This window comes from Vigna angularis, chromosome 6 (genome assembly GCF_016808095.1).
Source record: "Vigna angularis cultivar LongXiaoDou No.4 chromosome 6, ASM1680809v1, whole genome shotgun sequence".
Taxonomy (NCBI): domain Eukaryota; kingdom Viridiplantae; phylum Streptophyta; class Magnoliopsida; order Fabales; family Fabaceae; genus Vigna; species Vigna angularis.
Genome location: NC_068975.1, coordinates 21,904,344 through 21,976,432, shown reverse-complemented (window position 1 = coordinate 21,976,432; position 72,089 = coordinate 21,904,344). Strand labels below are relative to the sequence as shown.

Below are 72,089 nucleotides of genomic sequence, written 5' to 3'. Positions count from 1 at the left end.
ATCTCTTTAGATTTAACAACCAAAAGCCATTATTCTCTACCTTCTTAACTTCCTTTGTTTTCTGTGCAATCTGAAAGCTTTTCATCTCTCACATCTAATCAAGCTTAACAACTCATCTTTAAATCTATTTGTCAACATGTTTCTCAAGGTTGGAAACCTACTTTACCTATAAGATGAGACCAAAGAAAGACAATTTTTTTTGCACTTAAAGACACCAAACATCGACATCGTTGTGATATCCTCATGACTCCAGTACCGAAATATCGAACCTAAGTCCAGTGTACTATATGTTATTGTAAACTGAAAGCAACTGTCTTAACTGACGAGCTTAAGTCATTGTGTGCTTGTTGCACTTATATAGTCTTTTACTATTTTCTACTTTCACTTAGTTTTGAATAATATAATTTACTTTTCATTTTAATATATGCTCTCTGCTCTCTCTCTCTCTCATCCTCTGCACCATTTTCATCTCGCATACCCTACTTCTGTCAAGGTCAACAGTGGTATCAAGAGCAAGGTTCGAAAACTTGGTGGATTAGTAACCGATCAAGAAGAAATGGCTGGCGTGATACACAGTAATCTTCTGGTGTTCGACGGAAAAGGATTCGACGACTGGTGTGTAAAGATGGATGTCATTTTTAGATTTCAAGAAGTTGATTAAATGGTCAGGAAGGGTTTTAAAGAGTCATTGAAGGGGGATTCTGAAGAAACAAAGCGACAGTGTAAAGAGAACAAGAAATTAGATTGTGAAGCCCGAATGCTGCTACACCAATGTGTGTTGGCCACCATCTTCCAAAAGGTATCAAAGGCAGGCACGGCGAAAGAAATCTGGGACATTCTTCAAGAAGGCTACGGCAATACAGGCAAGGTCAAGAAGATCAAACTATAGTCGCTCCAACGACAATACAAACTCTTAGGCATGGGAGAACAAGAATTGATTGTTGAGTATATAGGCAGGATACAAATGGTGGTGAATGTCATGAGAGCGTGCGACAAGGTGGTAAAGGACAAGAAAATCGTGGAGAAGATTCTTGGAACGCTAACTCCGCAATACGATCATATCGTTGTAGCAATTGAAGAAAGCAAAAACGTGAAAGACATGAAAGTGGAAGAGTTGCAGAACTCGTTGGAAGCCCATGAACAACGCCTGCTTGAAAGAAAGAAAATAAAAAATGAAACGAATTCGAATCAAGCTTTACAAGCAAGAAGAAGCTTTAAACCTAAAGGACAAAGCGTTGGAAGAAGCAGAGGTCGAGCACGGGGAGGTCGAACCGGAGGTAGAAATCCGAATGTCTCTGATCAGAATGCTGAAGAGGAACACAGTGAACACAAAGATGGAAGCAAAAGAGGCGGAAAGCAAATGAGAGGAAGAGGAAGAAAGAATGTTGATAAGAGAAATATCCAATGTTATTCCTGCAGTAAGTTCGGTCATTACTCATCTGAATGCTGGCACAATTAGGCCGTAAAGAAGAACAAGAGTGATGAGGCAAATCTTGCCCAAGATACAGGTGACTCTGATTCAAATCATATATTGTTGAGGTCCATTACTGAATGGGTGTAAACATATGATGAGATAGAATGGTTGTCTTGCCAAAAACCGAGCGGGTGTTGAAGAGACCGGAAGGCTATTTTCGTTTCACCGAACGGGAGATGATGCATAAATCAACCACGAAACTGAACGAACGTTAATCAACAAAGAAGCTGGACGAGCATCAATGAATATTGATGGAGAAACCGAACGGTCATCAACAACGAAACTGAACGAACGTTAATCAACAAAGAAGTTGGACAAGCGTCAATGGATATTGATGGAGAAAACGAACGGTCGTATAACAGAATGGTCATCAACAACGAAACTGAACGAACGTCACACAAGTGTGAACGAGCGTTGCATAAGGGTCAAGAATTTAACACATCAACACGAAGCACGCAAAAAATGACAACTACTAGTACTTAGATACGGGCTGCTCTAATCACATGACAGGCAAGAAGGAGTGGCTAATAGATCTGGATTCTAGTGTTAAAAGCAGAGTAAGGTTTGCTGATAACAGTGTAATAATGGCCGAAGGTGTCGGAAGGATTATGATCAGAAGAAAGAACGGACAACCCGCGTACATGAACAACGTGTTATACGTACCAAACATGAAGAGCAATCTGCTAAGTCTTAGGCAGTTACTTGAAAAAGGATATACTATGAACATGCATCAAAAGCATATAGAAATATTTGATGATAGAAAACGTCTTGTGCTCAAAGCTCCATTAGCTAAGAACAGAACTTTCAAGGTGAAGCTTAGTGCTACAACTATTCAGTGTTTATCATATATCAGTACCGAGGAAGAAGAGTGGTTGTGGCATTACCGTTATGGACATCTAAATTTCAGAAGCTTGAGACAGTTGAAGGATAAAGACATGGTGATAGGAGTTCCTGAGATTCATCCACCAGAGAAGGTGTGTGAAGGTTGTGTAATTGAAAAGCAGACCAGGAAACAGTTTAAGAGAACATCACAGAAGAAGGCAAAGCAATCTCTTGAAGTTGTTTACTCAGACGTGTGTGGACCCTTCGAGCAAGAATCAATTGAAGGTAATAAGTATTTCCTTATTTTTGTTGATGAATGGACCAGAAAAATCTGGACTTATCTGATCAAGGAAAAGAAAAATGTTTACTCAGACGGGTCGGGCCGGGTTCGAATTTTTCTGGCTCGCTAACAAATGAGCCGGGTTGGGTTGGCTCACTATGTCACCAACCCGTGATGGGCCGGACCGGGTCGAATCGGATGATCTGTTTTGACAGATCTAGTAAAATATAATTTTATGTGTTTATAAAAATTAATTAAAATCTTATGGTAGAGCTAATCACGACTTAACTCTGACCCTAACTCACTTAAGAGCGAAGTTTGGAGTTGAGACTATTTTTTCCACACTTAAAGGAACATTCTTAAAGGAAGTTTTTTCAAAAATGAACTAGGATTAGTCAATCTGACACCTCTACTTGTCCCCTCACTAAAACCCATATTGGAAACACCATGAGACATACATGTAAAAGTTGGCCTTAAGTATTAAATTTTTTTCTTAACGAGATCTAACAATCCGGACTTCATGTTTACTCATGCTTTGTCAAATTTTGTGTCATGGTGGAGAAACAATCCGGACTTCATGTTAAACTGCTCGGAACTGACAGTGGAGGAGAGTTCAATTCTCATGAAATGAACAAGTACTGCAGTGACAAAGGTATAATGCATGAAGTAGTAACTCCCTACACTCCACAACACAACGGGCTAGCTGAACGGAGAAATAGAGTGCTGCTCGACAAGACTCGGTGCATGTTAAAATGCAAAAAATTACCAAACTGCTTATGGGGAGAAGTTGTCTCCACATCAACGTATCTTTTGAACAGAAGCCCAACAAAAGCTTTGGAGAATTACACACCAGAGGAGGCCTGGTCAGGTATTAAACCAACTGTTAAACATCTTAAAATTTTTGGCTCAATATATTACAAGCACATCCCATACGCGAAGAGGAAGAAATTAGATGATAGAAGCGAGACTTTTATCTTTATAGGATATCATTCTACGGGTGCATACAAGTTATACAGTCTGGAGAATAGACAAATTGTGATAAGTAGAGATGTTATCGTGGATGAGAGAGCCACATTTGATTGGAAGAAAGCTGAAGTAAATCAGAAATGTGAGATTGGAATGCATGAGAAGTCTGTTGCTACTTCAAGTTGGCTGGAAGATAGAACCTCTGCTGATAAACAAGCTGAGATATGTGATGATATTGATAACAGAAGATCTCAGAGGACGAGATTTCCTTCATCCAGATTAGCTGATTATGAAGTGTTTGCTGACAACGATGCAGTTAACCCTGGAGACCAAGCACACCTTGCGTTTCTTGCTGATGCAGAAATAATCTCCTAGAAGCAAGCACTTGATGTAAAAGAATGGAGAGAAGCCATGATTGATGAACAAAAGGCAATTGACATCAAGTGGGTTTTCAAGACCAAGTATAAGCCAAATGGTGAAATTGTTAAACACAAAGCGAGACTCGTTGCAAAGGGATTTCTACAGAAGCTGGGAATAGATTTCACTGAAGTGTTTGCTCTAGTCGCAAGGTTGGAAACGGTGAGATTGATAGTAGCTCTTGCAAACCTTAAAAGCTGGGAAATACATCAACTAGATGTTAAATCAACATTTTTGAACAGTCCTCTGAAGGAAGAAGTTTATGTCAGACAACCACCTAGTTTCGAAAGGACAGGTAAAGAACATAAGGTCTACAGGTTGAACAAAGCATTGTATGGATTAAGGCAAGCACCACGAGCCTGGAATGATCACATTAACATGTTGCTTCTAAAAATTGGTTGTGTGAAGTGTTTGGTGGAGTCTGGAGTTTAGATAAAATCTACAGCACAACAAAATGCTCTGGTGGTGTGTCTATACGTCGATGATATGCTTGTAACTGGAAACTCTAAGACAGTTATTGAAGAATTCAAAAGAAGGATGAGAGCAGAATATGATATGACTGATCTTGGAAAAATTAACTACTTTCTGGGTCTGGAGTTTACTGAAACTACAAGTGGAGTCTTCCTGCACTAGAAGAAGTTCATCAGTGAAGTCCTGAAGCGTTTCAACACGACCGAGTGTAACAACACTACTATCCCAATTAATGCTAACCTAAAGTTGACAAAACAACTTGATGAGAAAAGCTTGGATGCTTCGCTATACAAACAGATCATTGGATCTTTGAGATATATTTGCAACAACAGACCGGATATAAACTATGGGGTTGGATTACTGAGCAGGTTCATGAATGAACGTAGACAATCTCATATGTCAACAGCGAAACATGTTCTAAGGTACCTAAATGGAACGATCGACTATGGTATTCTATTTCCAAAAGCAACGAGCAACTTGGAGAGTACTCTGGAAGTCTAGAGTGATTCTGATTCGGATACATCTTCAAATATGCGGGAGCACTCATCTCATGGTGTTCGAAAAAGCAAAACGTGGTAGCACTGTCTTCATGTGAAGCAGAGTACATAGCCGCGGCAGAAACAACATGCTAGTGCGTATGGTTGGAAGAACTTCTCATGGACTTAAAGCTTGATTACAGGCAACCGGTTCAGTTGACGATGGACAACAAGTTCGCAATCAGTCTGTCGAAGAACCTAGTGTTCCACAGAAGGAGCAAACATATCAGCACAAAGTTCCACTTTGTGAGAGATTTAGTGAACCAAGGAAAAATTGAACTGGTGCACTACTCGACTGAAGCACAAACTGTTGATATCTTTACAAAGGCCTTTAGGCAAACTAGATTCGAGAAACTTAGAGAAATGTTAAATGTTAAGTCGCTCAATAGTTTAGTTTAGGTAGGCATGTTATTGTAAACTAAAAGCAATCGCCTTAACTGACGAGCGTAAGTCATTTTGCGCTCGTTGCACCGCTTATATACTCTTTTACTATTTTCTACTTTCACTTAGTTTTGAATAATACAATTTACTTTTCATTCTAATATTGACTCTCTATTCTCTCTCTCTCATCCTCTGCACCATTTTCATCTCGCATACCCTGCGTGTGCCAACGTCAACATTGTATACATTCGAGGACATCTTCATCATCCATTCCTATATATACTAAACTCTCATAAAAAAAATATTTTGTAAAAGTGGATATTTTTTCCTTTTAGAATTTTAATTTTTTAATATTTTAATAAGATTTGATATTTTTTATAATTTACTTTATTAATAATATAAGAAAGTATTATACTTAATATATTTAGACGGTTGTAAACAAATTTGGTAAAATTTAATATTTATGGTAAGGGCATGGAATTAGTTGCAAATGATAAAAATAAAACCAATTGTTGAAAATCAAACATGACATTATTATATAGGATTAGTTTTTCTTTCTCCACTCTCCTTATTTCTTCTTCTATCTCAACTTAATACATTTCATTAAAATACCTCTATTATTATTGAATAGGAAGCACATCTCCATTGAAAACTTTTGAAATTATATGTTTTCTATAATTGTTTCAATATAGTCTAATAGACAATATTATCAATTTGTTGTTTCTGAAAATGTAATTGGATCAAACATGACAACATCAAAAAAAGAAAAAAAGTTACAGAAGAATTAATGTATGAAAACGTAATACAAGGAGAATCAAAACTCAAAACTCTTTATTCATTGCTAACGATTGCTGTTCAAATAGAATGACGATTCTCGTATGTATGACCAAATTCCCATCTCTTCCCATAAATGTAACATAACTCCTTCTCACAAATGTATAGGGATAGTAACAGAATTTCTCTTTTATATATATATATATATATATATATATATATATATATTTTAGAGTGAACTTTAAATCTAATAATATGCTTAACAAACTCTAACGTAGTTATGATGTTACGTTAGAAGTAAACTTTTAAGCCTAACTTAATTTTATAAATTTGGTTTATAGAATGAAGTTTCCACTTACTTATAAATTTGGTTTTATATCTAGTTGATGTAAGACTTCCAATAACATAAAAAAACGCTAAGTCAAAAACCAGGAAAAGATGTTGAATGATAACACAATAACCTGCATAAAATGCGTTCAGATCACCCCGTCTTTTCGACAAAGATGGTGCAATGGGGACATTTCTTCCACTTTTTCTCCCCACAACTGTAACAGAACTCCTTCCTTAACAAAACTCGCACCAACACCTGAAAAGATGACCGTGGGGGACAATAACATAATTCCTTCCCTGATATATATACAAAGAAGGCAAGTCAAAGCCCAGGAAATGATAATGAATGATAACACAATAACCTGCATAAAATGCGTTCACATCCACCCATCTTTTCGACAAAGATGGTGCACTAGGGATATTTCTGCCACTTTTTCTATGTAGCCAACTTCGAAAACTTCACATCCATCTCTCTTATATATGCATTAGTTGTTGAGGACTGGACAATCTTCTTTATTCTGTTATCAGTGCTAATTTATGGAGGACTGAAAGTTCAACATGCAATGAACATATATATACATAATTAGTTGCAAGTCTGTTCACATTCTATTCATAACGCTCCTATGCGTTTAGGTTAAGAGCAATCCCTGCACCTCCATATTACCAAAAATATTCTTGTCGATATTTGAAAGCAAGAAATTTACTTAACCGACAATGAACGACGGTTAAGAAATTTACTTAACCGACATTGCCCATACAATGCTTTCTTCAGGAGACATACTTTGCTTTTTTTCATTTTTTACTTTAAAGCCCAGGAGGCTCCGGTGACCTTTTTTGAGACAACGACAGCCTGTGGGTCACACCCAAAAAAATGGACCAGAACTTAAAACTCAGATCTACTCAAATATAGGCCAAACGGGTCGTCACCGACTCTAGGAACAGACTCAGGAGGCTTTGACGACTCTGTCTGTGGCAGTGGCGGCAAGTGAGTTTCACCGGAGGTAGGTGCGTGGGCTATATGCGCCGACGACGGTGGCGGCGAGTGACGGCTTCTCTCCTGGAGCAACGTCCGACGTTGTGGTCGTCGTGTTTGATAACACTCTATATTTACATATTTTTCTTTTGTTAAAAATCACTTCTTAGATTTCTTTAGTTTTTAATTTCTTGGAATTAGGCTATGTTTCTCTTGTAATTATTTAGTTTTGTATAAATTTAGTTAAAATTAGGTTTTTAGATATAATTTTTAGTTTATGTTAATAATTAGAAAATTAATATTTTTTTTTAGAAAATCTTTTGATAAAAATTCTTTTCTTTTATTTGTTAATTTTTCTTTTCTTTCTTTAATTTCTGATTAATTTTTCTTTGTTGCTTGGTGAATCTGATTTCAGGAATTGGGTTGCTATTGCAGAGTGTTGAATTATGCTGTTAGGCCATTGTTGTTGCTGCTGCACTGACTGAACATTGCATTGGAAGATTGGGCCGCTGCACCGAGAAATTGGGCTGCATTTGGATAATTGGAACAAAAACGTTGCTGCTCTTTAGGCATCTCTTCCCTTCATCTTCATTTGAAAAGGGGTAAAAGAAATTCACCCTTGAGCGAGGGCAGAGAGCGAAGTGAAAAGAGGAGCGCGGCACTCTGACCATAGCTGACCGGAGAAGGAGAAGCTGACCGGCGAGCAAATAGAGCTGACCGGAGATGCCACGTGAAGGGCGAAGATTGAAGCGTCCAAGTGAAGCGAGGTTCCCCTCTCCCAATTTTTCCCCTTTCTCTTTTCGTTCTCCAACCCTATAAAAAGGGGTTTTTCTGCATGTAAATAGAGATATAGAGAACACTTCTTCATATACTTTTGAGATACATTTTCAGACGCTCTGTAGATTAGGGTTTTTACGCTTTTCTTAGAGTAGAGATATTGTTCTTGCTTCTGGATTTCGCTGAGACAATTGCGAGAGTGACAGTCGCGAGAATATTGGTGACTTCCGGTATAGTTGTAATCTTCTTTTCATATTAATAAAGTTCTATTTCGTATTCTCGTTTGTGTTGAGATTGTTCTGTGTTCTTGATTTCTGCCATTGTTATGTTTTGAGAAAATGATTTGGATTCTGATTCTCTGCAATTTTATGATTTCTTTCGGAATTAAATGTCTCCATAGTGAGCATTTTTCATTGAGATGTCTTCTCGTCGAGAAAAGTCCAATGCATAAAAATTGATTCAAATTTGTGTTTCTTGAATTTGTTTGTGAATTTTAGATTGATGAGCTTGATTGGAAAAATGAGTGGAAAGAGTTAAATTAAAGTTCTGAAATATGAACTAGAATACCTTGGATTGGGATTCACATTATCATGATGTCTTCTTGAGAACTCTAAGCACTCTTTTATTCATATCAATGTACATTCACCTATGAAATCAATTCTGTCTTTGCTTTTGACAGTGATAGTTGAAGTTCAGTTTGAGTTTTGATGTTCCAGTTGTTTACTTTGAGTATTTTAGAATTTATGATCTGCTTTACTTCTGTTTCAGCCTTTACATTCTTGTTGATATGATGCTTTTCAATCTTGAGTTTTAAGTTCTTTTCAGTTTGGTTTTATTTCTGATTTTGTTCCAGTTTTAGTATATAGGTTTTGTTTTGGATATAAATAGGTTTAATCTCTTCATTACTTTAGCTTAGGTTTTATTTCTTTATTTTCTTCCTTCTTTTATTTTAAAACAGATTATAGTTTCGCTTTTCTTAATTTTTAATTTCTGTGTTTTTATTTTAAATGTCCCCACCTGTTTAGTAGTAGTTAGTAAGTAAATAATTAGTAAATAAATACAAGACTTAACTCTACATTTTAAAACTTAATTTTGTTGAGTCCTAGGATTGATATTCTGGTTGCCTTATGCTACATTAGTGGGGACCAGATTTTGTTCTGATTTTAAGCGACAAAAATCAGTTTAACAGTGTTGGGCGCATCTTTCTGCCCTATCAATGACCCCAACCGGCAACGGTGACAATGGTGGTAGTCGGACAGCGGCAGCGGCGCGACTTGTGCAGCGGGATGGAGCTCCAAGATCAGAGCTCTGACACCAAGTAGAAAATAGGACTGATTTTATTATTCTTAATCATGAAAAATACATTTTCATATCCTCTATTTATAACAATCAAATTCTCCTAAAAAGAGAAATAGGAAAACTAAGGAAACAAAATAAAATAGAAGATTATACATCTATTTTCCCTAATTAGGAAGATTCTAAAGATGTCTTCTGTAATTACAATAGTAACTAAGAAAAAAATTCAAACGAGAACCTTGCTCTAATACCCAATGATACGATCTTGTTTAGGAAAAAGTATGGAGAATAAAGAATGCGGAATAAGAGAGATGGAGATGCCACAATCTAATCTAGCATATTGATAAGTTAAGTGAAGATTTGCCACAAATATCTTAGTCTTTGATAAGAATTAAAGTTCTAATACAAGAACGAATAGAATCTTTTCTCAAAAAATACAAATGCATATAATATGACTCAAGTGTTTACATCAATTTTTAGTATCTCTATATATAGGTATATAAGTTTAAAAATACCTCGAAATCCTAAAATAACGCCCACAACACAAAAATAACAGAAAATGAAAATTACAGATGCAAACTTTCACTTTCACTTAGCGAGGCCCACTCGCCTAGCAAACACTGATTGGGTCGCCCAACAAATTTATTTTGTAAAATTAAAATAAAATTAAAATTTATTTAATTTCTTAAATTATTCTATAATTGTGTTCATGATCTTCATGTTCTTTATTTTCCTCCTTTATGGAATATTATAAGTTTGATGGAGATGTGTTATCTTTGACCTTGTCATAGATCCTTTGAATGACAAATATTCTTCCTCAAGTTCTTCTCATATATGTTTAGGAGATAATACTTTATCATACCCTCTTTCTTGAAGAGAATTTATTCTCAAATTTGTACCACTTGAAGATTCCTTATCACGTGAAGTGTGGCCTAGGACCAAACAACAAACGAAACCGTAGAACTAACAGCTCAAACCTATTACTAAGAATATCAATCTTTGACTGGGTTTGTCTGTGTACTGGGCTGGGCTGACAGCCCAACAGAATGCTACTGCAGTTTTATTTTATCATAATTGTAAAAGTGCAACATGTTGCTTTAGAGAAGGGAAGTTCTATTTATGTTTTCAACTAATTCTTTATTTTGTTAGGGATGCTTCACTGAGAGATCTGAGAGCTAGTTCTGGTGATATTGTGAGGATTGGGAACAGTAATGAAATGATAAACTCTGTGGTTAACCGAGACAAAGAGACTGACACTAACCATCAGAATAAAAAAGATAATTTTAGTAGTGATGCACCACATTTTCAGAGTGGAGTTCTTCGTACCAACTGCATTGACTGCTTGGACCGTACAAATGTTGCCCAGTATGCATATGGTCTTCAAGCTTTAGGACGCCAGCTCCATGCAATGGGTTTGACTGATGTGCCCAAAGTGGATCCTGATAGTAGTATCGCTGCAGCTCTAATGGATATGTATCAAAGCATGGGGATGCTCTTGCTCAGCAGTATGGTGGTTCAGCAGCTCACAATACTGTATGACATATTTTATGAGATTCTCCTTCACAAATATCTAGTCTCCGTCTTCTTCTGCTGTTTGCTGTAATACATGTGTGTATATTTTGGTGAATGACAGGTGTTTCCGGAGAGGCAGGGAAAGTGGAAAGCAACAACACAATCAAGAGAGTTTTTGAAGTCCATAAAAGGATATTATAGCAATTGTTACACAGATGGTGAAAAGCAAGATGCAATAAACTTGTATTATTCCTCTGTCCCTTGGTTAATCTAGTGTTGAATAAATAATTAATATTTTAAATATTTAATATATTGTTCTTTTTCCAGATTTTTAGGTTACTTCCAACCACATGAAGGGAAACCTGCTCTGTGGGAGCTGGATTCAGATTATTATCTCCATGTATCTGGGGTTGGGGATGATCTAATTCCTGAGAAGTGGTGAGTCATCCTAGTTAAATTGGCTGATATTAAAATCCATTAGTGACATGCACATGCTTCTATGATATTTAGAATTGATTTTCTCATTTCTTTTGTATGTAAATACAGTTTCTATTGTTTATTTTCCCTATCAGTTCATATTTTTTTCCTGAATTTTTCAGTTCTGAACCGAATCCTAAGCCTTCTGAAAGTGGTGGAATAGTATTCACCCCAATACCCCGCTTGCAGAGAAGACTTTTTACGGATAAAGTTGACATCGTTTGACAAGTTAATTTTGAAGACCTGTAGTACAATTAAAAATGTAAGACTATGCTCTGAACCTGATCAAAGACCAGGTGGGAGTTCCGGAAACAGTGGAGTGGCACCTGATGCAGCGTAATTTCTCTTATTCTGAGTTGCTGTTTAATGATTTTATTTCTCGTTTATTGTACTTTTTATAGACTGCTTCCCTTTTCTCGTGATTTTCTGACATGCATATGTAAATATTAGAAATTTTATTGCCATTCCACTTAAAGACCAGTTCCTGTAGCTTTGGTTCTTATTATAAGACAAAAGTAGCTGATTTTGTCTCTCCCTGCTTCTTAGTACTTACTTGACCGGTTTTATCATTTCAAAAATAATTTGTTAGGACTGGAAATGTGGGCTTACATTTTGAAACTAGGCCCGGGATTTGGAGAGTGCAGGAGAGGAGAAACAAGGGTGTGAATAAAAATGCTGATGTGGCAAAGGGTGTAACAAAATTAGTTAAGGTGTGAGAAGTAGTGGGAATATAAATGGGAGGAGAATGAGAAGAGAGGATACGAAAATATATTGTGGAATTCTGTTATGGCTTGAAGGTGCTAACTTGTCTAGAGGATGCGGCAGTAGAAATCACCATCCTACTGTATTTTCTGTTGCATTTTTGAAATAATCCATATATTCTCTCATTTTCCCTGTTTCTTCTTCTACTTTTTGGGTCTCTGACATAATTGGTCCGCATGCCATATTGTCCTGTGCTTTTTAGCTTCTGTCCCTTCAACTAATTTTCTATCAATGCTCAGGAATCTAATTGACATAGTTTTGTTTGATTGGTTTATGAAGGCCTATTAAATTTTGTGATTATGATTGAATAATTCACCGCATGTTCAGTTCAGATTCTAACTAACACAAGCAGCAAAAAGTTGGATTCCTTTCAATCAACTTCCTCTGATGTCAAACAACATCAAATAGAAGCAATCCATTAATCCGGTTGATAATTTTGGTAGATTATTTAGAAGACAATCTCTCTTGAAAGTAAGATTAGAATCACCATTTCTAGATGAATGTAATTTCTGTTTAAACTTAGTTGCCATTTAAGCCATTCCTTCCACCCTAACCATATACATCATTTTGTATGGAAATAGTGGGTAGAATTTCTGACTAGTGTGAGATGCAAAAGCTATTCAGTGATCTAAGTAACTTGAGGTAACACATGTCGAGACAATGATTGTTTGTTAATCCCCAGTGAGATACAGCTAAAAAGCCCGAATTGGCTTTTTGGCCAGAGAAAGTACGAAGAGGGTTCCTCTGCTGCAAAAGTAGCTTCTCATGAAACTGACGTTGAAGGATCTCATGCTAATGGATTTTGTGACTTGAATTGGCTTTCTTCTGGCAGTGATATGAATGAAGAGGATGTTTTCCAAAGGTATGTATCTTAAAAGTTCATTATCCTTGTGTGACTTCATTGCACCTTCCATTTTTCCTTTGATTATCAGTATCCCATTTGATTATTTTTCTGTTGGCTAACGTTTGCACTGTAGGTCGCTATAAAACTCATTTGTATGTTTACATTGTGCGTTGTGATTTTTTTAGCTCTAGACAGAGCTGCCATGCTGATAATGGGGAACAGGCTTGGTGCATTTGAATTTGATCCGTTAAGTTGAGCTGGTGCTCTTAATATTTTAAGTGACCACGAATAATTGTAAACTTGTTTATTTTCTACAATTAAGAAGTAAGTTCTTGCTACAGTTGGTTTAAATTATAATGAATGAAGGATTTCTTTTAAAAATTTATGAAGTGCTTGTCTAGGATCTACGGTATTTATAACTACCTGAAATCCCATTCTTCATTGGTTGGGAATCCAGTGTTGTCTCTTCCGGCATATTAACACTGTAGACAGTCCCACAATCTTTGTTCTCACTTGATGCCTTTAGCTTGTTCAGTTTACAGATGATGCTCTTTTTATACTTTTAATCTGGTAGGTACCTTGCAATGACCTCAGCAAATGAGGCGAATGGGTTGTATGGAGGTAGTCTCCTCGGCGATCAAGATGAAAGCAGTGAGATATATAAACATTATGCCGAGCTATGTCAGGTATGTGCTTTAACCGTGAGAAATATAAACATGCCCACATAACTAGTACTTTGTATCTGGACTTATGTATGAAACACTTACCATTGCTTGCTTCAAAGAAAGCGCTGTCAGAGGTACAAATCTCTCCTTTAGTTTAAGTACATGCTGGGTTGATTGGCATGTTATATTTTTAATAAGAAATGACAAAGAAATAAATATGAAATGAAGCAGATAAAATAGCATCTTTATTAGGATGTGATATGCATGTTTGCTGCCAAAATGTAGTTTTTACCGCCTTTATCCTTGGCATGCATGCAGGGACCTGCCATGGAACTTTTCCAAAATGACTTTGAGAGGGAGCAACACTACGCAGATGCTTTAAGCACGAGTTCATATGAAATTGTTAATGATACTAGCGTTGCGACAGAAATGGAAGCAGCTCTAAAGGAGTATGACCAAGTTGGTGCGGACCTTGGGATCATTCCCAGATCTTGTAAATTCTTTGCCGATGATCCGAGTTGGCTTACAAGATGGTTAACTGGGGAAGAAAAACTACAAAGGATATGATGGGTTATTATTTTGACATGTATAATTTGAACATTTGTTTCTGTACTATTTTAACTCGTAGTTCCTTATACAAAAGACGTTGTCAGTTTTCTTATCATTTGGTCAGGCCTTATATATATATATATATAATTAATTTTTCTTTTTTAAATTTGAGCACATTTTTTCTCCATAGGATTGCCTTGGTTATTCCATACTCAAACTGAAGTTTAGTTCCGGTACTTTTACTATACTTAGGTTTTAGTTCTTATAATTTTATTCTAATTGTTTTAATCCTTATAATATATAGAGATGGGTTCTAATGAATTTGCTTTGAAGTGCTATTGTTTTGCTTTTTCAGACATTTTGGATATTTAGGGATGAATGAAACTATTAAGGGTGAAATGTTCTATGTTGTTTTCCCTTATTTTAAAGTGGGATACAATGATGCATGCACACACTGAATTTTTCTTGTAACTGGATAGATAGGAAATAATCTAACTAAATAGGACAAAACAGCATAACAGAAAGGAAAAAACAAAATAAATAGGAAGCATGACAAATAGTTCTTGAACCATCTAGAATTGACAAAATTAGTATGACAAACTTGATGTGCTTCTTCTACCTGAAGTGGGATAACTAATGGTATTTTGATATCCCACATAAATCGGAGGCGAGAATATTGATTCCAGAGAGGTTTGGAGAGAAACTTTTATAGAAAAGCGTAACAATTTCATATGACTTTGTTGAAGTTCCTCTTGGATCGAGAGAAAATATCTCTAAATGTTTGGTCCTCTGGTAAACCATCGGAATAACAGTACCATGAGTCGCATTCTAACTATTATAATATGTGACCGAAAGACGAGAGCCCTTGTTATGCAAATCATGTAAGAGAGACTGAATTATTGTAGCTCACAAAGGGTGGATGCAAGGACATAAGAAAATAAAATGGTTAAAGCTTCTTACACCTTATCAAAAGCTTTCGAAAAATGTTTCCATAAAAAGAGAGTTTTCCTATGCAACTCCGCTTTTTTCGATTTCCGGTTGCAACAACCAAGACGTATCTTCTTCGCCGCGTCCGAGAACAGGGCCGTGTCTAGCCCTAAAAACGGTGTCCGACACCATGTCGTGCACGTCCCCGAAACGTGTCCGTGTCAGCAAAGTGTCGGAAGCGGGGAAGCGCGGCCTCCCAGCCGTCTCGGAGCTTCATAGGGAAGCATGAAATGTCGTCTGTCATTTGGCCTTAATTAAAAACGAGAATAGAAGGTTCCATACACAAAATTGGATTTTACTTATAACGGAAGAACAAAAGAGAAAGAATGTGCAAATAGTTGGAAGGGGGAAAAAAGGGAATCAAATCGAATTGATTGATGCGCGTGAGTGTTACAGTGAGAGGTGTGGTGAGAGGGAGAGGCTACCATGGGCGTTGGAGTGTTGAGAGTGAGTGCCAGGGGAAGGCGAAGGGGAATGCCAGTGCCTGGAATTCCCTTCTTCGCATGCACTCCACCCATGGATTGCCCCAAAGTGTCCTTCGATGTTTTGCTTCTTTTCTCAACTCTGGCCATTCCCCTTATCAGTTTACTTTCGCCATCACTCTGTCCGCCTGTGCAAAGCTACACAATGTTGAGTTGGGGAGGTGATGACCCAAACTTAACTTGTTAGCCGTTGCTAGGACTCGGGTTCAATCCCCAAATCCTTGGCAACGGCACTAAAACTTGTTAGCTCAAAAAATACGCGTTGGGCTCGATTTCGGCAAGTGCACCGAATCGTTCAAGTAATAAACCGGTAAGACCGGGTATCGTTTTCCCAAGAGACTCGTAATACTAGAGAATTGTGCGATTAACAACTCACATAGACTCAATAACATAACATCAATATACAGAACAAGTGCAGGAATGTAAATTCATACATAATTACAAGGTTGGACTTTGGTATTGAAGACACTTGGAAATGGAAAAGACTAGAAATGGAATGAAGTGACATTGCTAAGGTTAGTTTTCACCAATGCACTCTTGTGTATGACCAATTTTATCTCCTCTCTATCAATTTACTAAAGTCAATCCACTAAAACACTCTAGCCCTAATTCCTTAGGTGAAAGAGCCTAGGTTTTCCTTATCAAACCCCAATTCCTTGGCAATCTAACAAGAAAAACCCGCATTAAAGAATTGGGATCTAAGACAACATGTGAATCATCTTCCATTCCTAGAATCAATGACCCACAAGGACTCCTATTTCAGTTCCGGGTTTCATCTTACGTTCCCATAATCCATAAAACCCCAAAATCAAGCCATGAACGTTCCCATTACATGCAAGCTTTAAGATTGGAAACAAGAATACTAGTAATTGATAGAAAAGGCATATATATAATCAAATCATTCAACAATTACACAAGAATTCAAAGGCTACAACTAATCCCAACAAGATGGGTTTGGTTCTCCATTTCCATGGAGAACCCTAAAGCTTACAACATGGAAGATGGAAGAAGAAGGAGAACCCAAGAGGAAGAAGGGAGTGTTCCCACGAACCCTAGCAGTCCTCCAAGCTCTCCTCTGAGTGAAATCGCGCCTCCAAATGACCAAAGACCCTTAACCCTTCGCGTTTCTGGGTTAAATAAGCTGTCTGCCACATCAGTAAAAGTCGCGCCCGGGCGCCCTCTGTCAGTCGCGCCCGGGCGTGAAACTCTCTGGAAGCTGAAAGTGGACGAACGTCCACTTCTCGCTGCCGAGCGTCCACTGACGAGCGTCCTGGGTGGACGAGCGTCCTCTGCGTGTCTCGCTGGAAGAGCGTCCTCTTATCTTGGACGAGCGCCCGCTTCTGGGACGAGCGTCCTCTTCTGCATGGACGAGCGTCCTCTCGTTTCTTCTGCATGGACGAGCGTCCCTCGTGTCTGGCTGGACGAGCGTCCTCTCTGCAACTTGGACGAGCGTCCTCTGCCTGGCTGGACGAGCGTCCACTTCTGCCTGGCTGGACGAGCGTCCACTTCTGCCTGGCTGGACGAGCGTCCACTGCCTGGGACGAACGTCCTCTCCTCTGGACGAGCGTCCTCTTCCTGGGACGAACGTCCTCTCTGTTAGCTTGGACGAGCGCCCACTTATCTCAGGACGAGCGTTCTCTCTTCTCTTTTGGACGAGCGTCCTTTCTTGTCTTTTTCTGGACGAGCGTCCCCTCTAAACGTCCTGGACGAGCGTACTCTTGCTGGCGACGAGCGTTTCTGCATGTGCTTGCTTTGGTTTGCTCTATAATTTGTTGGAGACTCTTCCAAGCTCATTTTTAGCTACAAAATAAGGGATTATTGATGAAAGTACATCAAAGTAGCCAAAAACACAATTATTTAGAAAACAAGGCAAAACAAGAGGATTAAGCAAGTTATAAGTAAGAAAGGAGTTGATTTTGCCACTAAAATGATGCTTAAAATATGGTATAATTTAGCATTATCACGAGGGCAGTTCACTGCTGCATAATTAAGAGGGGTCTTCAATCTGCCTCCTTCTGTCATGGCGCACTCATCCATCTTTACGCCAATTCCCACTCTCTCACTTCTGCTCACCCTATTTGACGCTGCACCCTCCCCTCATCTCCACCCTGTTTCTTGGACCTCTTTAATCTCTGGTTATGTTCGAGCCGGCTTGCCTCAGCAAGCACTTCACGTATTTGACAAAATACGCACCACTGTTTCTCCCGCTTCTTTTCCACTTCTAGACCCTGTGGCACTTGTCACCGTCTTAAACACTTACACCTCTTTAGGAAAGCTGGACAATGCTTGCCAATTGTTTGCATAGATGCCCATCTCCACCCGCAATGTTGTGGCTTGGAATGTCATGATTTCTGGTCATGCCAAGAGAGGCCATTATAAGGAGGCTCTTGCCTTCTTTCGTCAAATGAGTAAGCATGGTGTCAAATCCTCAAGATCGACACTCGCAAGTGTTTTAAGTGCAATTGCCAGTTTAGCCACCCTCCATCACGGCTTCCTAGTTCATGCCCTGGCTATCAAGCAAGGTTTCGATTCCAGTATATACGTTGCAAGTTCTTTGATCAATATGTATGGCAAGTGTGCGATGCTGGATGCTGCACGCCAAGTATTTGATGCTATATCTCACAAAAATATGATTGTCTGGAACACCATGCTAGGAGTTTATTCACAGAATGCCTATTTAAGTAATGTCATGGAGTTGTTCTCGGATATGACAATATGTGGCGTTCACCCAGATGAATTTACCTACACAAGCATTTTGAGCTCGTGTGCATCCTTTGAATACGTACGAATTGGTCACCAGTTGCATTCAACTATTATCAAGAAGGGTTTTACCTCCAATTTATTTGTCAACAATTCATTGATAGATATGTATGCCAAAGCTGGGGCTTTGACGGAAGCTGCTAAGCAGTTTGAGCTCATGACATGCCGAGATCATGTTTCCTGGAATGCCATTATTGTTGGTTATGTGTAGGAAAAAGAGGAGGTTGTTGCTTTCAGTTTGTTTCAAAGAATGAATTTGGACGGCGTTGTACCTGATGAGGTATCTTTGGCCAGCATACTTAGTGCATGTGGAAATATTAAGGTCCTAGATGTAGGACAGTAACTCCATTGTCTGTCAGTTAAGTTGGGTTTAGAAACTAACCTTTTTGCTGGAAGTTCTCTTATTGACATGTATTCAAAATGCGGAGACATTGAAGATGCACAAAAAATTTATTCTAGGATGCCTGAACGGAGTGTGGTCTCCTATAATGCTCTGATTGCAGGATATGCTCCAAAAGACATAAAAGAAGCTATTAGTCTTATTCATGAGATGCTGATACTGGGACTGTGGCCATCTGAGATTACATTTGTGAGCGTCATAGATGTTTGTAAGGGTTCTGCAGAGGTAATTTTAGGCATGCAGATCCATTGTGTTGTAGTAAAGAGGGGTCTCTTATGTGGTAGCGAATTCTTAGGAACCGCTTTGTTGGGCATGTATATGGATTCACAAAGGCTTGCAGATGCAAGCGTTCTTTTCTCGGAGTTTTTGGGCATGTAGTATGACAAACTTGTTGTGCTTCTTCTACCTGAAGTGGGACAACTAATGGATTTTGATATCCCACATAAATCGGAGGTGAGAATATTGATTCCAGAGAGGTTTGGAGAAAAACTTTTGTAGAAAAGCGTAACAATTTTATATGACTTTGTTGAAGTTCCTCTTCGACCGAGAGAAAATATCTCTAAATGTTTGGTCCTCTGGTAAACCGTCGGAATAACAGTAACATGAGTTGCATTCTAACTATTATAATATGTGACCGAAAGACGAGAGCCCTTGTTATGCAAATCATGTAAAAGAGACTGAATTATTGTAGCTCACAAAGGGTGGATGCAAGGACATACGACAATAAAATGGTTAAAGCTTCCTACACCCTATCAAAAGCTTCCGAAAAATATTTCCATAAAAAGAGACTTTTCCTATGCAACTCCGCTTTTGTCGATTTCCGGTTGCAACAACCAAGACATATCTTCTTGACCGCGTCCGAGAACAGGGCCGTGTCTAGCCCTAAAAACGGTGTCCGACACCATGTCGTGCACGTCCCCGAAACGTGTCCGTGTCAGCAAAGTGTCGGAAGCGGGGAAGCGCGGCCTCCCAGCCGTCTCGGAGCTTCATGGGGAAGGATGAAATGTCGTCTTTCATTTGGCCTTAATTAAAAACGAGAATAGAAGGTTCCATACACAAAATTGGATTTTACTTATAACAGAAGAACAAAAGAGAAAGAATGTGCGAATAGTTGGAAGGGGGAGAAAAGGGAATCAAATCGAATTGATTGATGCGCGTGAGTGTTACAGTGAGAGGTGTGGTGAGAGGGAGAGGCTACCATGGGCGTTGGAGTGTTGAGAGTGAGTGCCAGGGGAAGGCGAAGGGGAATGCCAGTGCCTGGAATTCCCTTCTTCGCATGCACTCCACCCATGGATTGCCCCAAAGTGTCCTTCGATGTTTTGCTTCTTTTCTCAACTCTGGCCATTCCCCTGATCAGTTTACTTTCGCCATCACTCTGTCCGCCTGTGCAAAGCTACACAATGTTGAGTTGGGGAGGGCAGTTCACTGCTGCATAATTAAGAGGGGTCTTCAATCTGCCTCCTTCTGTCATGGCGCACTCATCCATCTTTACGCCAATTCCCACTCTCTCACTTATGCTCGCACCCTATTTGACGCTGCACCCTTCCCTCATCTCCACCCTGTTTCTTGGACCTCTTTAATCTCTGGTTATGTTCGAGCCGGCTTGCCTCAGCAAGCACTTCACGTATTTGACAAAATACGCACCACATTTTTTTCCCGCTTCTTTTCCACTTCTAGACCCTGTGGCACTTGTCACCGTCTTAAACACTTACACCTCTTTAGGAAAGCTGAACAATGCTTGCCAATTGTTTGCAAAAATGGCCATCTCCACCCGCAATGTTGTGGCTTGGAATGTCATGATTTCTGGTCATGCCAAGAGAGGCCATTATAAGGAGGCTCTTGCCTTCTTTCGTCAAATGAGTAAGCATGGTGTCAAATCCTCAAGATCCACACTCGCAAGTGTTTTAAGTGCAATTGCCTGTTTAGCCGCCCTCCATCACAACTTCCTAGTTCATGCCCTGGCTATCAAGCAAGGTTTCGATTCCAGTATATACGTTGCAAGTTCTGTGATCAATATGTATGGCAAGTGTGCGATGCTGGATGCTGCACGCCAAGTATTTGATGCTATATCTCACAAAAATTTGATTGTCTAGAACACCATGCTAGGAATTTATTCACAGAATGTCTATTTAAGTAATGTCATGGAGTTGTTCTCGGATATGACAATATGTGGCGTTCACCCAGATGAATTTACCTACACAAGCATTTTGAGCTCGTGTGCATCCTTTGAATACGTACGAATTGGTCACCAGTTGCATTCATCTATTATCAAGAAGGGTTTTACCTCTAATTTATTTGTCAACAATTCATTGATAGATATGTATGCCAAAGCTGGGGCTTTGACGGAAGCTGCTAAGCAGTTTGAGCTCATGTCATGCCGAGATCATGTTTCCTGGAATGCCATTATTGTTGGTTATGTGCAGGAAGAAGAGGAGGCTGTTGCTTTCAGTTTGTTTCAAAGAATGAATTTGGACGACGTTGTACCTGATGAGGTATCTTTGGCCAGCATACTTAGTGCATGTGGAAATATTAAGGTCCTAGATGTAGGACAGCAACTCCATTGCCTGTCAGTTAAGTTGGGTTTAGAAACTAACCTTTTTGCTGGAAGTTCTCTTATTGACATGTATTCAAAATGCGGAGACATTGAAGATGCACAAAAAATTTATTCTAGGATGCCTGAACGGAGTGTGGTCTCCTTTAATGCTCTGATTGCAGGATATGCTCCAAAAAACATAAAAGAAGCTATTAGTCTTATTCATGAGATGCTGATACTGGGACTGAAGCCATCTGAGATTACATTTGTGAGCATCATAGATGTTTGTAAGGGTTCTGCAAAGGTAATTTTAGGCATGCAGATCCATTGTGTTGTAGTAAAGAGGGGTCTCTTATGTGGTAGCGAATTCTTAGGAACCTCTTTGTTGGGCATGTATATGGATTCACAAAGGCTTGCAGATGCAAGCGTTCTTTTCTCGGAGTTTTCTAACCTTAAAAGCACGGTAATGTGGACTGCTTTAATTTCAGGATATACCCAAAATGAGTGCAGTGATGTGGCCTTAAACTTGTATTAGGAAATGCGTGGCAACAGTATCTTACCCGACCAAGCAACTTTTGTTACTGTTCTTCGAGCTTCTGCTCTCTTATCCTCACTGCATGATGGTAGAGAGATACATTCTCTAATCTTCCATACTGGTTTTGACTTAGATGAGTTAACAGGTAGTTCCCTTGTAGACATGTATGCAAAATGTGGCGATGTAAAAAGTGCTGTTCAAGTTTTTCATGAATTGACTATTAAAAAGGATGTGATTTCTTGGAACTCAAGGATAGTTGGATTTGCCAAAAATGGTTATGCAGAAAGTGCCCTGAAGGTCTTTAATGAGATGGCTCAATCATGCATTACCCCTGATGAGGTAACATTTCTTGGAGTGCTCACTGCTTGTAGCCATGCAGGGTGGGTTTATGAGGGTCTTCAAGTTTTTCACATCATGGTAAACTGTTATGGAATTGAGCCTAGAGGGGATCACTACGCTTGCATGGTTGATCTACTTGGTAGGTGGGGTTTTCTAAAGGAAGCTGAAGAGTTCATTGACAAAATAGAAGTTGAACCGAATGCTATGATTTGGGCCAATTTATTGGGTGCTTGCAGAATACATGGGGATGAAAAGAGGGGACAGAGAGCGGCTAAGAAACTTATTGAGTTAGAACCCAGAAACTCTTCTTCATATGTGCTGCTTTCAAATTTGTATGCTGCATCTGGACTTTGGGATGAAGCTAGATCTTTGAGGAGAACAATGATGCAGAAAGATATCCAAAAAATGCCTAGCTGTAGCTGGATCGTTGTAGGACAAAATACAAACCTATTTGTTGCGGGTGATAAGTCACATCCTAGTTGTGATGAAATTTCACTAGCATTAAAGCACCTGACGGCACTAATTAAAGACAATACATTCCATGATTTCCTAGGTTAGTTACATGTAGTTATTCTATGTGATTGGACGTCAATATTATTTGAATCTCATCACTTGAAGGCTGTTTTAAGGATTTGATTCTTCCCAAATCATATCTCATCACATGAAGACTGTTTGTGCTATAGGTCGTATTTGTTATGAACTTTTAGCCTTGATGTCTGGACATCTACATCCTCATCTACTTTTAATGGGGAACTTTTGTACACATTCTTCTCTGCTTGCATCATGTTACAAGCGTTGAATGACATCTATGTGTCTTTTAAACTCAACTCTTTGGATAGATTAAACAGTTTATTCTGTAAGTTAGCCCCATAAACAATTATTTGCTGTGATTTGTCCAAGGAAGGATTGATGGAGGAGGATCAACAGACCAGGTTAGACTCTTATTCTCTTATTATAATGAATACCTCTATAGGTTATACTTTATTAGAGAGTCTGTGAAGATTTACATTGCTCCTAATTCATGTTAGACACACAATTATATGTTTCTCTCTTTCTTCCTGTTAGAGTTCTTTGCTCTTGTTTCTCATCATCTGTGTCCCTCATTTAAATGATCGTGTATGTTCTGCAATCTTAGTTATTCTAAATTATCTTGTATTTGGGACTGCAATTGAATACCAACACAGTCATTGCCTTTGACATTTGAAGTCATGGATGATTATGCCTATGCCTATGCCGTTATCACAGTTTGTGTTTCATTCTCTTTGGGAATACTAATATACTGCATCCCTGTCTGGACAAAGGGGTTTAACATTGACACGTAGCAATTGAATAAGGCAACCTTGTTTAGGCAACGGATTTTCTTTTTCTTTTTTGCTGAGAATGGGTTGGCAGTTCAGAGAAGCAGAGTAATGTGTCTATACTATTCTTCATAGTGAGATCTGTCAATTTTATGATTGGCTGTTAAACGGGAATTTGAGCAGATAGGTCACTTCTTACTAATATAGATGCCATTTTCAATCCTGTAAGAAATTCATCATTAACTTGAGTTTTCACAAAATTATGGTATTCTAGGAGTAGATACAGCTGAATGGAAGGTGTTCATGGAATCCGTATTGTTGACTATTCAATCAATTTTTCTGCATAATTAGCAAAGATGCTACAAGTGCCAATCATTCTTTGTTGGATCGTTACAATAATATCACAGGCTTTGATTAGTGCCCAAGAAATATAATGGTATTGAGATATTACAATCCAAATGAATGAGAAATATTTGAATCACTAAAAATATGCATAGATGAATTAAGAACTGTCAAACCACGGTAGAATGATCAAATCTGCACTCAAAACCCAGAACTGGACAGCACCAGTCCAACTCTAGCGTGACAGCTTTGACAGTAAGGGTGTTCGTGTGGTCTGATATGCAGAATGGCTTTATATGCTATGCTATGGATTGAATCATGATATGAACATGCAAATAGGTTTATAACAATGCTAATGGTACTTTAAAACAGAATTTAACGAAAAAACCAAGTGCAGACTTCCTAAATTCAGAAAATCATCTAACCCAAAAAACTGGAAAATTGAGTACTAATCCTAGAATCTAATGTAGAAATAACCACAAAACATAGATTGAAACTATAAATAAGCAGCAAAAACTAAAATTGAACATTTAAACCAAAGCTAGAGCCGAGTGGCGCGAGAGTTAACTGTAAAAATTGATTAATCTGAACTAAAACTGAAATCTAATGATTGGAACAAATTTATTATTACGAAAGGAAGTAGAGGAATGCAAATTTGATGAAAAACATATTAAAGAACCAAAAATCACAAAACAGGTTGAACTTCAGCGTAGCTAAGTGTTTGCTCTAAACCAGAAAGTGAAAATCCTATTCAAGTTCATTTAACTCTCAATCTTACTTGCTAATGTTAATTTCTGAAATCCTTGGAGTATAGAAATCACTTAGGATTCACCAGTATCTCAACATGGATCCATAACTGTTAGGACCTTGAGGGTTTATGAAAGGAGAAAGATAGTAGAGAAATAAAGATGAGTACTTAACTGTTGAGCAGTTAAGGGGGCGGGAAAAGGTCTATAAAAAGGACATCTTTTGTAGTTACAAGGGACAGTGATTTTACTCTTGAGTTACAGACCAGTTTAGACTTGGTGAGGGAGGTTAAGCTCCTGGTTTCCCAATTGTATTCTTGATTCTTTGATGTGAATACAAATCATTTCTTTTACAATTGCTTTCTGTTAGAGTAATGAGGTGTGAGAGTAAGAGAGATAGATAGGATTCTTACAAAGGGTCCTAACAATAACCGAGGCTAGTAAGGTGCAAGAATGAAAATCAAATGTTAAGGAGTAGAAAATTTATATTCTGACTCAAAAGTAAGGAAACATATCCGAGACATTGAATTACAATTGCAACTGAGTAAAAAGCATTAAGAGATTAATATGATTGAATTGCATATCAGAAAACAATGCAAAACTGAATTAAAAGCAAAATTAACTTGAATTGAATGAAACTTGATGCGAACAGTACAATCACCGAAGCCCTTTGGTGTCTAGCTCATTTTGGAGTCTTAGACAACCAGAAATCTCCAGAGAAAACTATTCTAAAAACTGAGAAATCTAAAAATATGATTCGTCCCTCTTTCAAGTTTAAGATCCAAGCCTTGTATATGCTTCTAGAAGTCCAAGCCTATAAAACTGGAAAACAGCCTAGAACTGGTCATAGGAACTGCCAATAGCAAGTAAAAATTATGTACAAACTACCTAGCCTAGCCTAGCCTAGTCTAATTATACAAGTAACTAGAACAGTACAAATCACCTAAGTAGCAAGTAACTAGAGCAGCTCTCCTCAAAAGCTACTGGCTGGCACAGGTTTCTTCAAAGTGCATAATCTGTCTATTGGAGTTCTTGACAGTTGGTAGCAGGTCATCACTTCAGGATCAGCAGGTTGCAAGTCTTGGTTAGCTTCTCTGCTTCAAAATTACCTCTGCCAACACGTTTCTCTAACAAGTCCAAACTCCAGCAGGTTAAAGCTCCCATGGCAAGCTTCTCATGTGAGCACATTCAAATACAGCTGGTCAGGTTCAGCACACTTTCTTCAACAACTTACATCACCGGAAGACTGCTCACTGTACATACTTTCACAGAATCAAAACCACCAGCTGGACATATCGTCTCAAATGTACTGCACCTTCAATTATCAGCACCTAAAATCTCAATTTAAACAATTGAATTCTACGTAAAAAATAGAAGTAAAAGCTGGCTTGAAATACTCATATTGACTAAAAAAAACACAAACTAAAATCTACATTAAAGATTAAGAATCAAATCTAACTTTTACTATTTATAAGACTACAAAAATCTATTAATTCAGAAACTAACTATCTAAAACCAGTGAGTTCAAACACTAAAATCACCAAGCTGAAAAATGATGAAAGGCTATCAAAACTAAATTCTACTAACCACAGAACTGAATTCTACAATTGCAATTAAAATTGAAGCTAAGCTAAACTGAAAGCTACACTATATTACTTACAAAGACTAGAAGTCTACCAATTTAGAAACTAAACTAAAACTCCTATCTACAAACACTTATTTAACTCATTTTAAGAAAAACTAAGAATTAAGGGAACGAAACTAAATCTGATCTAAAACTAAGAAATTAAAGACAAAAGGTAACATAAAGAGATGCATCAAACCGAGACTCATCAGCCTGTCCACAAAATTGTTGTTTAATCTTTGTTTATTTTCATCTAGTGAAACATTTATTTTGCATTTTTCATTGATCATTAGATGTCACCAAAAGAAAGTAGTATTTATTTGCGCAATAATACTCTCGTACTACATATTCTTTTAGATTTTAGACAAACATGTACAACCATGTATATTTTCTTGTGGCGTAAATAAATGAGTTCAACACAAATAACAGTTCTGCCCCCATAAGCTTGCACCTTTCGGTTTCCTCCTTCCATCTTGATCTAGGATTGGGTAAACTTCCCACCTTGGCTGCCAAGAACCACCACCAACCTTTATAGAAACCATCCCACCACCTGAAAACCTCAGTTACCTTGTTCAAATACCTCCAAACCTTCATCAGACTCCAAGAATACCACCCTTTTGTCGAGGCCCTCTTGAACCAAAAGAAAACCAAGAACTAATCCGAGAAGCCATCCTTGCTCCTTTCCTAGTCATGCCTAATCCGTGTGCTAGTTTATCAACCAAGGAACCTGTTCAAAGGGTCAGACCCACCCTCATTGGTCCAAGAAGGTCTCCATCACTCACCCGGAAAACCTATTCCATTAGTCCAAGAAACCTATTACAAGCCTAAGGAAAGAGCTTGCTTCAAAAAACAAGTACAATAGATGAGTTCCACTATAAACTCAATTGCTCAGGAATAGTCACTGAACCAAAGACAATGGAGATTGATCGAGATTTTTTGGATTTTTGCAAACTTTCCCAGAGGCCAACCGCTGAATGCAAACTCAATTAACATTGGCAGAAGTATCATTTCTCTTCAGAATCTTGGAGTGATATTATCCTGGATTGTAAGGTATTCTCTACCTGTCATTCTTTGCCAACAAGATCACAAAAATGAACAAAATTTGATTTCATAGCAAGGCAAACCAAATCGTGAAAATCTTAAATTCCACATGCTTTGATATTTGAGTCAACAATGAAAAAATTGAGTACATGTTCCTTACACGTAAAATACTCATTCACTTAATAGCCACTACGGTTTTGTTACCAAAAATCCATGCAGGAACAAGATCCACGCTTAAAGTGGTGAAAGCGATGACGATCCCTTACCACAATTTCGCGATCAAATGCTTTGGAGATTAACTTTACAACAGCGTGGCAATCATTACAAATTCGCAAGTTCTTCATAACTCTAATTGGAGTTGGTGGAGCAATCGTGATAAGTCCAAAGGCGACTGCAAGTTTCTCACTGTGCCTGAAAAGTGCAGTTTCCTTCTCTTCATCGTCTATGTCTAGTGAAATCTCACTTGTGGTTGGTACATAACCCTCAATCTTTAACTTTGCTGACACTTCATCTAACATGTGCTCAATATCACTTATTTGTGGGTGGGTCTTATCTCCAGCCAAAAATTCATGAACTATCCCATTTGCTTCAATCATGCTACAACCAGGTGTCTTTACCACCCCATGTTGTGCCATAATTCCCCGAATTTCAAGAACATTGCTCCAGTTTCCTTTTAAAGCATATATATTTGACAATAATACATGGAAACCATCATGGTTAGGCTGAAGCTGAATAAGTTTTCTTCCCACCCTCTCTCCCATTTCATTGTCATGGTGTTTTCTACAAGCCCCGAGCAAGGCACCCCAAGTGGCAACATCAGGTGCCATTGGCATACTCTCAATCAGCTCCGCCGCTTCTTTAAGCAAACCTGCCCGTCCAAAAAGATCAACCATGCATCCATAGTGCTTAATATTAGGCTCTATTTTGTGTTCGTGGATCATGGAACTAAAGTAGTGACGCCCCTCATTGACTAGGCCCATGTGCCGACAGGCCCCAAGAACTCCCATAAAGGTTATCTCATTAGGAAGTGTCTTCGTTTTTTTCATATCTGCAAACATGCGGAGTGACTGTTCTACCAAACCATTCATTGCCAACCCAAGAATGATTGCATTCCAGGTAGAAACCCCCTTTTCCTCCATCGCGTAGAAAACCTCCAATGCATTTTCCACACACCCGCATTTCACATACATGTCTATAAGAGTCGTGCTCAGAATAGTATTAACCTGTAATTTATTTATATTTATATAAGCATGAATCCATTTCCCTATGTCCAAAGCAGCCAGATGGGTGCAAGCCGAGATGGCACTAACTAAAGCAGTTTCGTCGGGCTTGACTCCATGAAGTTGCATTTCTTGGAACAATTCCAAAGCCTCTGAAAAACATTCATGTTGAGCATAACCAAATATCATGGCACTCCAAGACACAACGTCCTTCTCCGGCATGGAATAAAACAACTTCTCAGCATCTTCAATCGAACCACACCTCAAGTACCCAGAAATCATCGAGTTCAAAGATATTTGATCCAAGAGAACACCACCATCATCAAAAATTCTTTGCGCATCCACTATCTCCCCACAACTAGAGTACAAATGAATCAAAGCATTCTTAAGACTAACATAATCCTCAACCCCAACTTTCGCCGCCAAACCATGCACCAACCTCCCCATCTCAGCATTCAAAATTCGCGAACACGCGGATACAACACTAACCACAACGATCTCATCCACTGTCACCCCACTGGCCTTCATCTCCACAAACAAAACCAACGCCTCCTCACACATCTCATTCTGCTCATAACAAGAAACCATCGCACTCCACGACACCATGTCCATATCCCTCCATCGAACCTCATCAAAAATCCGCCGCGCCTTCTCCACACACCCCTTCCTTCCAAAGAGCACAATCATGGAATTCGAAGCAATGGTGTTCCTCTCCGGCATTCCCCTATACACACGTTCCGCCTCTTTCACATTTCCCGCCTGAACATACCCCGCCAAAACAGTATTCCAAGATACCAAATCCCAGACAGGACTTTCCTCAAACACCTGGCGCGCACTGGACATCCTCCCACATATAGCATACAAGTTGATCAGCGTGTTCCGGACGTACACATCTTGACGAAAACCAAACCTCAGGACATGTGCGTGCAGCTCCCTTCCCTCGAAGTCGGACACCCGGGCAGCGCAACATTGAAGAGGAATTGGGTAGGTATAGTTATCGGGTTTTGCGTGTTTCGCAAGGAAGAGCTTGTAGAGTGTGATGGCTTGGTGAGGGTTGTTTTGGAGTTCGAAGTGGGCGCGCATGATGGTGTTCCATGTGAAGGGGTTGGGGTTGTGAAGATGGTTGAAGATTCGGAGGGAATAGTCGAAGGGAACGAGAGCAGAGCGAGTAGAGAAGTTTATGAGTCTGCTTGCGGCGTAGGGGTCTGAGATGAGGCCGGTGAGGATCGTTTGTGAGAGAATCTCTCTGAAGTGCCTCGGCCATTGGCACCGCTGCAATGCTGCGTCTAACGTCCACACCTTCATGCTTCGTCTCCTGCTTCATACTTCAACTCACACGCATCTTCATTTGCTGCATAACTTCATCAGGCTGTTGTTTTCACAATAAATAATTAAATAATTTTTTTCATAAATTTAAATGTAGTATATTAAGCCAACAAATTATAAATTATTCATAATTTATAACTAACATTGAGATTTAATTAAATTTAATATTTTGTTGTCATCAAAATTATTTTGGTTTGTCTTAAAAATGGATAAATTTTTATTTTTATTTGTCTTTATATGTGTTATGGATAATGTTACATATTATATATATATATTAGAAATATATGTTAGAAAAGCTAACAAAATCACGAATATAATTTTTTGAGATGTGTAAATTACCATTCTTAACAACTTATATGGAGTGTGTTGTACAAGTTTGTACGATACAACAAAAACTTCTTAAAAATATTTTAGAATCTCATAGAAACTCTAAAGGGGTATAAGAAAAATTCGAGATTTTACTAGAAAGAAAGATAAATGAGAGAAAATGAGAGAATGAGAGATGAGAGAGTTCTTTTCTTTGTGTATTCCTTGGAGTGAATAAAATGCACTACTTATATAGCTAAAGGGAGCCACGATTCCCATTGATTAAGGAGAAATCTCGTGACTTAAGGAAGAGCGCAACAGCCAACTCAATCCTAAGCCTCGCAGGAAGAGAAGCAACCTCCACTTGCGGAAGAAAACTGAAACGACACTTTCGGGAAGAAAAAATAATGTCAATGTTCATAAACAAGATATTTTTACAATATTATATTCAATTTTTATCCCGCATATTGCAAGAAACAAAGATTGAAAAAGAGAAAAGAAGAAAATTTATTGGGTTTTATAAGATATAATGCATCAGAGCTAGTGTAACAAACTATATTAACCAGTTCTAGATTGAGAAACTTAACTCACAATATATCCGGTGAAGGAATTATTTAAAATATGCCAGAAAATGGGGAAGCTCCTTAATATTAAATCTGTGCGGAAGGAAACAGATAGTATAGCTTATGTCTTTGTTGATGGAAAGTTTATAGCCTCTGCTTCCGCTGCCAAAAAGGATCTGGCTAAACTTGAAGCTGCCAAGATTGCGTTGGATACACTTGCACCTCTGCTTCCTCCCACCAGTATGAGGCCTTCCATTACTGACATGCAGCTAAGAGCTAAACAAAAACTAAACGAACTCTGTCAGAATAAGAAATGGCCTAAGCCAGAATACAGGTACTTCTTTTAAGATGGGTTATTAAATGAGTAACATTAATTTTCAGGTTTAAAACTTTTGATATTTTGAGTAACTAATTATTTCTTGGCAATGGGTTACAGTATTGCAGAGGAGTCCGGTCCCGCTCATGGGAAGAGATTCGTTTGTTCTGTTAAGATAACTATTGAAGAAGAGGAGGGGGGTTTTCTGCTAAGGAATGGCTGCGAAAAATCTAAGTTAAAGGATGCTGAGAACTCTGCTGCTTCCATGATGTTGAGAACTCTGCTGCTTCCATGATGCTGAGAACCTTACTTGGGGTGTAATGATCACAGATAATGAGAGTGACGTTGTAATTTTTTCTGGAAAATGTTGTACTTGCAGCAGTTGACAATTGATTATGCCTGACTCTAGTTTTGCAGGGTAAGGGCCCATATATCATGAATGGGTTAAAATGTATAGGATTTAAGCTCCACCATCGTGTGGTTTTTCACGCCACACCCTATATTGGCGCAACCACTTGCGTGGCGAGATATTAGGATAAGGATAGATCAATACTAATTTTGATGTTTTAAAATATATTAAAAAATTAATATATCAAACATTAGAATATTTTGAATCTCATCAAAGAACAGTATAACCAAATTAGTGAAAAGTCTAAATTTTGTATTTATAAATCTCATCACTCTTGCATATTTTACATCTTTAAATTATTTGATAGTAAAGATATTTAAATAAAGTGGAAGTTAAGAAGTTGAGATATGGACAAGTATTAGACTTATTGTATGAACATTATTTTTTAAAATAGATTTTCTCTTTAATTTAAATTGTAACAATCGAGAAAAAAAATCTACAATGCTGTATAAAATATTTAAATCTTTAAGCTCTAGAAATGATTTTCTTAAATAAAGTGTTAAATTATAAAATAAATGATGATGCAAATAATACAAATATACATGCGTGTTTACATAGGCAAAAAGGACAGAAAAAATGAGTCATTAAGAATGTTAACTTAGCATGTGCAGCAACTAATCTGCACTTTATTTTCTTCTTCCTTATACATATAAACATCTAGATTATGTTTTTATATATAACTCAAATACAATACATTTCTACCTAGTGTGAACATTTTCTTCTCTATCTTTATTCATTCTTAAATCTTAAGAAAAAGTTACAAACATATTATTATATTTTTTCCCTATTACACATACGAAACTATAAATTAACTATTTGCCCAAGTAACGGTATAAAATTATATATTAATTATTAATCTCTAGGGATAATTTATTAAACAGGGTTAATTTACTTTTGTAAAGAGTTATTTTTTATTTTATCAAGGTGAAGTAAGTCTTACAAGTTAAAGTTAAAGACTTCAAAAGATAAATTCATCTTAAGTTATATATAAAGCAAACCTTGTATTTAACTTTACCTTTTGAAGTCTTAAGCCCGATTAAAACTTCACCTTGTTTAGTAAAATTGTAAAAATTCAACCCTTTTAAGTGATTAATATTATATTAGTATTATTAAATCTATATCAGTTAAAATGAATTTACATAATAAAATTGCAAGATACTCTATTGGAGATTCTATGTCAATTAATGATATAACAAATTTACATAATTTTGCATGCATAGAATACTTTTGGAGGAGGATGCTAAACCAGTGAGACAACCTCAAGGAAGACTGAATCCTCAACTGATGGGGGTTGTAAAGAAAAAGGACACCAAGTTGCTACAAACAGGTCTTATATATTCAAATTCTGACAGCACTTGGGTGGGCCCTATACATGTGGTTCCCGAGAAATATGGAATCACAATGGTCAAGAACGAGAAGGACAAGTTGACTCTTATTCAAGACAGAAGTGGGTCACATAATTTAGTAGTTGACCATCTTAGTAGGATTGAAAAGGGAAAAGATAACATTCCTATCCAGGATGACTTTTCTAATGAAGTCCTACTAGCATTCCTTCCACCATGAAGGAGGTAAGTTCCCTCATACTTTTTCTTTGCATTTTATATATAAGGCATAATTGAGGACAATGCATAGTTTAAGTGTGGGGGTGTGGGGAAACAATTAATTTTGTTCCCTATTTTGTTTGTCTATTTTGTTTGTTTTTAATAAATATTTGCATTGGATATGAGAGTTTGAATCAGTAACTGGAATGATCATGAATTCAAGAAGAAGAAAAAAATGAGTCATGTTGATATGAGTGGATTGCTTTTATGATTTGCTGATTGAGTTGACTTGAGAATTTCCTGATTAAATCTTTTGTGAAAGAAATTTGAAACCATGTGAGTTTTGGGCTTAATGTTAAGGATGGACCACCATGTGTCATACCTATTTTTCTTTGTGTGATTTGCCCATGTTTTGTTGATACTCTAATAGTTAGCTTGATTCTGTGTTGTGCAACTAAGGAGAATATGCATGATTTGATATGATTGAGGCATTTCTTGTTTTAGCTACTTGGCCAAATAAACTTGTCCTAACATTAATCCATTGGAACCCTCTTTGAGCCTTAAGCCTATTTTTCTTGTTTTCAGTCATTGTCAAATAAAAGAAAAAGAAGAAAAATCATATGTTCCTTACCATAGGAAAGAAGAAGGAGTAATGGATTCTGTTAGAAGTAAAGTAAGGAATAAGTGTGTGAGTGAGTACCTCACCCACAAAATAACAATTAAAAAAGCAAAAAGGAAGATGAAAAGTTGGAATTTTCAAAAAAAAAAAAACTTCCTTAAAAGAGCAAGAAATAAAGTTGTTTTTGAAATCAAGTGTCATTACTCTTTCTATATCAATTTCAAAAGCTCAGAAATTCCAAGAAAATTTCCTACCTTTGCCTTGGCTTCAATACAACCTTTAAAAAGCCCTCATGATCAATAATTGCATGTTTTCTGAAGTATGTGAATGATAGAGTCTTGTTAATATCAAGGGTGTCTACTTATATGGGTATTTTGAGTATAAACACAAGCCAAAAACACTTGAGAGAGTTGGAGAGGAATAGATACATATTGACTTGAGTGTTATCTTTCATATTTTATTTTCTTGGGAATTAAAAAAAAAGTTAACTCATGTGTGAAGAATAAAGTGATTCCATTTGCATGTCCATGACAAAGTAATGCCTAAATGATTGATCTATGTCTAGTGCTACTCATTCTTTTGATCCAAATGCAAATATGGAATAAAATGACTCAGAACAAAGTCTTGGAATTAATCAATTTTGCCCAGGAGTGCAAAAGGATAAGTGTGGGGGTGTGATGACTGCATATTTATGCCCACATTTATGCTTTAAAATTCAAATTTTTGATGGGATAATTGTGCTTAAATGGTTGATTTTAAGTGAATTTGTGATGATTGGAATTGTTGGGTTTTGGGAAATTAAGAGACTTAAAAAGTGAGGGGTGTTGCTCCCTCCACCACCACACCTTTCTTCCTTCACCTCCCCATTTTTTTTTAATTCCAATTATATCCTCAAATTAAAATTTTTTATTTTTATTATTTTAATTTATTCCAAACCTAGTTCTCCTACTTTACTCCCTGTACCCAATCTTTCCATCTCTCAATTCCATTTAACAATTTACCTTCTGTTTTACTTTACAACTCCATTTATCTTCTCCGTTTCACTTTTTCTCATCCGTTTCTTTCTTCTTCATTTTTCTTACATAATTAAAATACATTAAAAATATATTAAAAAATAATAAATCAAAACATTTAAATTAAATTATTAAAATATTTCCAAAATAAAAATAAACTAATAAAACAAACCCTAAAATTAAAAACGTAACTTGGAGTCCGTTTAAGGAAAGAACGGATGTCAACATCCGTTTATGGAAAGAACGGATGTCAACATCCGTTTATGTAAAGAACGGATGTCAACATCCGTTTATGGAAAGAACGGATGTCAACATCCGTTTATGGAAAGAACGGATGTCAACATCCGTTTAAGGAAAAAACGGATGTCAACATCCGTTTATGGAAAAAACGGATGTCAACATCCGTTTAAGGAAAAAACGGATGTCGACATCATTTTACCTTAAACGGATGTTGACATCCGTTGAAGGATTTTGACATCCGTTGAAGGATGTCACCTCCGTTTAAAGGTTACGTTTTCTATTTTAGGGTTTTATTTGAAGGTTTATTCGAATACGCACCTTGAGGAAGCAACACACGCACTGCACCACGAGAGGGAGACTGCTTGATAATTCTTTCCACCATCACCAACCTTTACAATTTGTAGTATCTCACCGCGACAAAAGAAAGAGAAGAAGAAATATAATGTTAAAATAAAAGTATTTTACTCATGTACGGGGAACTAGAATAGGTTATTAGTGGAATAGGTTGTGAATGGGTAAAATTAAAAAATAACTCTAAAAATAAAATTTTACTTAAGGACAAAATAGTAAAAGGGAGGTGGAGGGAGAAAGGTGTGGTGGTGGAGGGAGCAACACCCAAAAGTGAGTTTTAGTGCATAAATTATTCTTGGATGTTCTAATGTTTATTTGTGCAGCTCAAAATATAAGTTTTATTGGTCCAAATGGGATTCAAGGCCCAAAATCAGATTTTATTTGGAAAATTCAGAAGGGGCTAAAGGCAGATAGAGGAAATTTCAGGGTATTTGTGCAATTTTTGAAAGTCAGAAAATCTAAAAGATAAAATTCAGTTGTTGAATTTAATTTGGGAAGAAAATATCTTCCAAATAATTTTATCATTATCTAAATCTTTTAGTTATTTGGAAGATATAGGATATAAGATAATTAAGTTAATATCTATCAAATATTCTTTAAAACTAATTTAATCTAATGAATATTTGAAAGATATAATATATCAACAGAAAATATCTTATCAACAAACTATTTAGAGTCCAAGTCCAATCAAGCCTATATAAAGAGACCCAAGGGAGGCAGAAAAAGGGACTTCACTTAATTCATTCTCTCATACTCCTCTCACTTTTTTTTCATCTTGTATTCAACTCCATTCATGGAGAGCTAAGCATCTAGGGCTATTCTTCTGTAATTCCTTTATGGATTCTGAGGTTAGATTGAGTTAATGCAATTGTTTACTTTGGTTATTGATTTAAGTTGTTCTATTTATGTCTTTCATCTCTCTATCTTGTTAAAAGCAAAGATTTTTGTATCATAATATGTTTGAATCTACATGCATATTGATTATGAGTTTTAGGGTTTCTAGGTTTAAATTGAGAATCTACTTTGATTTAATTTAGGAACTTTCATATGATTAAATGGTTTTTACTATCAATTGAGAATGTACTTTGATTGATTAGTAATAATTTCAAATATAATCAATTGAGAATTTACTTTGATTGATTAGCTTTTAATTTGGTTAGGAGATTTAAGAATAGACATGATTAAACACAATAGAATTTGATTGAGAATGTACTTTGGTTGAATTTATTGTGAATAATCTAGAAAGGTTTTGCATTTGATTGAGAATTTACTTTGGTTAAATGCATGATCGCTCTCAAATTAATTAAGAATATACTTTAATTAATTTGAAACTTAAACAATAATCAATTGAACAATTATCCGTGAATAACCGATGACGAATCTACCTTGGAAAAGCAGTGGAATTAGCCTATTTCATTGTAACTGTTTTTAAGTTTCTTATTCGTTCTGTATACATACTCCAAACATACTTTTATCCATAAGCATTGCATAGCATTCGTAAGAGTTAGATATTCAAAAGCAATTCTGTGTTCTTTGGGAGACGACTCAGGATTACTTTAGCCCTATCTATTTTCTGGAATACTACTTGGCAATACTGAAATTACCTTGAAAAGTAGTGTTAATTTGATAGCTTCAACTACAACTTATCAAGTGTAACAGAAATACTATTCAATGTCTGGGACGGGTTCTACAATACATAAACGACAAGTAAGAAAAAACTATTCAGTTAAAATAAGATGATTAAATTGGATACCTTTTCCAAATGAAGCAGAGGGTGGTAACAGAAATGAATTGCTGCGAAGATGGAGGTGATGTTTTCTTACTACTGACTCCACTCTCCATTGATGTTGTTGTACATGAATTGCAGTTACAAAACAGAGAGAAAAAATCGAAACTTTAGTACGATACAGCTTGTCGTGAAATTCATTAAAATATTCATTTGACACGTAATTGTTGCTTGAACATGTACGATTAACCAAATATTGTAATACTAATGATACAATTATGAAACAATACATCTCTTTATCTGATGGTAACATATTAACGCATCCAAAATATCTCTCTGTTGTGTTTGTGTCTATATATATATATATATATATACAGTTTACCCGGATAAAAGAAGAAAATGAAAATGTGCAAAACCAAATATAAATTAAGAGAAAATCTTTTTATTACGTGTGAAGAAAAAGAATAATAATAAATTATAATAATATAATTGATTATATTTTTAAATATTTTATTACTTTTACATTTATATAACTGACTAAATTATAAATATTATTGATAATTTGTTTAATCATAAATGTATAACTGACTCATTGGATTTTCTCATCATTTACTATTCTTTTAAAACTAAAAATGAATTGAATCATTAGTGAGTAAAATTTTCATAACTTTTCTCATCTTCCTTCTCACTTTTATCATTAGATTAATCTTATATTTTTAACTGAATATGTGTTATTTGCACACATAACTTCCATTTTCTCACTCTTACAAAATAAATATATTATTTTATTATTCATCAATATACTTAATTTTTAAAATAAAGTTTAAGACTAAATTAATTTATCACAATGTAATCAAAAATTGAGTGAACATAATTATTAAATAAATCTATGATAATCAAGATACAATTAAAAATGAATTATAAAAAAAAATTATATATAAATTTTTTCTTATTATAATAAATAAATATTAGAAAACTTATGAGATGAAAATAAATGTTAATTATTAAAATATATTTTACTATCAAATAAGACAAGAAAATTAATTATCTTCGAAAATGAAAGATATGAAAATTAAGAACAAAAATAATAAATTTATGTCTTTTTTTTCATAAACATAAAAAAAAACCCATGAGAATGAGAATCAAGTATAATTAAAAAAAAAACTCAAAAAGTAATAAAAAAGAAAATAAAAAATATCATAATAATACTTTTTATTTTATCAATTTAATTTTATAATTTATTATTTATTAATATTAAGTATTATGCTCTATAAAATAATAAAAAATATATAATTTAATTCACGGTCAATTCTCAGTACATACTGTATATAATTTTAAAAAAATTTAAATATTTGGGAGATGATGACACCCGCTTACCACAATAATCCACCCTGAGTGAAACAGTGAAAAAGTTACGTCAATCTTCCTTATATAATTTATATATCCGTCTTAATCATTTCAAATTATTAATCATAAATTATCAATGTTATTTCAATTATTATTAATTTCCAATGACAAAATTATATTATCATTAATAATTTATAAAAACATTTTCAACAAAACAAATTTAGCTTTAATATTTAAAAGAATACTTAACGTTAATTATCATTGCAATGTTTTTCTTATAGTAACTTTTTACGTAAATCATTAATAATAATAATAATAATAATATAAATAATTTTTATTAAATTTTAATTTAACAACATTTAAAATTAACTTATTTAAAATTTATTAAAAAAACTTTAATTAGCAATAATTTGATAAATAATTATTAGATAATTCTTTTGTCCATGGAAAAAATTTGGACATTCCACGCCCACTTGAAATTTGGAAAGTGTAGACTAACGTTTAGCACCTTTTTTTTTTTAAAAGAAAACAAAAATTCCAACACAGATATATAGATATTTTATGATAAATTATTTATCTTAAAGGACATCAATGTCATTATACTTTAATTCAAATAGTCTACAATACTTTCTTTTTCTTTATCACATGATATCCTTCATCTGTTTTTTTTATTATTATTATTGTGTGGGATATATTCCGATCTCCTACTCAAACCATTTTTTTAAGATCAAAGGTAGATTTGGATTTCGATTTAAATACTCAATAACTTTTAATTTTTATTAAATAATACGTCCATATGTTCTACACTTTCATTTAGATCTAGCTGGAAGCAAAATTAACGTCAAACTTTAATTAACTTAAATCTATAAATAGGAAAATTTCAACTCCAACTAAATTTAACTCGGCTTAATTTTCCAAACTAAAATTCAAACAGATTCTTCTGTTCTCTGTACTCTGTAGGTGATAGATTCCTTTTATATTTATAATTATCTTTTCCAAAATATTATCATACTAAAATAGACTAGAACAGACACTTTGTAGAAAAATTTATTTCTTAAGAACTAAAGCCAGAAATCCATGTGAAATTGATGGGAAATGATAAGAGAGAATAAATAAAGATTGCAAGGAGCAACAAAACCATGATGCAACATTGTTAATAGTACAACATTTATTTTCTACCACATGAGTAACACAATAAGGGAACACATGTTATCACCGTACATCTAACTGAGACTCATCATTGCCACGACAAGTATTGCAAAATTAGACGGTCGAGTATCCTGAATCAAATTTCTATATGAAACCCAAAATGCCATTAAAAACGGCTAGCACCATATTTACATCATGTAGGTGATCCTCACTCGTCACCACGAATATGTTTTCATCCCAAAACTCATCAAATGTTAGCGGGAATTGGCATCCCTACCGCAAAAAGCCTCAACTTTACCTACAGAGGCATGCAAATTCAACATGAAAAATCATTTGTATATGAGGGCATCACGTCCAGGTCCAACACCAATGTAGTGAATAGGGACCCCACAAGTTCTTCTACCCTTTCCACGTATTGCCGTGCAGCTTTTGGAAGGTCAAAGTAGTTTCTTACGGAAGAAATATCAGACTTCCATCTTGGAAGTACTTCGTATTCCACCTACAAACAGCGACCCGATCATGCATTTAACCAAACGTTCGGTAATGCAATGACATTCTATACAAACAGCGACCCGATCATGTGCAGATCCTTCGCATTGTCACTTAAGGAAGAGGCATTGGAATGGTATAACACTCTCCCTCCCAACACAGTGGATTGCTTCGCTATTGTGGAAAGCTTCTTTAGGAGACAATACGCATCCAATCAGAAACAGGAGGTAACACCGGCAAATTTGGTAAATACAGGAGAAAGGAGAAACCTCCAAAACTCTATTAATGTCATGGTTAAGTTTAGTTTCATTTGATTTAGACTTTTGTTATTGTCCTACGCTTTCATTATGGAATAAATAAGGCCAGGTAATTGATGTCCAATCAATCGTTCCTAAAAGTTGCTAAAGAAGTGCATATCCAGCGAAAAAAGTCTCTTGAAGAGTCTTAAGAAAAAGACCGAGCGATAAATCTTGCTCGGCCGAAATGTAAATCCCTCTCGTCAAAATTTAAGATAAAGACCAAGAGGTAAATATACGTATGCAATGTCAAAATATATCTTTCCTTTTCATTCAGACGACTAGAATGTACTAAATTTGTTCACTCCTAAAAGCTCTCAAACTTCCAAAAACACTTACCTGCTACCATGATCACCAATCTGAACTAAGAAGTTTCCATCATCATTGAAGATGTTTATGATGTTGCTTGCAGAGTTTCAATTGTTGGTCCAACAAAAGACAAATCAACAAGGCTCTACCTTTAACACTAGATTAATCTTCAAGAACTTAAGAGTATAGCTATGATGTTCTCACTGTGGCATCCACAACTACTTTGATTGGGATACCCACATGCTGACAGAGTTGGTCGTACAATTTTGGAATAACCTGTAATTTAAACCGAATGACCTTGTCTCGAACGTCATCAAACAAGAGATTATGGTCAATCTCCAAACTATTGTTGTTGCCTTACAACTATGCTCCTTAATTGTTTAAAATGCTGAAAGCTCTATGATTAATTTTCAAAATTCAATTAAAATAATTGATTATATGTTTCATACAATCAATAAAAGCGTAACTTTGTATTTTAAATAAGTGTTTTAAAAACTTCATAAATAGACATTCAATCTCAATCTTTGAAGTAATTTTGCAATTATTTTGACTGAATTATATTAAAATTAACAAAGTTATTCATATTTTGAAAAGTGTTTTCTAGCTTCAAATAATCAAAGTTGTGTTGAGTTATAAAATCTTTATGATTATTTCTATTTGTATTGACAAACTCTTTTTAATTTGTTATCATTTATTTGTTTCAATGTTGTCTTATGGTAGTTGTATTAAGAATTGATAAATCATATATCTTTTTTAAAAGTTGATGGAGACTGATATCTTTTTGAAAATGATATCTTCTTGGGTGTTTCAACATTCAACATTGATTGTTGTATTAAATCGGTGTAAGGACCCCAGCTTTGGGTTTTGTCTCCTTTTGGCAGCAGCCCGTGACCTCCAGCTTTCCACTTCCTCTACTGCCATGTCCGTGAATCAACATCCTCCTTCTCTATTTCCAATGGACATTAGTTTCAAACTGGGTGGCCCTCTCTCGGTCCAGCTCTTTTTCGGGTGGCTTCTGGAAACGTTGCCAAACCAAGCTAGGAAAACTCCATTGCGTCAGCTGAAATGCAACTCTTCCTTCAATCTCCTCACAGCTTCATCTCCGACTAATTCACGTGAATCCAAGCTGCTAGAATGAGCTCTCCAAGCTGCTAAGCAGGAGCCTCTTGATTGAGAAAGTAATCAGCCACTCTCGTAGGTGACAGCTGCTTGACGTTCTCCCTTCCCACGTGTTTCCTTCTTCACTTTCCATGCTAGACGTGAATCAACTGTGCTGCTGTACAGGGACGTGACTGTGTGGGCACTGCATCTCCTTTGTTGCTGCCCATCTTCTAGACCGTGAAAACCATGTGTACCTCTGCCCACCGTGAAGCTTGCTGGACTGTTATTTCAAGTTGCAATTTTTCTTCCAAGCTCTTTCGGTGGCTCTCTTTGCATGGACTTTCCTACTCCGCTGTTTCTGCTGAACTGTTGGAGATGACTGGATGCATGGACGTCTAGATGGAGTTACACCGCTTGCTGGAATGGAGAACACCACTGCTGGACGTGTGCTGCTCAAAAGGGGCAGTGAGACCCATTAGAGGTTGCTTCACGGTGCTGGAACGCTGCTGGATGGTGAAGTACTTTCAACGGAACTGTGCAGGTGGAAGGCTCCCTCCTTGCTGTAAGGACCGTGATTTTAGGAGTGGTGGGGACACGGTGGTCACCCACCTTTTTCTTTATTGGAAACAATTATTGGAGGAAGGGATAAGAAAAGGGGGAAGGAACTATTTGGTCACGGATACTTATTGGTGTGGGGGAGGGGATCCAGAAAAAAAAAGAACGGGGAGGTATCAGCAGGAGAAAAAGGGAGAAACCTGAGAGAGAATGGAGGGCAAAATAATGTATTGAAGGCTTGGAGGAGCACTGGAAGTTGGGACTGAGAGGAAGGCCAGGAGGAAGCAGCAATCAAAAAGAGAAAGGGAGAAAGGAAAAGGGAAAAAGGGAACCAGAGAAGAAGGAGGATTCTATTGGAGAAGGACCGGAGAGAGAACCTGTGGTAGAAGATCAAGTTCTTGAAGGAAGTCTTCAAGAGGTAAGGAGAGTTGGATTTTCTGGATGTTGATAGTGGTTGCATGAGTTGGATTTTCTGGAAAATTGTGGTTGTATGTATTGAATTTGAGTATGAATCCCTTAAGAATTGAATAATGAACGGTTATAATAAATTAGGTAGGTCCAATCTAGTATAAAACATGAATTAAGGGTGTTAGAAGTTAATTAAAAAGGGTTAAAAATGGTAAGAGAGGTTCTGATCTCAAATCTGCAGAATTGCAGAACTCTGCATCACGTCACGCCCGGGCGCCCCACTGTCGCGCCCAGGCGCGAGTGGCACTGGAAATGCCGCGCTTGGCATATCGCGCCTGAGCGCGCGATGCCAGAGTGAACGTTCGTCCAATTTGGTTTCAATTTGGACGTTCGTCCAAATGCTAAGAACGCTCGTCCGTTTAGAGCCACATAGAACGTTCGTTCAAATGTCTAAGAACGTTCGTCCAGATGTTGAACGTACGCTATTATGGAATGAGATTGATGTATGACTGAGAGTGGTGTCTGGTAATCGTTTACAGCACCCTTGTAAACGATTACTCGAGAGAATTAGCCTAAATGTACAGAAAGTCCAACACAGGTACTCAGTTAGATGAACACGGGTCACCATTGGAAAAACAATGAGTTTTAGGCACTTCTGCACTTTCCCGGAGACGTTGTACGTTCGTCCAAAATGGTTGAACGTTCGTCAAGGTGAATTTGGACGTTCGTCCAAATTGTTCGGTAGTCGTGGGAGAGCGTTCGTTTGTGGACGCTCGTTCAAAGTTGGTGAAATGAAAAGGGGACGTTCGTCCCATTCGCTATGCACGTTCGTCCAAACTTCGTAGTGGCGCGTTCGTCCAAGAGTTGTTAATGAGCGTCCGTTCTTCAGTTGGCAAGTGAGCGTTCGTCCAAACCATCCACGTTGAGCGTTCGTCCAAGTTGTTAGTTGGCGTTCGTCCCAATAGTAAGCGTTCGTCCAAATAGTAGGTCGTTCGTTCGAGTTGTTGAGCGTTCGTCCTTTAAAAGTGAGCGTACGGTTAATTTCTGCAAATAGCGTTCGTCCGTTCTGAATATGACGTTCGTCCAAAATCGTGGTCGTCCAGTTGTACGAAAATGGTGTTCGTCCAATTAATGTTTGGCTCGTGTAAATAGTATTCTACTCAGTATGTTATCTAAGTTTATTTTTTATTTTGAGTTGAATTATATGTACTAATGTGTGGAATATACTGGAAAGTGATATGGATAAAAGTATGAGAATGTATGAAATATGATAGATTATTGTGATCATCATTTAATGAATCTAAGACAGAACTACGTGAGCCTTGATTCTCTACCGAAAATAGAGATACGTAGGAGCAAGGCAATGCCTTGTCAGGTTTATTCCTCCCAAAAATCTAGACGTTTCCTCAACACCCAAATCATGATCTCTGTAGTACTCGTGATGTACTAGTGTTCATTTATAACTTATAATATTTCGGTATTTGCAAGATCGTGTGTTTTGATTTGCTCATTATGTGTTCACTTGATGTTTTATTCATGCCAGTATACTATTTTAATTGATTATTCTACATGGCTTCAAGAATGTATGTATGCATTATCATTGTTGGCAGTACAGCAGTGAAAGGGTATGTGATTCAAAGCGATGAAAGTGTATGGTTATAAGTGGTTTATGATGAACTATATATGAGACGAAATGAAAGTATGAATGATTAAATGAGCGTTCCAAGGAGGAACGACTCAGAATTTGGTTATTGAGATTTGTAACGAATGAATGTGGGAAGCTTAGCCGGTTGTTCATCCTGATGTTCCGTGAGTACTCGTCCTCACGTAGAGGGGGTACGTCATGTGTGGGAACGGCAGGAGGTCCTAGTCCTAGGGTATCTGGACAGATAGGACTAACCTCGGGTGGCAGCTGATGAGAGTTCCAGTTACTACATCACCCGGGTGCACGAACATCGAAACTACACAGAATTCATTCTAGTCCGGACGAGTCTGTCTATGAATTAACTAGTCGGTCTATAAAGTAACAAGTCTGTAGATGTCAATTTACCATGTTTGGATGACTTTTGCATGTTGTATGAGTGGATGGAATTATGGTTTAATGAATATGCTCTAATTGTTCTTTTATACGAATCTAAGTATGATAACATTGAATTTAACTGTTCTATCTGTATAACATGTTTTTATATCTAGCTCACCCTTGCATTGTTTTTGTTATGTGCTGTTTGGGTATGTTTCTTTGGCGATGATCATCCACTTGGATGGGAGCAGATGTTGTCGCGGAGTTTCCCTTGGAGCAAGAGCTAGAGGTTACTAATTTCGCAGGATAGTCTTCTTAGAATTTATTGATTGAACACTTGTAGTGTTCAATCCTTTCAAATGTTCAAGTTTGAATTTTCAGTTTCTTTTATTTAGATGACTGTAATTTATTACATTTAATTACACGTCATACTCCGACTGTTCTCTATATTTGAATGTTAACGTCCTTATTATATAATATTGATTATTATATAACAGGGATGTTACATTCGGCCTGTTGGTAAATAGCGTTCGTTCATTACTGTTCGGCAGATAACGTTCGTCCAAATAGTATTATGCAAATGTTGGGTTTTAAGTTCATTTTCTCTTGAATTGAATTATGTGCAAAATGTTTGGAATATATATACTGTTATGTGATTTATGTGAATGAATTAGATATGTTGGATTTACTGTGATAATATGGTAGTTCTGGTTATTCATAACTTGGGATAAGGTTCAAAGTAACAGTATGATTCATGAACGTAATTTCATGATCCTCAAGGAGAGGATACATGGTGGTGTTTTGGGGTTGTATAGAATGATTACATGATAGCTCAGTTTTGGGGGTGAAACTTCAACGGTCTTTCTTCTCATGTAGAGAGGATTGAACATGTGGTGAGGAGTAGCAGGAGGTCCTAGTCTTGGATGCTTCCATATGATCCAAGGTGAGTGATAACGGATTAACCTCGTGACTGTGGCCGGGCGGTAGTGCCCAAAGTTCCACCGGGCGGTAGTGCCCAAGTTTCACAAGGCGGTAGTGCCAGGGCGGGAGTGCCCAAATTTCATAAAGCCACCACGAGTGCAAGACCCGCCATAGCTCGGTAATCATTCTAGTCCGGACGAGTCGGTCTATAAAGCAACAAGTCGGGGTATAAAGTAACAAGTCTTGTGATGTCAGTTTACCATGTTTGGATGAATGTTTACATGTCGTGTGAGTGTGTGAATTGTGGTTTAATGAGTATGCTTTAATTGTTCTTTTATATGAATCTATGTATGATAACATGCTTTTTATATCTAGCTCACCCTTGCATTGTTTGTGTTGTGTGCTGTTTGGGTATGTTTCTTTGGCGATGATCATCCACTTGGATGGGAGCAGATGACGGGGAGGATACTTTGGAAACAGCTCTTGATGGAGACGGCAGTGCTGCAGCTTAGATGTGCTAGCTTTTATTCCGAGGACTCATATTATTTGGAAGAACTTTTGAGTGTTTAAATTTTTAATTGTCCCATAAATTCCAGGGAGAAATTCTAATACTCTAGTAGGAAATTTCGCACTATTCTAAGGATGACTGTAATCCTTGATTAACTCTTGACTGCTTTCCTATATTATGCATGATGACGTCTTTATTATATATGCATGACGTATATAATTGGGATGTTACAACATAAGTCTATAGAAGGAATCTAACGAGGTCCATAACTTCAAATACAAAATTTCACCTTAATACAAGAAAAATCAAACACATATAAATTATTTTATAGAAATTCAACAAATTTGTCTAAACTTCCAAAATTTATAAACGAGACTTCAAATCCAATAACTAATATATTCATTTTCAATCCTTTAAAAATGTAGATTTCAATGTAACTAAAACCATCAAATAAAATAACATCTAAAAATAATAATTAAGACGGTATTTATCTGAACACAAAAAATATATTAAATAACATTGCTAGTCTATTTAACACTATTCACATGATGTGGTTAATAATGTCTAAAAATATAGCTTAATTAAAATATATTAACAAAATATGTGATAAAATATTAGTAGTTTGATTATATTTTATATATTCTTAATATTATATATCAACATAATATAATATATTTTATTAGTTTGTATTATCTTTTATTATTACTAAGTATAGGATATATCATAAGTTATTATTATTATTATTGATATTATGATTTTTGTGTAATTGATTTCTTAAGGACTTATAAACATTATAAATACATGTTATTTTTTATTGATTTGTAAATTAGAGAATTTTTTTAGATGAATATTTTGTTTATGTTTCGATAGTCAATAACATTCATGAAAAGTTTTCAAGCCACTCAAATCTTATTATAAACAAAAAACAATTATATTCAATTCAATTTATTACAACTAAAATAAAATTGATTTATATTAATTATTTTGAATAATATTTAAAAGATATTGATGTGAACTTTATTAAATATTGTGACATCCCAATAATACAGTATTAAACCATAAAATTAGAAAATCAGATTTAATAATAATTCAGTACAGTTTTCCAACTAAATAAAACCAAACGAACGCTCAAGGACGAACGTCCTTGAATAGTCTTACAACAATAAAGAATGAACGCGTAAAGCCGCACATCCATACCAGAGTTACAAATTACAACCGAACGTAAAATTAAATCCTGACCGAACGGTTCACACAGGAAAACACCGATCGGTCATACATAATAGAATTTAAAGGATTTGCCGAACGTCTCACTGCTCAGTCTTCACTTCAACTTCAACCAGATTCTCTTCGTTCAACATAGCTTCTAAAGGCTCATCCCTCTCTGCTCACATCCACACGGATGATCATTGCAATGACAGGACGGACGTACAAAACGAGACAACACAAGGAAAAACGAAAGGGTAAGCTTATGTAATTTAACTCATGCATCAACATACAAATTCAAGGAAAACAATTCAACATACATGCTCATTTCAACGCACGCTTAACATAAAACTCAACACACGACTGACTGTCCAGACTGTATGATTTCCCCTGTAGCTACGACGTTCGCGCACCCGGGTGGTGTAGTAACTGGCACTCTCATCAGCTGCCACCCGAGGTTAGTCCGTTCCGTCCAAATTACTGTTATGTGATGGTTCCATCCAAATTACTGTTATGTGACGGGGACCTCCTGCCATTCCCACGCATGACATACCCCCTCTATGTGAGGACGAGTAGTCACGGAATATCAGGATCGAATCGCCTGCTAAGTCTGGCCACGGTCATACTTTACAAATTCTCATAATCATCAAAGAGTCATTCCTCCCCGGAACGCTCGTTCAATATTCATACTTTCATTTCATTCTCATATACTGTACATCATTCACTATTCATCATTCCATAATCATTTTAATCATTCATAGGGAAACCAAAAAAAACGAACGTTCTGTCAACAATAAGACCGAGGACGGACGCTGTGAGCGAGACCCAAAAAGACGCTCGTTCGAATTAGAGTACGAACGGCAGAGTTACAATTACGTTCGCGAATGGCTGAAAAATATACTGTTCATTTGGACGAACGTTAATTACCTTGAGAATCAGTTGAATGAACGGACGCTCGTGAATCAATAACCGAACGTGGTAAATCTGAAGTTGGACGTACGCTATTTCAATAAAAACCGAACACCATTTAGAGCGAGCGCTCAGTATAATACCGAGCCCCATTTTAGGACGAGCGCTCAGTTCAAAACCGAGCACCATTAGGACGAGCGTTCAGTATAAAACCGAACACCCTTTAGGACGAACGCTCAAATCAAAACCGAGCACCATTTGGACGAACGCTCAGTTCAAAACCGAGCACCATTTTGGACGAACGCTGAGTTCAAAACCTAGCATCACTAGGACGAACGCTCAGTTCAATCCGAGCACCATTTTGGACGAACGCTCAGTGTGAGACCGAGCACCAATTTGAGCGAGCGCGAACACCATTTTGAGCGAGCTACAATGAACGAACCCACGAAGTTTATTATGTATTATTCTAACCGATCCCACGAAGTTTAGTTACAATTCCACTGAGTTAACTCAGAAGCTAGGACTGGAAATGCAAACTCGTTTGATGATACGATCTTGTCCAGGAAAAAGTATGGGGATTAAAGAATGCGAAATAAGACAGATATGGGGCGCCACAATCTAGCAAATTGATAAGTCAAGTGAGGATTTGCCACAAATATTAATCTTTGATAAAAATTAAAGTTTTAATCTAAGAACCAAGACAATCTTATCTGACTCAAGTGTTTACATAAACTTTTAGTATATTTATATACAGGTATATAAGTTAAGAAAACCTCGAAATCCTAAAATAAAGCCCAAAACACAAAAATCACGAGTTTACTCGAAAACCGAGTTTGCTTCCGAGTTAACTCGGAAGCCAGGACTGGAAACGCAAACTCGTATGAGTTAACGAGTTAACTCGCGTTTGATAACCTTGATTTGGTATAAGTAGAAAATAGGACTGATTTGATTATTCTTAATCATGAATAATACATTCTCATTTCCTTTATTTGTAACAATCTAATTTTCTTAAAAAGGGAAATAGGGAAACTAGGGAAAAAAAACAAAATAGAAGATTATACGTCTATTTTCTTTAATTAGAAAGATTCTTTCTCTAATTACGACACTCCCTCTGTAGTTGATAAATGAATATTAATCATTTCTAACTTGTCTAAAAAATCTTGAAATCTACTCGGAGAAGCCCTTTTGTAAAAATATATGCTATTTGAAGTTATGTAGGAACATGAGTTGTAATTAGAAAGCCTCTGTCAAGATTATTTTTGATGAAATGTCTGTCAATCTCAATGTCTTTGGTTTTTGGTTTTGTCACGTTGTATTGGATTATGGGCTATGCTCATGGCAGACTTATTGTCATAATGTAATTGCACCGGGTTCTCCACTTTGACTTCAAGATCATCCAAAATGATTTTCATCCAGAGTTCTTCACACATTCCTTGAACAAGAGCTTGAAATTCAGCTTCTGTACTAGAACGGGATACTCTATCTTGCTTTTTTCTTCTTCATGTTACCAGACAATCTCCAAGAAGCACACAATACCCAGAAGTATATTTTCTGTCAGTAATAAAAGCTGCATACATCAGTATATATCTTCATAGTCAATGTCTTCCCTTTTGAATAATAACCCTTTTCCTGGACTTGACTTCAAGTATTGGAGATTTTTGTCAATTGCTTGCATCTGTCTCTCTCTTGGATCATGCATAAATTGGCTCACTACACTAATTGCATAAGCAAGGTCTTGTGTGTGATAGATAAATCAATTTTCCTACCAATCGGACTTCTCTACAGGAGCACTTTCTTCACTTCCAATTTTGTGATTCTGTTTTAGAGGAACTGTTGAGGTTCTACATCCTACTTTTCCTGTTTCTTTGAGGATATCAAGTACATATTACCTTTGGGAGATGAAAATTCCGTTCTTGAAGTAGGCAACCTCTATTCCAAGAAAATATTTGAGTTTTTCTAGGTCTTTCATTTCAAATTGAGGTGCCAATTTATCTTTTAATGCCAATTTTTCTATTTCATCATCTCCTACAATAATCATATCATCTACATACACAAACAATAGAGTGAGTTTACTTGTAGAAGAGTGCTTTATGAATAGAGTGTGATCTCCTTGGCTTTGTTAGTATCCCAAGGAAACCATTGCTTTTGTAAATCTTCCAAACCATGCTCCAGTGGATTGCTTAAGCCCATACAATGCTTTCTTCAGGAGGCATACCTTGCTTTTTTCATTTTTTACTTCAAAGCCCAGGAGGCTCCGGTGACCTTTTTTGAGACAACGACAGCCTGTGGGTCACACCGAAAAAAAAGGAGCAGAACTTAAAACTCAGATCTACTCAAATATAGGCCAAACGGGTTGTCACCGACTCTAGGAACAGACTCAGGAGGCTTTGACGACTCTGTCTGTGGCAGTGGACCGGAGGTAGGTGCGTGGGCTATACGCGCCGACGACGGTGGCGGCGAGTGGCGGCTTCTCTCCTGGAGCAATGTCCGACGTTGTGGTCGTCGTGTTTGATAACACTCTATATTTACATATTTTTCTTTGTTAAAAATCACTTCTTAGATTTCTTTAGTTTTTAATTTCTTGGAATTAGGCTATGTTTTTCTTGTAATTCTTTAGTTTTGTATAAATTTAGTTAAAATTAGGTTTTTAGATATAATTTTTAGTTTATGTTAATAATTAGAAAATTAATATTTTTTTTTAGAAAATCTTTTGATAAAAATTCTTTTCTTTTATTTGTTAATTTTTCTTTTCTTTCTTTAATTTCTGATTAATTTTTCTTTGTTGCTTGGTGAATCTGATTTCAGGAATTGGGTTGCTATTGCAGAGTGTTGAATTATGCTGTTAGGCCATTGTTGTTGCTGCTGCACTGACTGAACATTGCATTGGAAGATTGGGCCGCTGCACCGAGAAATTGGGCTGCATTTGGATAATTGGAACAAAAACGTTGCTGCTCTTTAGGCATCTCTTCCCTTCATCTTCATTTGAAAAGGGGTAAAAGAAATTCACCCTTGAGCGAGGGCAGAGAGCGAAGTGAAAAGAGGAGCGCGGCACTCTGACCATAGCTGACCGGAGAAGGAGAAGCTGACCGGCGAGCAAATAGAGCTGACCGGAGATGCCACGTGAAGGGCGAAGATTGAAGCGTCCAAGTGAAGCGAGGTTCCCCTCTCCCAATTTTTCCCCTTTCTCTTTTCGTTCTCCAACCCTATAAAAAGGGGTTTTTCTGCATGTAAATAGAGATATAGAGAACACTTCTTCATATACTTTTGAGATACATTTTCAGACGCTCTGTAGATTAGGGTTTTTACGCTTTTCTTAGAGTAGAGATATTGTTCTTGCTTCTGGATTTCGCTGAGACAATTGCGAGAGTGACAGTCGCGAGAATATTGGTGACTTCCGGTATAGTTGTAATCTTCTTTTCATATTAATAAAGTTCTATTTCGTATTCTCGTTTGTGTTGAGATTGTTCTGTGTTCTTGATTTCTGCCATTGTTATGTTTTGAGAAAATGATTTGGATTCTGATTCTCTGCAATTTTATGATTTCTTTCGGAATTAAATGTCTCCATAGTGAGCATTTTTCATTGAGATGTCTTCTCGAGACAGAGAAAAGTCCAATGCATAAAAATTGATTCAAATTTGTGTTTCTTGAATTTGTTTGTGAATTTTAGATTGATGAGCTTGATTGGAAAAATGAGTGGAAAGAGTCAAATTAAAGTTCTGAAATATGAACTAGAATACCTTGGATTGGGATTCACATTATCATGATGTCTTCTTGAGAACTCTAAGCACTCTTTTATTCATATCAATGTACATTCACCTATGAAATCAATTCTGTCTTTGCTTTTGACAGTGATAGTTGAAGTTCAGTTTGAGTTTTGATGTTCCAGTTGTTTACTTTGAGTATTTTAGAATTTATGATCTGCTTTACTTCTGTTTCAGCCTTTACATTCTTGTTGATATGATGCTTTTCAATCTTGAGTTTTAAGTTCTTTTCAGTTTGGTTTTATTTCTGATTTTGTTCCAGTTTTAGTATATAGGTTTTGTTTTGGATATAAGTAGGTTTAATCTCTTCATTACTTTAGCTTAGGTTTTATTTCTTTATTTTCTTCCTTCTTTTATTTTAAAACAGATTATAGTTTCGCTTTTCTTAATTTTTTAATTTCTGTGTTTTTATTTTAAATGTCCCCACCTGTTTAGTAGTAGTTAGTAAGTAAATAATTAGTAAATAAATACAAGACTTAACTCTACATTTTAAAACTTAATTTTGTTGAGTCCTAGGATTGATATTCTGGTTGCCCTATGCTACATTAGTGGGGACCAGATTTTGTTCTGATTTTAGGCGACAAAAATCAGTTTAACAGTGTTGGGCGCATCTTTCTGCCCTATCAATGACCCCAACCGGCAACGGTGACAACGGTGGTAGTCGGACAGCGGCAGCGGCGCGACTTGTGCAGCGGGATGGAGCTCCAAGATCAGAGCTCTGACACCAAGTAGAAAATAGGACTGATTTTATTATTCTTAATCATGAAAAATACATTTTCATATCCTCTATTTATAACAATCAAATTCTCCTAAAAAGAGAAATAGGAAAACTAAGGAAACAAAATAAAATAGAAGATTATACATCTATTTTCCCTAATTAGGAAGATTCTAAAGATGTCTTCTGTAATTACAATAGTAACTAAGAAAAAAATTCAAACGAGAACCTTGCTCTAATACCCAATGATACGATCTTGTTTAGGAAAAAGTATGGAGAATAAAGAATGCGGAATAAGAGAGATGGAGATGCCACAATCTAATCTAGCATATTGATAAGTTAAGTGAAGATTTGCCACAAATATCTTAGTCTTTGATAAGAATTAAAGTTCTAATACAAGAACGAATAGAATCTTTTCTCAAAAAATACAAATGCATATAATATGACTCAAGTGTTTACATCAATTTTTAGTATCTCTATATATAGGTATATAAGTTTAAAAATACCTCGAAATCCTAAAATAACGCCCACAACACAAAAATAACAGAAAATGAAAATTACAGATGCAAACTTTCACTTTCACTTAGCGAGGCCCACTCGCCTAGCAAACACTGATTGGGTCGCCCAACAAATTTATTTTGTAAAATTAAAATAAAATTAAAATTTATTTAATTTCTTAAATTATTCTATAATTGTGTTCATGATCTTCATGTTCTTTATTTTCCTCCTTTATGGAATATTATAAGTTTGATGGAGATGTGTTATCTTTGACCTTGTCATAGATCCTTTGAATGACAAATATTCTTCCTCAAGTTCTTCTCATATATGTTTAGGAGATAATACTTTATCATACCCTCTTTCTTGAAGAGAATTTATTCTCAAATTTGTACCACTTGAAGATTCCTTATCACGTGAAGTGTGGCCTAGGACCAAACAACAAACGAAACCGTAGAACTAACCGCTCAAACCTATTACTAAGAATATCAATCTTTGACTGGGTTTGTCTGTGTACTGGGCTGGGCTGACAGCCCAACAGAATGCTACTGCAGTTTTATTTTATCATAATTGTAAAAGTGCAACATGTTGCTTTAGAGAAGGGAAGTTCTATTTATGTTTTCAACTAATTCTTTATTTTGTTAGGGATGCTTCACTGAGAGATCTGAGAGCTAGTTCTGGTGATATTGTGAGGATTGGGAACAGTAATGAAATGATAAACTCTGTGGTTAACCGAGACAAAGAGACTGACACTAACCATCAGAATAAAAAAGATAATTTTAGTAGTGATGCACCACATTTTCAGAGTGGAGTTCTTCGTACCAACTGCATTGACTGCTTGGACCGTACAAATGTTGCCCAGTATGCATATGGTCTTCAAGCTTTAGGACGCCAGCTCCATGCAATGGGTTTGACTGATGTGCCCAAAGTGGATCCTGATAGTAGTATCGCTGCAGCTCTAATGGATATGTATCAAAGCATGGGGATGCTCTTGCTCAGCAGTATGGTGGTTCAGCAGCTCACAATACTGTATGACATATTTTATGAGATTCTCCTTCACAAATATCTAGTCTCCGTCTTCTTCTGCTGTTTGCTGTAATACATGTGTGTATATTTTGGTGAATGACAGGTGTTTCCGGAGAGGCAGGGAAAGTGGAAAGCAACAACACAATCAAGAGAGTTTTTGAAGTCCATAAAAGGATATTATAGCAATTGTTACACAGATGGTGAAAAGCAAGATGCAATAAACTTGTATTATTCCTCTGTCCCTTGGTTAATCTAGTGTTGAATAAATAATTAATATTTTAAATATTTAATATATTGTTCTTTTTCCAGATTTTTAGGTTACTTCCAACCACATGAAGGGAAACCTGCTCTGTGGGAGCTGGATTCAGATTATTATCTCCATGTATCTGGGGTTGGGGATGATCTAATTCCTGAGAAGTGGTGAGTCATCCTAGTTAAATTGGCTGATATTAAAATCCATTAGTGACATGCACATGCTTCTATGATATTTAGAATTGATTTTCTCATTTCTTTTGTATGTAAATACAGTTTCTATTGTTTATTTTCCCTATCAGTTCATATTTTTTTCCTGAATTTTTCAGTTCTGAACCGAATCCTAAGCCTTCTGAAAGTGGTGGAATAGTATTCACCCCAATACCCGCTTGCAGAGAAGACTTTTTACGGATAAAGTTGACATCGTTTGACAAGTTAATTTTGAAGACCTGTAGTACAATTAAAAATGTAAGACTATATGCTCTGAACCTGATCAAAGACCAGGTGGGAGTTCTGGAAACAGTGGAGTGGCACCTGATGCAGCGTAATTTCTCTTATTCTGAGTTGCTGTTTAATGATTTTATTTCTCGTTTATTGTACTTTTTATAGACTGCTTCCCTTTTCTCGTGATTTTCTGACATGCATATGTAAATATTAGAAATTTTATTGCCATTCCACTTAAAGACCAGTTCCTGTAGCTTTGGTTCTTATTATAAGACAAAAGTAGCTGATTTTGTCTCTCCCTGCTTCTTAGTACTTACTTGACCGGTTTTATCATTTCAAAAATAATTTGTTAGGACTGGAAATGTGGGCTTACATTTTGAAACTAGGCCCGGGATTTGGAGAGGAGAGTGCAGGAGAGGAGAAACAAGGGTGTGAATAAAAATGCTGATGTGGCAAAGGGTGTAACAAAATTTGTTAAGGTGTGAGAAGTAGTGGGAATATAAATGGGAGGAGAATGGGAAGAGAGGATACGAAAATATATTGTGGAATTCTGTTATGGCTTGAAGGTGCTAACTTGTCTAGAGGATGCGGCAGTAGAAATCACCATCCTACTGTATTTTCTGTTGCATTTTTGAAATAATCCATATATTCTCTCATTTTCCCTGTTTCTTCTTCTACTTTTTGGGTCTCTGACATAATTGGTCCGCATGCCATATTGTCCTGTGCTTTTTAGCTTCTGTCCCTTCAACTAATTTTCTATCAATGCTCAGGAATCTAATTGAGATAGTTTTGTTTGATTGGTTTATGAAGGCCTATTAAATTTTGTGATTATGATTGAATAATTCACCGCATGTTCAGTTCAGATTCTAACTAACACAAGCAGCAAAAAGTTGGATTCCTTTCAATCAACTTCCTCTGATGTCAAACAACATCAAATAGAAGCAATCCATTAATCCGGTTGATAATTTTGGTAGATTATTTAGAAGACAATCTCTCTTGAAAGTAAGATTAGAATCACCATTTCTAGATGAATGTAATTTCTGTTTAAACTTAGTTGCCATTTAAGCCATTCCTTCCACCCTAACCATATACATCATTTTGTATGGAAATAGTGGGTAGAATTTCTGACTAGTGTGAGATGCAAAAGCTATTCAGTGATCTAAGTAACTTGAGGTAACACATGTCGAGACAATGATTGTTTGTTAATCCCCAGTGAGATACAGCTAAAAAGTCCGAATTGGCTTTTTGGCCAGAGAAAGTACGAAGAGGGTTCCTCTGCTGCAAAAGTAGCTTCTCATGAAACTGACGTTGAAGGATCTCATGCTAATGGATTTTGTGACTTGAATTGGCTTTCTTCTGGCAGTGATATGAATGAAGAGGATGTTTTCCAAAGGTATGTATCTTAAAAGTTCATTATCCTTGTGTGACTTCATTGCACCTTCCATTTTTCCTTTGATGATCAGTATCCCATTTGATTATTTTTCTGTTGGCTAACGTTTGCACTGTAGGTCGCTATAAAACTCATTTGTATGTTTACATTGTGCGTTGTGATTTTTTTAGCTCTAGACAGAGCTGCCATGCTGATAATGGGGAACAGGCTTGGTGCATTTGAATTTGATCCGTTAAGTTGAGCTGGTGCTCTTAATATTTTAAGTGACCACGAATAATTCTAAACTTGTTTATTTTCTACAATTAAGAAGTAAGTTCATGCTACAGTTGGTTTAAATTATAATGAATGAAGGATTTCTTTTAAAAATTTATGAAGTGCTTGTTTAGGATCTACTGTATTTATAACTACCTGAAATCCCATTCTTCATTGGTTGGGAATCCAGTGTTGTCTCTTCCGGCATATTAACACTGTAGACAGTCCCACAATCTTTGTTCTCACTTGATGCCTTTAGCTTGTTCAGTTTACAGATGATGCTCTTTTTATACTTTTAATCTGGTAGGTACCTTGCAATGACCTCAGCAAATGAGGCGAATGGGTTGTATGGAGGTAGTCTCCTCGGCGATCAAGATGAAAGCAGTGAGATATATAAACATTATGCCGAGCTATGTCAGGTATGTGCTTTAACCGTGAGAAATATAAACATGCCCACATAACTAGTACTTTGTATCTGGACTTATGTATGAAACACTTACCATTGCTTGCTTCAAAGAAAGCGCTGTCAGAGGTACAAATCTCTCCTTTAGTTTAAGTACATGCTGGGTTGATTGGCATGTTATATTTTTAATAAGAAATGACAAAGAAATAAATATGAAATGAAGCAGATAAAATAGCATCTTTATTAGGATGTGATATGCATGTTTGCTGCCAAAATGTAGTTTTTACCGCCTTTATCCTTGGCATGCATGCAGGGACCTGCCATGTAACTTTTCCAAAATGACTCTGAGAGGGAGCAACACTACGCAGATGCTTTAAGCACGAGTTCATATGAAATTGTTAATGATACTAGCGTTGCGACAGAAATGGAAGCAGCTCTAAAGGAGTATGACCAAGTTGGTGCGGACCTTGGGATCATTCCCAGATCTTGTAAATTCTTTGCCGATGATCCGAGTTGGCTTACAAGATGGTTAACTGGGGAAGAAAAACTACAAAGGATATGATGGGTTATTATTTTGACATGTATAATTTGAACATTTTATACAAAAGACTTTGTCAGTTTTCTTATCATTTGGTCAGGCCTTATATATATATATATAATTAATTTTTCTTTTTTAAATTTGAGCACATTTTTTCTCCATAGGATTGCCTTGGTTATTCCATACTCAAACTGAAGTTTAGTTCCGGTACTTTTACTATACTTAGGTTTTAGTTCTTATAATTTTATTCTAATTGTTTTAATCCTTATAATATATAGAGATGGGTTCTAATGAATTTGCTTTGAAGTGCTATTGTTTTGCTTTTTCAGACATTTTGGATATTTAGGGATGAATGAAACTATTAAGGATGAAATGTTCTATGTTGTTTTCCCTTATTTTAAAGTGCGATACAATGATGCATGCACAGACTGAATTTTTCTTGTAATTGGATAGATAGGAAATAATCTAACTAAATAGGACAAAACAGCATAACAGAAAGGAAAAAACAAAATAAATAGGAAGCATGACAAATAGTTCTTGAACCATCTAGAATTGACAAAATTAGTATGACAAACTTGATGTGCTTCTTCTACCTGAAGTGGGACAACTAATGGTATTTTGATATCCCACATAAATCGGAGGTGAGAATATTGATTCCAGAGAGGTTTGGAGAGAAACTTTTATAGAAAAGCGTAACAATTTCATATGACTTTGTTGAAGTTCCTCTTGGATCGAGAGAAAATATCTCTAAATGTTTGGTCCTCTGGTAAACCATCGGAATAACAGTAACATGAGTCGCATTCTAACTATTATAATATGTGACCGAAAGACGAGAGCCCTTGTTATGCAAATCATGTAAGAGAGACTGAATTATTGTAGCTCACAAAGGGTGAATGCAAGGACATAAGACAATAAAATGGTTAAAGCTTCCTACACCTTATCAAAAGCTTCCCAAAAATGTTTCCATAAAAAGAGAGTTTTCCTATGCAACTCCGCTTTTTTCGATTTCCGGTTGCGACAACCAAGACGCATCTTCTTCGCCGCGTCTGAGAACAGGGCCGTGTCTAGCCCTAAAAACGGTGTCCGACACCATGTCGTGCACATCCCAGAAACGTGTCCGTGTCAGCAAAGTGTCGGAAGCGGGGAAGTGCGGCCTCCCAGCCGTCTCGGAGCTTCATAGGGAAGGATGAAATGTCGTCTGTCATTTGGCCTTAATTAAAAACGAGAATAGAAGGTTCCATACACAAAATTGGATTTTACTTATAACAGAAGAACAAAAGAGAAAGAATGTGCGAATAGTTGGAAGGGGGAGAAAAGGGAATCAAATCGAATTGATTGATGCGCGTGAGTGTTACAATGAGAGGTGTGGTGAGAGGGAGAGGCTACCATGGGCGTTGGAGTGTTGAGAGTGAGTGCCAGGGGAAGGCGAAGGGGAATGCCAGTGCCTGGAATTCCCTTCTTCGCATGCACTCCACCCATGGATTGCCCCAAAGTGTCCTTCGATGTTTTGCTTCTTTTCTCAACTCTGGCCATTCCCCTGATCAGTTTACTTTCGCCATCACTCTGTCCGCCTGTGCAAAGCTACACAATGTTGAGTTGGGGAGGGCAGTTCACTACTGCATAATTAAGAGGGGTCTTCAATCTGCCTCCTTCTGTCATGGCGCACTCATCCATCTTTACGCCAATTCCCACTCTCTCACTTCTGCTCACCCTATTTGACGCTGCACCCTCCCTTCATCTCCACCCTGTTTCTTGGACCTCTTTAATCTCTGGTTATGTTCGAGCCGGCTTGCCTCAGCAAGCACTTCACATATTTGACAAAATACGCACCACTGTTTCTCCTGCTTCTTTTCCACTTCTAGACCCTGTGGCACTTGTCACCGTCTTAAACACTTACACCTCTTTAGGAAAGCTGGACAATGCTTGCCAATTGTTTGCACAGATGCCATCTCCACCCGCAATGTTGTGGCTTGGAATGTCATGATTTCTGGTCATGCCAAGAGAGGCCATTATAAGGAGGCTCTTGCCTTCTTTCGTCAAATGAGTAAGCATGGTGTCAAATCCTCAAGATCGACACTCGCAAGTGTTTTAAGTGCAATTGCCAGTTTAGCCGCCCTCCATCACGGCTTCCTAGTTCATGCCCTGGCTATCAAGCAAGGTTTCGATTCCAATATATACGTTGCAAGTTCTTTGATCAATATGTATGGCAAGTGTGCGATGCTGGATGATGCACGCCAAGTATTTGATGCTATATCTCACAAAAATATGATTGTCTGGAACACCATGCTAGGAGTTTATTCACAGAATGCCTATTTAAGTAATGTCATGGAGTTGTTCTCGGATATCACAATATGTGGCGTTCACCCAGATGAATTTACCTACACAAGCATTTTGAGCTCGTGTGCATCCTTTGAATACGTACGGATTGGTCACCAGTTGCATTCAACTATTATCAAGAAGGGTTTTACCTCCAATTTATTTGTCAACAATTCTTTGATAGATATGTATGCCAAAGTTGGGGCTTTGACGGAAGCTGCTAAGCAGTTTGGGGCATAATGTTTATATATCTCACTGCTTTCATCTTGATCGCCGAGGAGACTACCTCCATACAACCCATTCGCCTCATTTGCTGAGGTCATTGCAAGGTACCTACCAGATTAAAAGTATAAAAAGAGCATCATCTGTAAACTGAACAAGCTAAAGGCATCAAGTGAGAACAAAGATTGTGGGACTGTCTACAGTGTTAATATGCCGGAAGAGACAACACTGGATTCCCAACCAATGAAGAATGGGATTTCAGGTAGTTATAAATACAGTAGATCCTAAACAAGCACTTTATAAATTTTTAAAAGAAATCCTTCATTCATTATAATTTAAACCAACTGTAGCATGAACTTACTTCTTAATTGTAGAAAATAAACAAGTTTAGAATTATTCGTGGTCACTTAAAATATTAAGAGCACCAGCTCAACTTAACGGATCAAATTCAAATGCACCAAGCCTGTTCCCCATTATCAGCATGGCAGCTATGTCTAGAGCTAAAAAAATCACAACGCAAAATGTAAACATACAAATGAGTTTTATAGCGACCTACAGTGCAAACGTTAGCCAACAGAAAAATAATCAAATGGGATACTGATCATCAAAGGAAAAATGGAAGGTGCAATGAAGTCACACAAGGATAATGAACTTTTAAGATACATACCTTTGGAAAACATCCTCTTCATTCATATCACTGCCAGAAGAAAGCCAATTCAAGTCACAAAATCCATTAGCATGAGATCCTTCAACGTCAGTTTCATGAGAAGCTACTTTTGCATCAGAGGAACCCTCTTCGTACTTTCTCTGGCCAAAAAGCCAATTCGGGCTTTTTAGCTGTATCTCACTCGGGATTAACAAACAATCATTGTCTCGACATGTGTTACCTCAAGTTACTTAGATCACTGAATAGCTTTTGCATCTCACACTAGTCAGAAATTCTACCCACTATTTCCATACAAAATGATGTACATGGTTAGGGTGGAAGGAATGGCTTAAATGGCAACTAAGTTTAAACAGAAATTACATTCATCTAGAAATGGTGATTCTAATCTTACTTTCAAGAGAGATTGTCTTCTAAATAATCTACCAAAATTATCAACCGGATTAATGGATTGCTTCTATTTGATGTTGTTTGACATCAGAGGGAGTTGATTGAAAGGAATCCAACTTTTTGCTGCTTGTGTTAGTTAGAATCTGAACTGAACATGCGGTGAATTATTCAATCATAATCACAAAATTTAATAGGCCTTCATAAACCAATCAAACAAAACTATCTCAATTAGATTCCTGAGCATTGATAGAAAATTAGTTGAAGGGACAGAAGCTAAAAAGCACAGGACAATATGGCATGCGGACCAATTATGTCAGAGACCCAAAAAGTAGAAGAAGAAACAGGGAAAATGAGAGAATATATGGATTATTTCAAAAATGAAACAGAAAATACACTAGGATGGTGATTTCTACTGCCGCATCCTCTAGACAAGTTAGCACCTTCAAGCCATAACAGAATTCCACAATATATTTTCGTATCCTCTCTTCTCATTCTCCTCCCATTTATATTCCCACTACTTCTCACACCTTAACTAATTTTGTTACACCCTTTGCCACATCAGCATTTTTATTCACACCCTTGTTTCTCCTCTCCTGCACTCTCCAAATCCCGGGCCTAGTTTCAAAATGTAAGCCCACATTTCCAGTCCTAACAAATTATTTTTGAAATGATAAAACCGGTCAAGTAAGTACTAAGAAGTAGGGAGAGACAAAATCAGCTACTTTTGTCTTATAATAAGAACCAAAGCTACAGGAACTGGTCTTTAAGTGGAATGGCAATAAAATTTCTAATATTTACATATGCATGTCAGAAAATCACGAGAAAAGGGAAGCAGTCTATAAAAAGTACAATAAACGAGAAATAAAATCATTAAACAGCAACTCAGAATAAGAGAAATTACGCTGCATCAGGTGCCACTCCTCTGTTTCCAGAACTCCCACCTGGTCTTTGATCAGGTTCAGAGCATAGTCTTACATTTTTAATTGTACTACAGGTCTTCAAAATTAACTTGTCAAACGATGTCAACTTTATCCGTAAAAAGTCTTCTCTGCAAGCGGGTATTGGGGTGAATACTATTCCACCACTTTCAGAAGGCTTAGGATTCGGTTCAGAACTGAAAAATTCAGGAAGAAAATATGAACTGATAAGGAAAATAAACAATAGAAACTGTATTTACATACAAAAGAAATGAGAAAATCAATTCTAAATATCATAGAAGCATGTGCATGTCACTAATGGATTTTAATATCAGCCAATTTAACTAGGATGACTCACCACTTCTCAGGAATTAGATCATCCCCAACCCCAGATACATGGAGATAATAATCTGAATCCAGCTCCCACAGAGCAGGTTTCCCTTCATGTGGTTGGAAGTAACCTAAAAATCTGGAAAAAGAACAATATATTAAATATTTAAAATATTAATTATTTATTCAACACTAGATTAACCAAGGGACAGAGGAATAATACAAGTTTATTGCATCTTGCTTTTCACCATCTGTGTAACAATTGCTATAATATCCTTTTATGGACTTCAAAAACTCTCTTGATTGTGTTGTTGCTTTCCACTTTCCCTGCCTCTCCGGAAACACCTGTCATTCACCAAAATATACACACATGTATTATAGCAAACAGCAGAAGAAGACGGAGACTAGATATTTGTGAAGGAGAATCTCATAAAATATGTCATACAGTATTGTGAGCTGCTGAACCACCATACTGCTGAGCAAGAGCATCCCCATGCTTTGATACATATCCATTAGAGCTGCAGCGATACTACTATCAGGATCCACTTTGGGCACATCAGTCAAACCCATTGCATGGAGCTGGCGTCCTAAAGCTTGAAGACCATATGCATACTGGGCAACATTTGTACGGTCCAAGCAGTCAATGCAGTTGGTACGAAGAACTCCACTCTGAAAATGTGGTGCATCACTACTAAAATTATCTTTTTTATTCTGATGGTTAGTGTCAGTCTCTTTGTCTCGGTTAACCACAGAGTTTATCATTTCATTACTGTTCCCAATCCTCACAATATCACCAGAACTAGCTCTCAGATCTCTCAGTGAAGCATTCCTAACAAAATAAAGAATTAGTTGAAAACATAAATAGAACTTCCATTCTCTAAAGCAACATGTTGCACTTTTACAATTATGATAAAATAAAACTGCAGTAGCATTCTGTTGGGCTGTCAGCCCAGTACACAGACAAACCCAGTCAAAGATTGATATTCTTAGTAATAGGTTTGAGCTGTTAGTTCTACGGTTCCGTTTGTTGTTTGGTCCTAGGCCACACTTCACGTGATAAGGAATCTTCAAGTGGTACAAATTTGAGAATAAATTCTCTTCGAGAAAGAGGGTATGATAAAGTATTATCTCCTAAACATATAAACATATATGAGAAGAATTTGAGGAAGAACATTTGTCATTCAAAGGATCTATGACAAGGTCAAAGATAACACGAAGGAGGAAAATAAAAAACATGAAGATCATGAATACAATTATAGAATAATTTAAGAAATTAAATAAATTTTAATTTTATTTTAATTTTACAAAATGTTAAATTTGTTGGGCGACCCAATCAGTGTTTGTTAGGCGAGTGGGATTTCCTAAGTGAAAGTGAAAGTTTGCATCTGTAATTTTCATTTTCTGTGATTTTTGTGTTGTGGACGTTATTTTAGGATTTCGAGGTATTTTTAAACTTATATACCTATATATAGAGATACTAAAAGTTGATGTAAACACTTGAGTCATATTATATGCATTTGTATTTTTTGAGAAAAGATTCTATTCGTTCTTGTATTAGAACTTTAATTCTTATCAAAGACTAAGATATTTGTGGCGAATCTTCACTTAACTTATCATTGTGCTAGATTAGATTGTGGCATCTCCATCTCTCTTATTCCGCATTCTTTATTCTTCATATTTTTTCCTAAACAAGATCGTATCATTGAGTATTAGAGCAAAGTTCTGGTTTGAATTGTTTTTCTTAGTTAGTATTGTAATTAGAAAAAACATCTTTAGAATCTTCCTAATTAGAGAAAATAGATGTATAATCTTCTATTTTATTTTGTTTTCTTAATTTTCCTATTTCTCTTTTTAGGAGAATTTGATTGTTATAAAAGAAGATATGAAAATGTATTTTTCATGATTAAGAATAACAAAATCAGTCCTATTTTCAAGATATCAATTCATACTTTATACTTCATATCAATATCAATTCATAAACCTTATACGATTCATATAAATCATTCATAATTATCAATAATCAACATAACGTTCAACCAACATTTATCATATTTATTATAACAACGGTCGTTCATAACAAACCAATCAGCATACGTTTCATGCATACAGTTCATATCATACTTTCATACATCATACAATATCAATTAAATTAATAAGCTTCCCTTACCTCTAAAATGTGACCGGACGTTCTCAATGCAGAAACACAACCTCTCTACCACAGTTCCTTCGCTCGTTAAACCAAACGGTCCAGTTTCACAAACCGAACGGTTCTTCTTGAAGCCCTTGTCACCAGTAGTCCTTCTATGGTGTCGGAATCGTGATCGGAGGAGATGAAACGGTGGTGATCTTAGAGAGAAGGTGGGGAAATCGTAGAGAGAAGGAGGAGAGAAAAGAATTCTCCAGAATTCGGAGAGGAGTGTGCGTGTAGAGAGAGAGAAGAGTTTTTCTGAGAACGCATGTTTTGTTTCCAGCGCCGAACGAACGTCCTCTCTTTGGCGGACACGTGCTTTCCACTACCGATTCCCGACTTCCCCGGTATGACACCTGGCGTTCATCAATGAAATGCTACGTTCTGCGAGTGACACGCGGACTGCACAGCGCTGGGCACTCCAGGCTCCATGCAGCACGACACATGGTGTCCGCTGTTGAAATGCTTCTTCCTGCGGCTGCCACGTACGTTGTTGAGGTGTCTCGTTCTCCAGCTGCCACGCGTACTCCAGCGTACGTTATTTTCCAGGGTCTTACACTATTTTAAAAAGTTAATCTTATTTTATTTGTTGAAATTATTGGATTATTCGTTATTAGACTATTACTAAATTATCAACAAAATTTAATTTTATATTTGAGAAGTATATGTAAAAGTATAAAAATGCTAGAAATCTTATATTCTTAAATAATAAGATAAATTTTCACATTTATTAAATAGCTATGCAGAATGAACTAAACTTAAAATTTATTTATTAAAATAGTGTATTTGTAAGATTGTTCTATCTGTTAAGATTTGATTTAAAACTTAATAATAGCGTCTTATCTTCTTCTTTTTTTCTGTACTGTGTATCGTGAACCAAGGGATAGTTGCAACTGGTTTTGGATGCATTGGAAATTCGAAGCCAAAGCAGTCCACGCCTCAAATAAGGAATCTTCTCGCGAGGTGACCAAAAAAAGGTTTATTTTATCTGAAAACCGAATAATCCAAAAAGAAAACCATCTACTTCAATTTTCAAATTGTAAATTTATAGATTGTGTTACGTGTAAGATCTGCTGTGGAATATCAAATCTAATTTATATTAGTCCACACAAAATCAGATTCTTCATTTAGACACGTGTCAACAAATAAAAAACTTAGAAATATATTAATCTAGCAACTCTGTCAACAAACTTGTACCATCAGGACCAAGCGTCCACCCGTGTCGAGCACCAAGGACGAGCGTTCGCCATGGTCGAGCACCGAGGTCGAACGTCCACCCAGGTCGAGCGGGACCGGGCGCCGTACGGAAGGACATCCACGTAATCGGATCACCTAAGAGACCCGCCACCCGCGTCACTGTATGTCACTCAAGGACCGAGCGTCCAGCCATTCAAGGAACGAACGTCCTCCCAAGATGGCACGTCCGTCCAAGATGGCGAGCGTCCAGCCATTCCATAAAGGAACGTCCGCCCAAGATGGAAATCAGGACCGAGCGTCCAGCCATTCAAGGAACGAACGTCCTCCCAAGATGGCACGTCCGTCCATGATGGCGAGCGTCCAGCCATTCAATAAATGAACGTCCGCCCAAGTTGGCAATCAGGACCGAGCGTCCAGCCAATCAAGGAACGAACGTCCTCCCAAGATGGCACGTCCGTCCAAGATGGCGAGCGTCCAGCCATTCCATAAAGGAACGTCCGCCCAATATGGCAACCAGGACCGAGCGTACAGCCATTCAAGAAACGAACGTCCTCCCAAGATGGCACGTCCGTCCAAGATAGCGAGCGTCCAGCGGTTCATGAAACGAACGTCCGAACAAGATGGCAATCAGGACCGAGCGTCCGTCCAGTGTGACCAGACAGTAGAACCAGATGGACGCTCACCCAGGTTGACATCCGTGGCCACAATCCCAACCGACTCGCACTTTGTCGACTACCCGGTTAAACGTTAATGACACATTAAAGTCCTTAATAAAGATTAAGGTATTATTGGGCCGTTTCCAGGCCCCCAAAAGGTAAAAGCCCATTACAATCAGTATAAATAAAGGTTTCAGGTATGATTTCTGGACAGAACGCAACACATGCATGCATTATAGAACGCTCTGTCATATTACTGACTTGAGCGTCGGAGTGCCTTTGACAGGTATCGCCTTGTGAATATTGGGCACTACCGCCCGGTGGAACTTTGGGCACTACCGCCCAGCCACAGTCACGAGGTTAATCTGTTATCACTCACCTTGGATCATATGGAAGCACCCAAGACTAGGACCTCCTGCTACTCCTCACCACATGGTTCAATCCTCTCTACATGAGAAGAAAGACCATTGGAGTTTCAGGATGACCCCCAAAACTGAGCTACAATGTAATCATTCTAGACAACCCCAAAACACCACCATGTATCCTCTCCTTGAGAATCATGGAATTACGTCCATAAATCATATTGTTACTTTGAACCTTATCCCAAATCATGAATAACCAGATACCTCCATAATATCACATTAAATCCAACATATCTCATACATTCACATAAATCGCATCACAGTATATATTTTCCAAACATTTTGCACATAATTCAATTCAAGAGAAAATGAACTTAAAACCCAACATTTGCAAAATACTATTTGGATGAACGTTATGTGCCGAACAGTATTAAACGAACGCTATTTACCAAAAGGCCGAACGCTATTTCACCGAACACACTATTAGGCCGAACACTGAGATTGATACTTAGGCCGAACGCTGGATCGAGTACTTAGGCCGAACGCTATGATCAAGCACTTCCTGATAATACCAATTTAAGGACGAACGTCTACAATCACTAATAACCTAGACCGGACGCCTGTGATCCAAACCTGAAAATCCTAATTGAGAACGAACGCTCACAAGCCGAAAATACGTCATTTAAACCGAACGCTAAATATGACTTTCTGAGAATACCAGTTTAAGATTGAACGCTTAAGATTACTATTTCACCAAGACCGAACGCTCAAGAATGAAACCTAAGTATCAATTTAAGACCGAACACTTAAGATCAAACACCATTAAAACGAACAGTATTAAATCAAAGCCTGACCGAACGGTACTAAATCCAATTCTTAACCGAACGGTACTAAACATTCAAGACAACTATAACAGATCGATACTTAATCGGACACTATTAAATCAGAGTCTCGACCGAACGGTATTAATTAAAGCCTGACGAACGATAAAATCAACACCGAACCGAACGATACTAAAATCAAGGCTTAACCAAACAGTAACAACTAACGACCGAACGCTACACCCATAATGAAGGACGAACGCTAACGCTCGCCGAACACAAAAGCGAACGCTCAATTGAACTACCAATTTTTAGGACCGAACATTCGAGATTGACCGAACGTTCAGGATATTTTGGCCGACCACTAATTGGTCGAGCACTGTGCGGACGAACGTGCGTTTCTGCAGAATTCTGCAGAATCACACCAGATTTTCCAGAAACCCAGAGACCCCATTTTTCATCCCCTTTCTTCCCAGATTTGCTTCAACATTATTCTACCACCACTCATACGGATTCATACTAAACAAGATCACTCTAAGCACAAATCGTTCATCAAATCACTTAATAACACAAACCTCAAATACATAAATTATTTCTACAATCTACATAAAAGATCTAGCTCCCCTTACCTCTTGAAGACTTCCTTGGATCTTTCTCCAAAAGATTTGCAGTAAAGGTCTTTACTCCTCCGGATGCAGCACCCAATACCCTTCTTGCCTGCTTGAAACTCCAGCAGCTCTCAACTTCACCTCTCTCACGGATTTTGCAGCAAGGATTTCATTCCCCAAGTTCAGAACCCATACCCCCTTTTATCTCCTACGTGAATTGCTTTTTGAAAGGTGCCAAAAGTGAGAGCAAGGCCCCGAACGTGTGTTGTCTCTGATTTGCCAAATAAAATAAAATCCCACTTCTTTCAATGGTACGGCTGGTGCTTCCCAGCACTGATTGTCCCCCCCGCCTTATCTTCTTTTAAATAAAGAATTATTTAGGTCCTTACACCACTCGCCTAGCAAACACTGATTGGGTCGTCCAACAAATTTAACATTTTGTAAAATTAAAATAAAATTAAAATTTATTTAATTTCTTAAATTATTCTGTTCATGATCTTCATGTTCTTTATTTTCCTCCTTCATGGAATATAAAGCTTCCTACACCTTATCAAAAGCTTCCGAAAAAAAATGTTTCCATCAAAAGAGAGTTTTCCTATGCAACTCCGCTTTTTTCGATTTCCGGTTGCAACAACCAAGACGTATCTTCTTCGCCGCGTCCGAGAACAGGGCCGTGTCTAGTCCTAAAAACGGTGTCCGTGTCAGCAAAGTGTCGGAAGCGGGGAAGCGCGACCTCCCAGCCGTCTCGGAGCTTCATAGGGAAGGATGAAATGTCGTCTGTCATTTGGTCTTAATTAAAAACGAGAATAGAAGGTTCCATACACAAATTGGATTTTACTTATAACAGAAGAACAAAAGAGAAAGAATGTGCGGATAGTTGGAAGGGGAGAAAAGGGAATCAAATCGAATTGATTGATGCGCGTGAGTGTTACAGTGAGAGGTGTGGTGAAAGGGAGAGGCTACCATGGGCGTTGGAGTGTTGACAGTGAGTGTCAGGGGAAGGCGAAGGGGAATGCCAGTGTCTGGAATTCCCTTCTTCGCATGCACTCCACCCATGGATTGCCCCAAAGTGTCCTTCGATGTTTTGCTTCTTTTCTCAACTCTGGCCATTCCCCTGATCAGTTTACTTTCGCCATCACTCTGTCCGCCTGTGCAAAGCTACACAATGTTGAGTTGGGGAGGGCAGTTCACTGCTGCATAATTAAGAGGGGTATTCAATCTGCCTCCTTCTGTCATGGCGCACTCATCCATCTTTACGTCAATTCCCACTCTCTCACTTCTGCTCGCACCCTATTTGATGCCGCACCCTCCCCTCATCTCAACCCTGTTTCTTGGACCTCTTTAATCTCTGGTTATGTTCAAGCCGGCTTGCCTCAGCAAGCACTTCACGTATTTGACAAAATACGCACCACTGTTTCTCCCGCTTCTTTTCCACTTCTAGACCCTGTGGCACTTGTCACCGTCTTAAACACTTACACCTCTTTAGGAAAGCTGGACAATGCTTGCCAATTGTTTGCACAGATGCCCATCTCCACCCGCAATGTTGTGGCCTGGAATGTCATGATTTCTTGTCATGCCAAGAGAGGCCATTATCAGAAGGCTCTTGCCTTCTTTCGTCAAATGAGTAAGCATGGTGTCAAATCCTCAAGATCCACACTCGCAAGTGTTTTAAGTGCAATTGCCAGTTTAGCCGCCCTCCATCACGGCTTCCTAGTTCATGCCCTGGCTATCAAGCAAGGTTTCGATTCCAGTATATACGTTGCAAGTTCTTTGATCAATATGTATGGCAAGTGTGCGATGCTGGATGCTGCACGCCAAGTATTTGATGCTATATCTCACAAAAATTTGATTGTCTGGAACACCATGCTAGGAATTTATTCACAGAATGTCTATTTAAGTAATGTCATGGAGTTGTTCTCGGATATGACAATATGTGGCGTTCACCCAGATGAATTTACCTACACAAGCATTTTGAGCTCGTGTGCATCCTTTGAATACGTACGAATTGGTCACCAGTTGCATTCAACTATTATCAAGAAGGGTTTTACCTCTAATTTATTTGTCAACAATTCATTGATAGATATGTATGCCAAAGCTGGGGCTTTGAAGTTCATGCCGAGATCATGTTTCCTGGAATGCCATTATTGTTGGTTATGTGCACGAAGAAGAGGAGGCTGTTGCTTTCAGTTTGTTTCAAAGAATGAATTTGGACGGCGTTGTACCTGATGAGGTATCTTTGGCCAGCATACTTAGTGCATGTGGAAATATTAAGGTCCTAGATGTAGGACAGCAACTCCATTGCCTGTCAGTTAAGTTGGGTTTAGAAACTAACTTTTTTGCTGGAAGTTCTCTTATTGACATGTATTCAAAATGCGGAGACATTGAAGATGCACAAAAAATTTATTCTAGGATGCCTGAACGGAGTGTGGTCTCCTTTAATGCTCTGATTGCAGGATATGCTCCAAAAAACATAAAAGAAGCTATTAGTCTTATTCATGTGATGCTGATACTGGGACTGAAGCCATCTGAGATTACATTTGTGAGCATCATAGATGTTTGTAAGGGTTCTGCAAAGGTAATTTTATGCATGCAGATCCATTGTGTTGTAGTAAAGAGGGGTCTCTTATGTGGTAGCGAATTCTTAGGAACCTCTTTGTTGGTCATGTATATGGATTCACAAAGGCTTGCAGATGCAAGCGTTCTTTTCTCGGAGTTTTTTAACCTTAAAAGCACGGTAATGTGGACTGCTTTAATTTCAGGATATACCCAAAATGAGTGCAGTGATGTGGCCTTAAACTTGTATCAGGAAATGCGTGGCAACAGTATCTTACCCGACCAAGCAACTTTTGTTACTGTTCTTCGAGCTTCTGCTCTCTTATCCTCACTGCATGATGGTAGAGAGATACATTCTCTAATCTTCCATACTGGTTTTGACTTAGATGAGTTAACAGGTAGTTCGCTTGTAGACATGTATGCAAAATGTGGCGATGTAAAAAGTGCTGTTCAAGTTTTTCATGATTTGACTATTAAAAAGGATGTGATTTCTTGGAACTCAATGATAGTTGGATTTGCCAAAAATGGTTATGCAGAAAGTGCCCTGAAGGTCTTTAATGAGATGGCTCAATCATGCATTACCCCTGATGAGGTAACATTTCTTGGAGTGCTCACTGCTTGTAGCCATGCAGGGTGGGTTTATGAGGGTCTTCAAGTTTTTCACATCATGGTAAACTGTTATGGAATTGAGCCTAGAGGGGATCACTACGCTTGCATGGTTGATCTACTTGGTAGGTGGGGTTTTCTAAAGGAAGCTGAAGAGTTCATTGACAAAATAGAAGTTGAACCGAATGCTATGATTTGGGCCAATTTATTGGGTGCTTGCAGAATACATGGGGATGAAAAGAGGGGACAGAGAGCGGCTAAGAAACTTATTGAGTTAGAACCCAGAAACTCTTCTTCATATGTGCTGCTTTCAAATTTGTATGCTGCATCTGGACTTTGGGATGAAGCTAGATCTTTGAGGAGAACAATGATGCAGAAAGATATCCAAAAAATGCCTGGCTGTAGCTGGATCGTTGTAGGACAAAATACAAACCTATTTGTTGCGGGTGATAAGTCACATCCTAGTTGTGATGAAATTTCACTAGCATTAAAGCACCTGACGGCACTAATTAAAGACAATACATTCCATGATTTCCTGGGTTAGTTACATGTAGTTATTCTATGTGATTGGACGTCAAGATTATTTGAATCTCATCACTTGAAGGCTGTTTTAAGGATTTGATTCTTCCCAAATCATAACGTGTTGGGGAGTTTATTCAACCAAATCTCATCACATGAAGACTGTTTGTGCTATAGGTCGTATTTGTTATGAACTTTTAGCCTTGATGTCTGGACATCTACATCC

General features: G+C 37.2%; 2 protein-coding genes and 6 pseudogenes across 6 annotated transcripts; 6 read left to right on the top strand and 2 right to left on the bottom strand.

Annotated features, from left to right (window-relative positions):
- Positions 1-7,211: 7,211 nt before the first annotated feature.
- On the top strand, positions 7,212-14,421 carry LOC128197386 (phosphatidylinositol-3-phosphatase SAC1-like; annotated as a pseudogene).
- A 1,249-nt stretch (positions 14,422-15,670) lies between these two features.
- LOC108341479 (pentatricopeptide repeat-containing protein At3g09040, mitochondrial-like) lies at positions 15,671-19,313 on the top strand (annotated as a pseudogene).
- Positions 19,314-19,581: 268 nt separating this feature from the next.
- On the top strand, positions 19,582-25,252 carry LOC128197366 (pentatricopeptide repeat-containing protein At3g09040, mitochondrial-like; annotated as a pseudogene).
- An 82-nt stretch (positions 25,253-25,334) lies between these two features.
- On the bottom strand, positions 25,335-30,140 carry LOC128197367 (pentatricopeptide repeat-containing protein At3g62890-like). Of its 5 annotated transcripts, none has more exons than XR_008249859.1 (2): positions 26,804-30,139; positions 25,335-26,043 (listed from the first exon to the last, which is right to left on the bottom strand). XR_008249859.1 is itself a non-coding variant. In XM_052878964.1 (2 exons), the coding sequence occupies exons 1-2, from the start codon at positions 29,916-29,918 to the stop codon at positions 25,994-25,996; spliced, it is 2,325 nt and encodes a 774-aa protein (XP_052734924.1). In that variant the 5' UTR covers positions 29,919-30,140; the 3' UTR covers positions 25,335-25,993. The 5 variants fall into 5 exon arrangements, 3 of the variants coding, with proteins under 3 accessions (XP_052734924.1, XP_052734925.1, XP_052734926.1); XR_008249860.1 differs by having other exon boundaries at positions 25,335-25,981; XM_052878964.1 differs by having other exon boundaries at positions 25,335-26,059; positions 27,660-30,140.
- A 684-nt stretch (positions 30,141-30,824) lies between these two features.
- LOC128197368 (ribonuclease 3-like protein 2) lies at positions 30,825-31,731 on the top strand. Its single transcript, XM_052878967.1, has 2 exons — positions 30,825-31,142; positions 31,245-31,731. The coding sequence occupies exons 1-2, from the start codon at positions 30,877-30,879 to the stop codon at positions 31,417-31,419; spliced, it is 441 nt and encodes a 146-aa protein (XP_052734927.1). The 5' UTR covers positions 30,825-30,876; the 3' UTR covers positions 31,420-31,731.
- Positions 31,732-50,918: 19,187 nt separating this feature from the next.
- On the top strand, positions 50,919-57,605 carry LOC128197347 (phosphatidylinositol-3-phosphatase SAC1-like; annotated as a pseudogene).
- Positions 57,606-58,320: 715 nt separating this feature from the next.
- LOC128197539 (phosphatidylinositol-3-phosphatase SAC1-like) lies at positions 58,321-63,187 on the bottom strand (annotated as a pseudogene).
- A 5,672-nt stretch (positions 63,188-68,859) lies between these two features.
- LOC128197580 (pentatricopeptide repeat-containing protein At3g09040, mitochondrial-like) overlaps positions 68,860-72,089 on the top strand; it is a 5,111-nt pseudogene continuing 1,881 nt past the window's right edge.

What these genes read in the sequence shown, in the direction of transcription:
- LOC128197368 (XM_052878967.1), top strand. Translation starts at nt 30,877, where the DNA reads ATGGGGAAGCTCCTTAATATTAAATCTGTGCGGAAGGAAACAGATAGT. An exon ending in TGGCCTAAGCCAGAATACAG is followed by an intron (nt 31,143 to 31,244) that starts GTACTTCTTTTA and finishes AATGGGTTACAG; the next exon opens with TATTGCAGAGGAGTCCGGTC.
- LOC128197367 (XM_052878964.1), bottom strand. Translation starts at nt 29,918, where the DNA reads ATGAAGGTGTGGACGTTAGACGCAGCATTGCAGCGGTGCCAATGGCCG. An exon ending in CATTTGATCGCGAAATTGTG is followed by an intron (nt 26,060 to 27,659) that starts GTAAGGGATCGT and finishes TTGAGATTTTAG; the next exon opens with GTGCTGATAATTGAAGGTGC.